Genomic DNA, 71852 nt, shown 5'->3' with positions numbered 1-71852 from the left:
CCTTCAAGGAACGGAGAGGAGCCAGAGATTTTTAATCACCAATAGCCAAAGATTTAATCAATTGTACCCGCATAATGAAACTTCCCAAAATCCCTGAACAATGCGGTTTGCTTCTGGGGTGGTGAACACAGAGGTGCTAGAAGGGTGGCGCACCCAGAGAGGGTCAGGAAGCCCATGCCAGCCCCTCTCATCACTCATCTTGTGCGTCTCTTCTATTTAGTGGTTCCTCCTTGCACCCTTTACAATAAACTGGTAAATGCAAGTAAAGCGTTTTCCTGAGTTCTGTGAGTGAATTATCAAGCCTGAAGGGGAGGGTCATGGGAACGCCCAGATCTATATTCACCGGACAGAAGCATCGGAGTCCAGGCCACTCATTTGCAGCAGTAGTGTGAGGCGGGAGCTGTCTAATGGGGCTGCGCCCTCACCCTGTGGGGTCTCTGCTAACTCCCGGAAGTTAGTTCCAGAAGCAAAGGAAGGGCAGCTACACCCTTGGCGCTGAAGCACGGATTGTGCTATGGAAAAGCCCACACATTTGGTGTCAGAAGTGGAGTCGGAAAAAAGACAACACAGGGCCAAGAAGGAAGAACTGTGGTCCATCATGATTTTCTGTCTCTTCTACACAGGCTGGCAATGACTGTGCGGCTCAGTTAGCATCTTTCCCTCCATGGTATCTGTGCTCCTAAGCGAGTTTACTCTGCTGCTCCTGCAAGTGAGAAGCTGAGCGTCCACCTGCGTGCCGCTTCTCCCTGCTCTACCTGCCACTAAATCTGCTCCTTCCTGGCACAGACAAGGAGCACATTATCTGTGTCATTTACTTAGAAATTAACAAAATAGGCCAGGCGCAGTGGCTCAGCCTGTAATCCCAACACTTTGGGAGGCCAAGGCAGGCAGATCACCTGAGGTCAGGAGTTCGAGGCCAGCCTGGCCAACATGGCAAAACCCCATCTCCACTAAAAATACAAAAATCAGCTGGGTATGGTGGTGTGTGCCTGGAGGCTGAGGCAGGAGAATCGCTTGAACCAGGAAGGTGGAGGTTGCAGTGAGCCGATAGCATGCCACTGTACACCAACCTGGGCAAAGAGAGCTAAATTCTGTCTGGAAGAAAAAAAAAAAAGAAAGAAAAGAAAAAGGAAAGAAAAATAAATAAATTAACAAAATACTGTCATGATATTAGTGACTTCTTTCTGGGTGTGCGTCTTCACACTCTAATAAGGGGGAGTGCTACCAAAACCAGTCAGAAGCTGTTTTGTCTAGCCTGATAATCTTTATATATACTTTATATATATATATATACACGAATTCTCGCTCTGTCACCAGGTTGGAGTGCAGTAGCGCGATCTCGACTCACTGCAACCTCTGCTTCCCTAGTTCAAGTGATTCTTCTGCCTCAGCCTCTTGAGTATTTGGGACTACAGGCTCGCACTACCATGCCTGGCTAATTTTTGTATTTTTAGTAGAGACAGGGGTTCACCATATTGGCCAGGCTGGTATTGAACTCCTGACCTTGTGATCTGCCCGCCTCGGCCTCCCAAAGTGCTGGGATTACAGGCGTGAGCCACTGTGCCTGGCCCAAACCCGATATTAAGAAGCAGTGTTCACCCATTACATTGCAAAGATGAAAAAACATACCAAGAGTGGGCATGTATTTGGGGAAAGAAACATTTTTACACACCACTGATGAGAATATAAATTGCAGCAGTGTTTTTGGGGAGTGCTGAGTTATTGATTGCTATGTAACAAACGAACCCCAAACTCAGTGGCCTAAAACAATATTCACCAACCACTTTATTCCTTCTTATGATTCTGTGGGTCCATTGGGCTTAGCTGGATGGTTCTTCTGCTATGCATGTTGTTGGCTGGGACTGGAGTCATCTGGTGGCTCATCTGGACTCGCACATCCCAGATGGGTCACATACATGGTTATAGCTGGCAGTTGGCACTGGCTGTGGGCTGGGAGCTCAGGTTGGGCTCGAGTGAGACATCTACACATAGCCTCTGCATGTAACTTGCCATTTTTCAGCAAAATGGCTAGTTTTTAAGAGAGTGTGCCTTTTTAAGGCACATTTTCCAAGGGGCAGGAAGTGGAAGCTGACAGGCCAATTAAAAGTTACATCCATGGGCACAGCATCACTTCCACCATATTGCATTGCTCAAAGCAGTCACAAGGTCCACCAAAGCAGGTGGAGAGGAACACATTTTGACAGAGGAGGAACAAGTCCACACTGCATTGCAGAAGCGTGTGTAGGATGAGAGATGTATTGTGACTGTCTTTGGAGAATTTAATATGCTGCAGAAAGTAACTGGGTAATGTTTATTAAAAATTCCTAATATCTCTGTATCTTTTGTTCTGAGCAACTCTGCTCCAAAAATTTATTCTAAATACATAGTGATAGATATTTCTAAAGACTTGACTATCAGGTGGACATTTCAATTTCCTTCTTAATAGGTTAAAATTAGAAAGTATTCTCATGTCCCCAAATAGGAAATTGATTAATGGTTGTATACCCTACTATATTGTCTAAAAGTGACCCTAAAAAATAATACATAGGGTAAATCATGTCAACACTCATTATTTTAGAGAAATAGTGTTCTGGGATATTTTTCTTGGCAGGGTGGAGCTTGACAGGGATCACTTTACCCGTGTTTCTCAGTATGTTGGCTTTGAAGTTTGCTGGGGAGCATGGGGGCAAACTCACATGGGTCAGAGAGCTTTCTCAGAGGAAAGGGACCAAAACTTCAACCCTGTCATGGGTCAAATAAAATGTTTATTCTAAAATTCCGTCAGGTATTCCTCATCTAAGTCATGGAAATTGACTGGAACTTATATAAAGCTTATAGCTTTACCTGACTTAAGGTCTTCTCCCTCAAGGACAAACTGTGGAGAGGTTAGCCCTGATCTGATAATTGGGAAGGTCTCTTTATTTAACTATTTCATTTTATTCTATTAATGGTCTGAGTATTAGAATGGTCTGATTCTGTTTTATTATATTAATTACTCTTCTGTTTGCCCATTTAAAAATAATCAAAAGTATTTAAAATAATCTACCAATACCTCTTGAAGTCCTCAATCTCCTCCTTGAAAATCAAGCTCTTGTTACTTAGGATACTTTTTGTGGTTTTTTAAAAAATCAGTTCAAATTGTATTTATTTATTTATTTATTTTTGAGATGGAGTCTCTGTCTGTTGCCCAGGCTGGAGCGCAGTGGCACGATCTCGGCTTACTGCAACCTCCACCAGGGTTCAAGGGATTCTCCTGCCTCAGTCTCCTGAGTAGCTGGGACTACAGGCACATTCCACCATGCCCAGCTAATTTTTTGGTTTTTGTTTGCTTGTTTTAGTAGAGATGGGGTTTCACCATGTTAGCCAGGATGGTCTTGACCTCTTGACCTTGTGATCATCCTGACTCGGCCTCCCAAAGTGCTGGGATTACAGGCGTGAGCCACTGTGCCCGGCCTCAAAATTTTAATTACAGTTTTATGTTTTAATGGGTAACACATTTGCATGGTTCACAATTCAAAAGGTACAGCTGGATATACTGGGGGAAGTCTCTTTCTCATGCCTGTCTCCTAGCCATCCTATTCCACTCCCCAGAACCAGACAGTGGCTTCCAGAATCTTGTATATCCTTTCAGAGATATTCTAAGCATAATATGAGTGAATATATCTATCATTCTCCCTCTGTCCTTTTTTACAAATAGTGGCACATTATATATATTGCTTTTCCTCACAGACTTTTTTTCCTACTTAAAAACATACCTTGGAGCAGAGCAGCAGTGTGAGGAACTTGGGGAAAGTTCTCTCCCAGAAGGACAGCTATTAAGCTAATCAAAGTGAGCAAAATCGAATCAGCCAAAATCTCTGAAGATGGATCAAAGTGCTTACAACAAAGCAAACCTGCGTAAACACAGTAAGAACAGGGGGAGGCTATCCTTTGAGCTAGGGCTTCCCCTCATCACCATAGCTTTGTGTTGCAGAGGAGCTGCTCCAAAGAATTTGAAAGCTGAGTGGCAGCTTCCATCTCCCCCAGCTCCTTGGGGTAGAAGAGCTATTCCCAGTGGATTCCACAGGCGTTGAATATCGGTAGATGTATTTCCCAGAGCTCCATACTGCAGAAATCCTATACTGAATGGTGGTGGCCGCCAGGTAGTGGAGCCTGTTTTCCCACCCCTACAGAGAAAGGATCTGGGTGGGACTGGTAAAAAATGCAGTCTCCCCTTCCCTCCAGCACTGTGTTGTGGGAGAACTGCTCTGGTGGGCTCGGCAGCTTCCATCTCTTCCAGCTTCTGGAGGTGAAAGAACTATTTCAGGTAGATTTGGTAGCTGGTGAATATTGGTAAGTCCTATCCTTCATTTCCCCTCCCCCAGCTGTGGCTCACAGAAGATCTATACTGAGCTGTCATGGCGCAAGCTCTCACCTCCCAGACACACGCAGTCCCTTCTTGGTAAAGAGGACCCAGGTAGGGCTGCCGGGTCCCTGTCATCCTGCATCTCCAGCTCCTGCTCCATAGCGCAAAGTTTCTGCCAAGGAAAGCGTTGGAGCCAGTTTCAAGACTCACACACACCGTCCTTGCCAAGGGGCTCTACTTTAATTGGATTAGACTGTTGAGCAATTTAAGGCCCCAGGTAACTATTGAAAACAATAGAACAATCAACTAGCAATTAGCGGAGATTAACAACTGGGTGTGATACCCATAGAGGCAGACTAGCCAGAAACTGAATGCAGAGATCAAAGAAAGAGACAACCAAAGGGATCCCAGCTAAACCCACAGCCCTCCCAGGTGGTCAGGAGCTCTGTGTGCTTGCCCAGAGCTGAGTCCTCTGAAGGGTGAATGAAGAGGAACTTCTGAGCTGCTATTCCTTGGCTGAACACGAGGCAAACTCACAAACTCCCTGAACAGTGAAAGCAGTCTCGAAGCCACACACAGATCCAGTGGTGCAAACCTGACAGGTTCGGGGGCTTAAGTACAACCTCTGACAAATCAGAGACTGACTAACCATCTGAGCTGACCCGGGGTGACCCACAGAAAACCACAGGCGTACAGATAAAATTGAGAGGGAAGATGTTTGGGTAGAGACATCAGAGGCTGCACAATGGAGGAGACTAGACTTCACTGAACTAGTCAAGGCAAGACACTGAACAAATACACAATCCCCACAGGGAGAGAAATCAGTATTTAGAGTTGCTACAATATATTAATTAAAATGTTCACTATTTGATGAAAGTTATCAGACACACAAAGAGGCCAGGCACAGTGGTTCATGCCTGTAATCCTAGCACTTTGGGAGGCCGAGATGGGCGGATCACTTGAGGTCAGGAGTTGGAGACCAGCCTGGCCAACATGGCAAAACCCATCTCTACTAAAAATACCAAAAAAAAAAAAAAAAAAAGAATGAGCTGGGCATGGTGGTGCATGCCTGTAATCCTAGCTCCTCAGGGGGCGGAGGCAGGAGAATTGCTTGAACCCAGGAGGCAGAGGTTGCAATGAGCTGAGATCATGCCAATGTACCCCAGCCTGGGTGACAGAGCAAGACTCTGTCTTAAAAAAAAAAAAAAAAAGACACACAAAGAAACAGGAAAGTGTGACCTATACACAGGAAAGCAAGCAAGCAATAGAAATTGCCCATGAAGAATGCAGACATTGGGCATAACAAAGACTTCAAAGCAATTATTATAAACATGTTCAAAGAACTAAGGGAGACCATGGTCAAAGAACTAAAGGAGGGTATCATGGTAATACCTCACCAAATAGAAAATATAAAGAGATTGAAGTTATAAAACTGAATGAAATAAAAATTCTGGAGTTGCAAAGCATGATAATTGAAATGAAAAATTTACTAGAGAGGCTCAAAAATAGATCTGAGCTGGCAGAAGAAAGTATAAGCAAAGCTGAAGATAGATCAATAAAGATTATGAATTGGAGAAACAAAAATGAAAAACAGAACCTCAGAGCAATGTGGGACGCCGTTAAGCACACCAACATATGCATACCGGATGTACCAGAAGGAAAGGAAAGAAAGAAAGGAACGGAAAATGTGTCTGAAGAAATGATGGTTGAAAACACCCCAAATTCCTTAAAAAGAATTAATCTATACATCCAAGGAATACAATTAATTGTAAGTAGGGTTAAAACAGAGCCACACCCAGATATATCATAATCAAAACATTGAAAGCCAGCAATAAAGAGACAATCTTGAAAGCCACAAGAGAAAAATGACACATCACAGGCAAAGGAACTCAAATAAAATTAATTGACTTAATCCTCAATATGCTGATTCCCCATCAAAAGTAAGAAGCCAGAGGCTGTATTCAAAGTGATGAGAAAAACAAAAAATTCAAATCTGTGAATCAAGAATCTTACATCCAGCAAAACTATCTTTTAAAATTGAAGATTAAATAAAGGCATTCTTCGATAAACTTATAAACTAGGAATTTGTTGCTTTGAAAAAGAAGAACAAAGTTGTAGGACACACACTTCTTTATTTCAAAGCTTACTACAAAACACCAGTAATCAAGACAGTGTAGTTGTGGCATAAGGATAGCAACATAGATCAATGGGATAGAAATGAGAGTCTAGAAATAAACCTATGTGAAACAAACCCAAATTATTGATAAGGATGCCAAGACCATCCAATGGGGAAAGAAAAGTCTTTTCAACAAATGGTGCTGGAACAACCAGATATGCAGAAGAATGAGATCAGACAATTACCTCCCACCATATACAAAAAAAAAAAAAAAAACTCAAAATGGATCAAAGACATAAATGTAAAAGGTAAAACTATAAAACTCTTCAAGGAAAATAGGAGTATATTCTTCATGACCTGGAGCTAGGCAATATTTTTTTAGATATGATACCAAAAGCACAAGCAACAAAAGAAGAAAAAATATATATACATAGGATTACATTAAAATTATAAACTTTTGTGCTCATAGAATACCATGAAGAAAAAGACAACACATAGAATGTGAGAATATTTGTAAATCATATATTTGATATGGCACTTGTATCTATAATATATAAAGACATTTTATGAGTCAATAACAAAAGCACAAGTAATCTCATTAAAAAGTGGACAAAGGATATAAATAAAAATTTCTCCAGAGAAGATATACAAATGATCAATAAGCATATTGAAAGATGCTCAACATCAGTAACCATCAGGAAAATGAAAATCAAAACCACAAGATACTGCTTCACACCCACAAGGATGGCTATAATAAAAAAGATGGATAATAATAATTAGTGTTGGTGAATTAGCAGAATTCAGGAAGCAGAGAATTTGAAAGCCTCATACACTACTGGTGAGGAAACTGATAATTTGAAAGCCTCATACAATACTGCTAGAAATGTAAAATAGTACAGCTGCTTTGGAAAACAGACTTGCAATTCCTCAAAAGATTACACATAGAGTTACTATATGACCCAGCAATTCCACTCCTAGGGATATACCCAAGAGAAATGAAATAATATTTATGTACCAAAACTTGAACACAAATCTTCATTAGCAGCATTATTCATAAAAGCCAAAAATTGGAAGCAACCCAAATGTCCTATAACTAGTGAATGATGGATAAACAAAATGTGTTGTATCTGCTAGAATGTTATCTGGCCATAAAAGGGAAGAAAACCCTGATACATGCTACCATATGGGTAAACATGAAAATGTCACATTAAGTGACAGAAACAAGACACAAAAGGCCACATAGTAAATGATTCCATTAATGTGAAATGGTGAGAATAAGCAAATCTATAGAAACAAAATAATTACTGTTTTCCTAGAGCTGGGGAGGAGAGTGAAAATGGGGAGTATCTGGTGATGGGTAGAGGATTTGTTTTTGCAGTGATAAAAATGTTCCAAAATTAGATTGTGGTAATGTCTGCACAACTTTGTGAATATACTAACAACCATTGAACTACGTACTTTGGATGTGTTCTATGGCATGTGAAATATGTCTCAGTTAATACATATATATTAATTATATACAGATGGGTTTGCTCATGAGAGGAGTTGAGTTGCTGGCTGGGGCTGCAATCATCTGAAAGCGTGATGGGGCTGGAGGATCTGATTCCAGGACTGGTGCCCAGTTTTTGTTGGCTGGTAGCACGTGGCCTTTGTTCCTTGTTCCTTATTCCTTGCCAGGTGGCCCTTTCCAGCTGTCTGAGTGTTCTCATGATAGGGAAGCTGGCTTCCTCCAGAATGAGTGATCCAGGAGAGCAAGGTGGTACATGAAAGGTACAGTGCCTTTCATGACCTTGTATCGTATGTTACATGCTGTCATCTCATCCATGTCCTAGTGATTACATAGGGCATGAAACCAACAAAGAATCACTGGGGGACTTTGGGAGGCTGAGGCGGGTGGATCACAAGGTCAGGAGATTGAGACCATCCTGGCAAACATGGTGAAACCCCGTCTCTACTAAAAATACAAAAAAAATTTAGCCGGGTGTTGTGGCGGGTGCCTGTAGTTCCAGCTACTTGGGAGGCTGAGGCAGGAGAATGGCGTGAACCCAGGAGGCAGAGCTTGCAGTGAGCCGAGATCGCGCCACTGCACTCCAGCCTGGGCAACAGAGCGAGACTCCATCTCAAAAAAAAAAAAAAAAAAAAACAAACCACTGGGGGCCCTCATGGAGGCTGGTTCCCACAAGTGGGGTTAATTCCTGCTGCTTTCTTAGTGACTTCAGTCTCTCCAGCTCATCAGTCATAACCGCTTTGTAACACTGCCCTAATTAAATACATTCAGTTCTATGGTGATCCCTGAAGCCTGTGAAGTTTCTCCTGGAGATCCCTAATGATCTCTATGGTGATCCCTGGAGCCGTTCAAGTTTCTCCTGGAGATTGAAATGTGTGTGTGTGTGTATACACATATACATGCACATATTTATATACATATATTCATATGCACATTCATATTCATGTACACATTCATATACATACACACATATATATTCATGTTCATCTACATATACACATGTTTCTCGAAAAGTCTGACTTACTGGTCTGAAGGCAATAAATTGGAGAAAAATAAATTTCCAGCTTGAGTTAGGTATGAGAAAAATCTAATTTTTCTTTTTTCTGTGTAATATTATTTACTATGACATTTACTTGGCAAAAATACATGAGTCCATAGGAAATGCCTTTCCCTGCTGCAATCCTCCAGCTAAGAACATAAAACCCCTGTCCCTCATTCTGAGGAATCAGGAAAAATACAAATAAGATCCTGAGGAATCAGGAAAAATACAAATAAGATCCTGATCCCCAAGCCCCCCAGATCAATATAGTGGCATCTGCTTGTGTCAGGCTAGTTAGGGGTCTGTCAGTCTATCAGTATTTTCTGAAGTAGCTTAATTAATCATGGTTTTTTGAGAACATGGGAGATTTTGTGATGTTCCTGAGAGCTCATCTCTATGTGGGGTTTTTCCGCAATAACAATATAGGAAGATGTTCAGAGTGGGCAGTCTTTAAGCCAACGTTATTTTGCCTTCATTGCATGAGGATTGCCTTGTCCATCCCACAGAAGCAGCTGAAAACAAATCAAAGACTTTCTAGTTGGCAAAGGGAGGGAACACGGCAGTACCCAATCGTGAATGCAGGCGTTAGGAGAGCAGAGCAGGACTCCTTAACAGGTACGGCCTCAGGACTGCAGGTGATGGGCTCCCTTGGTCGCTGATGTCAACATGAGACTTTTATTCTCCTCATACGTTTTACGGGTCATCAGAAATCTCACCAATCATATGAGGAACACCCACTGTTCCTCATATTATACCAGTGCAGTGCCCCTGAGAAGGGGAGGAGGGCAGGAGGGAGCATGGGCATCAAGTTCTCAGGTCCAATGCCCGTATTTGCTAACCAGCTTTGTGACCTTGGGCAAGACACTTCCCTGCCAGGGGCCTCACTTCTGTTCTGTTCTGTTAAAAAGCTGGACTCATTCAGGGGTTTCCAGATGTCGAGATGCCAGTGATAACAGGAACTTCCAGGGGTGATCATTTTTTACTATGGACAAATAAAATTATTAAAGAAAAAATGCTTAGCATCTACAATAACTATAATTTCATTATAAGGAAACTTTAGTACCAAATAAAAAGATATAAAAATGAGAAAACACAACATAAATTTTATTCCCTTAAATGGGAAAAAACCTTTAGTTTCATAAAAACTTATCTCATCATTCTTCTGGTTCTCATTTCTCCAGAGACCTTTGAAAATGCCACAGAGCAGCAATTGGGAACTCTGGGGATGGCTCTCAGGGCCTCTTGTGTGCTCACATCCTGGGACTCTCTGGTTCGTTCAGTTGTCAGCTCACGCCACATGCTAATGGTGCCAGGCACTATTTGTCCAGGTTTTTCCATTTTATTTGGAAACTACTCAAGGTAGAAATAGCTTTTCAAATCTGTACCAAAAGTGCCCTTTTGCCCTGTGATATGCCTCACCAGCACTATCCCCTGCTCAGTGTTGCCTGGTGTTGGGGCCCTGGTGGATAACTGACCTCCTCCTTGCTGAAAATCCTCCTGTGGGCTCCATGACCCAAACCCCTGCAGCCACTGGCAAGTGCTATGAACTGGATTGTGTTTCCACCAACTTCATATGTTAAAGCCCTAACCCACTATGTGACAGTATTCGGAGATGGGGCCTTTGGGAGGTAATTGAGGGTTAGATGAGGTCATGAGGGTGGGGCTCCCTTGATGGGATTAGTGCCCTTTCCTAGCATCACACAAAAAAAGACTGACCAGGAACATGACAAAGTGGATGCTAAGCCAGAAGATGGTACACAGAGTAAAAGTGGGAGTAATAGCCCTACCTCCTAAGCCACATGGAGCAACAGTAGAGGTAATGTGGAAGTCCTCCAAAAAAAAAAAAAAAAAAAAATTAGGGGAATGTATGCCTGGCAGAAAAAATAGCATGTTCATTCTAGAGAGTTCCCTATGGTCACCAGAATGGTTGAATCCCCCAAAATTCAGGGCCGTGTACAAAAATGGAAGCAATGAAGTATCACAGTTTGAATCCCAGCTCTGCATTTACTAGTTGCATAACTTTGAGGAGATTACTTAAGTCTCTTTGTTTCTCATATGTAGAGTGGGAATAAAAGCACCTGTTTCATAGGACATGAATAAGGATGAAATTAATTAAAATAGTTGAAGTGGGTTGGGTACAGTTGCTCACACCAGTAATCCCAGCACTTAGGGAGGTTGAGGTGGGAGGAGCACTTGAGGCCAGACATTCAAAACCAGCTAGGGCAACATGGCAAGACTCTACGTCTCTACAAAGAATAAAAAAAATAAATAGGTGAAATGGCATGCACCTGTAGTGCCAGCTACTTGAGAGTTGAGGTGGGAGAATGGCTTAAGCCTGAGAGGTCAAGGCTGCAGTGAGCCATGATCACACCACTGCCTTCCGGTCTGAGTGACAGAGCGAGACACTGTCTCTAAAAACTAAATAAAATAAAAGGTAAAAAAAATGTATACAGTTGAAGTGCTTAGAATAGTTCCTGCCATATATTGAATGTTCACTCCTACTAGTTTTTTTGCAAGATTCTGCAAACTGAACAATGCGCAGTTGGCCAATAATACACAGACCAATAAGAGTGGCTGTGAACAATAAAATTATTAATTCCAGAAATGACAAAAGATTGTTTATAATATACTATGCAGCATGTATATGATCATAATATTGCAAGCACATGAATATTGATCGAATCAAAATTACTTTTTACTTATACTGGAAGGATGGGTGGTGGAGAGTGTTCACATGTGTGGTAGGGTTGATAGAGAAGTAGAGGGGAGAAAGGATGCTAAATTCTTGTCGTCTATAATAGGAAGTCCAAAGGTAATGCCTGAAACTGAAAACTCAAGCAGCAGCAAGATACACATGTTGTTTAGAGATGCAGAGGTAAATTTCTAGAGGATCTATTCATAAGTAGTTACCTTCGGCGAACTGGAAGTGAGAAGGAGAAAAGGAGACTGCTGCTTTTCCCAGGAGCCTGTAGCACTGTATCTTTAGACAATGTGCATGCTTAATGACAGTGAATAAACATGCAGTTACAAATCACAGATGCTGAAGACAAACAGGTTTGGGTTCAAGTCTCTGAGAAAAGACTGTGCCTACGCTCTCACACAGAACACTTCTGACATCAGATTGTGGTTTTTTTGCTACTCTGATCAATTCTCTGACACCAACTGTGGGTGTCCTACAATTCAGTTCAATTCTGACACTATCTGCCTGTTGTTAACATCAGATCCTGTAACCATAATAGGTCCGCTGCCTGATGTGCGAGGTGGTGTCAATATGCTGACATACCAGGTTGCAGTAGAGAGATTTCATTGTAGGGCTGGCAAACAAATAGAAAAGAGGAAACCTCACATCCTTCTCTCCAAGGAGTTTGGGACTAGGATTTTTAAGCGTTTTGTGGTGGGCCAGAGTGTGGAGATTGTTGATTGGTCAAAGAGTGCAGGTTGAAATTATGGGACAGGGAAATGAAGAAACCGTATTCTCGTGCCGATTCCATTCCTTTGTGGGTCTCCAAACTGGTTGGCATCAGGTGTTTTGCTGGGATTCAGGATGTGAAAGACATCTTAAGAGATACTTAAACAAAAGCTTTAGGTGTTTAGCGTCAAAAATGATACGTATAGGAACAATGGGGATACACATGATCAGTATCTAATGCCTTTCGGTTACAAGGCAGTGGGTCAAATTGCAGTCTGATTAATGCTTATTATAATAGGAATTCTCTCCAGAATTCCAGTTAACTCTCTGAGGATGGCTTCAATCCCACAAATTAAGGGCCCAGTCTCGCAAGACTGCCCCTGCTTCATACACTAATTGTGTCTGAGCCTCCTGTACTTCTGATCAACTGGCTATAAATTGGGAGTTTCCATGACCCTACTTGCTAGAGCAGCTCTCAGAACTCAGGGATAACAACTTACATTTCCTGATTTATTTTAAAGAATATTACAAAGGATATAGACGAAGAGGTACATAGCGCAAGGTCCAGAAGGGTCCTGAGCGTAGAAGCTTTGACGCTTTGTGGAGTTAAGGTACACCACCCTCCCTGCACAGAGATCCATTCACTACCCAGAAGCTCATCATATCTTGTTGTTCAAGAGTTTTTGAAGAGTGTGCTGGGTGCAGTGGCTCACGCCTGTAATCCCAGCACTTTGGGAGGCCGAGGTGGACAGATCACGAGGTCAGGAGATGGAGACCATCCTGGCTCACATGGTGAAACCTGTCTCTCCTAAAAATACAAAAAATTAGCCGGGTGTGGTGGCGGGCACCTGTAGTCCCAGCGACTCAGGAGGCTGAGGCAGGAGAATGGCGTGAACCCGGGAGATAGAGCTTGCAGTGAGCCCAGATCATGCCACTGCACTCCAGCCTGGGCGACAGAGTGAGACTCTGTCTCAAAAAAAAAAAGAGTTTTTGAAGAGTGTCACCTCTAGACTCCCACTCCCTCCCCAATTGTCTTGGAGGTTGGTGGGTGGGGCTGAAAGTTCCAATCCTCTAGTCACTGTTCTACTGGTAAGCATCCCTATTCTGAAGCTAACTAGGGGCCCCACCCTAGGTTACCTCATTAGGGTAAACACAGGTGTCATTGGAAGGAGTTTGTTATGAATATCAAAAGACACTCCTATCACTCAGGAAAATTCCAAGGGGTTAAGGAGCTCTGTACCAGGAACCTGGGACAAAGACCAAATATAGTTCTTTTTATACAACAAATTCCCACTTCTAAAATTGTGTGACCCCGTTTCAGTGACTTCGGCCCACTGAGATCCAATTTCTTCATCAGACAAATGGTGCCAACAATCTCAGGGGGTTGCTCTGATGACTGGTGAAATATGGCATGTCAAGTAATCTGGCATACCTGGGAGTCTGAGGATGCACTTGACCCCTTCCTCCCCTGGGATCCATCTGTGACAGAAGCTGCTGGCTTGTCCCAGGCGTATTTGGTCACCCTGTCTCTTGCTGTGCATGCAAGGCCGGCCAGGTACCCACCATGGCTGCAATGATAGGGAATTCTTAGAAAAATTTCAGAAGGTTGTTGTGTGTTGGCTATTTCTCCTTGCTTTCAGCAGAGACCTGAGTGACATGCATGTGGGCATGAGCTAACCTGTCTGCCAGCAGTGCTGGGAGAGACAGCCTTGCCCAGCCAGGGGTCCTCACCTACAGACTTCAGTCCAAGTGTGGAGCTCTGCATGACATAAAAAGCCAAATGCTTCATTACGCCCAACTGAAGTTACCATAAGTGGCTTCAAAGCTACAGCCTCAGCAGGAGATAAGATTGATGCTGGGTGCCATATAAAGCTGGAGAGGACACTAATGGAGTCATCCTCCCACCCCAGTCTATTGTTTTAAGGTATCCCTCATTAACTTTAGGGAGTGGGGTGCAGCGAGTTCAGAAGCCAGCAAGTAAAAACCAGAGTTTCATACTTACCATCATGTCTAGAAAATAACTTTGGCTGAGATTAATTCATTGCACATGGAACTGACTAGAAATCCATCTAAGTTTTTGAGAGGATTGAATTATCCAAAAAACCCCATTAGCCTAGACTGAAAAACCTATGAAAGCAATCTCTGGTTCCCAAATCTACATCAGCAGGAAGCAGGCAACAAAAGATCTGCAGCTCTGCCAAATGGGGCTTGGAGGTGGTCATGGAGGACCAGGAGGGCAAAGCCAGAGGGTATGAGGGACAATGAACTGGAGAGTTCCTCCCAGACAGTGGACCCAAGGCAACCAATGGATGATACCTCCAAGGCAGACAGAGGGTCTTTGCAATACCTCCCAGCAGAATCTGACAGTTGCCAGAGAACTGGCTCTTGCTGATGCTTTGCATCCCCTTTTCCTAATGTTTGTATTTGTTTCACCATTGCATATCAGGTATGTGAGAGGATGGATTGCTTATTCTTTAGTTTATAAGTAGCTAGATGACAAAGAGCCACATTCAGACTTGAAGGAGAGGCCCGTACGTCTCCCCAGATGTAACTACTGGGCCCTTGTGGTGGTCCTCTTTGCATTAGGACTGAGTGTGCTATGTGTGGGGAAAGGATACACTTGGATTTTTTTGTAGCAAAAGGGATAGACTATATCAGAAACTGTATTTATCCCCCGATTTCTGCTATTTTTTCCCATAGTAATAGAACTTGGCTTCCCAGATAAGGACTATATCTCCCAGCTTCCCATGCAGCTAGGTGTGGCCAGGTGACCAAGTTTCGGCAACCACTATAGTGTTTGTTGGCTTATAGGACTCTTCCTTGAGAGACAGCTGTTTTAAGTCTTTTGAACTTTCTTTCTCCCCTTACCTTCTGTTTTCCAGGATGTAGATGTGATGGTTAAAGCTGGAGCTGCCATCTTGGATTATGAAGTAACCATGGATATGGAAGACACGTATGATGAAACAAGGTAGAAGCAGCCTGGGTCCTTGATGTTATGGCCAACTTTAACCTCTAGACTTCTTTGAAGCAGAGAAATAGGCTTGCTTAAACTACAGGTACTTTGTGTATTTTGTAATGTGCAGTTGAACCTAGGTCTAAGTAACACCAAAACAATTAAGAAATAAGGCAGGATTTAGATTGTAGTCAGCATACCAACTTTTTTTTTTTTTTGAGACGAAGTCTTGCTCTGTAGTGCAGGCTGGAGTACAGTGGCACAATCTTGGCTCACTGCAACCTCTGCCCCCCAGGTTCAAGCAATTCTCCTGCCTCAGCCTCCTGAGTAGCTGGGATTGCAGGTGCCCGCCACCATGCCTGGCTGATTTTTTTATAGTTTTAGTAGAGACAGGGTTTCACCACATTGGTCAGGCTGATCTTGAACTCCTGACCTCAGGTGATCCACTCACCTCAGCCTCCCAAAGTGCTGGGATTTTTACAGGTGTGAGCCACTGTGCCCAGCAGCATACTAACTTTTAAATGAAAACTAGATTGGAGAACATGGCTTAGACCAGTAACCAAAGATGTGAGGTTCTACTATCAGCACCCTCAAGTTTAGGTCTTGATCTGCTGTGTTGGAAGGGCAGACTGAAGAGCAGACATCCAGCCAGCCAGTTTCCAGAAAGCTTCGTGTTCCTGTGGCTCACCTGGGGATCTGCTGGAACACATGTTGGTTCAGTAGGTCTGCGGTGGGGCCTGAGATTCTGCTTTTCTGTCTTGCTTTTCTAGCAAGCTCCCAAGTGCCGATGCTGCTGGTCCAAGGGTCTCACTCCAGGTAGGAAAAATCTGCTTCACACACCAATGACGTGTTCAGAGCCAAGAGCCTGTACTGGGCCCTGACCCTGCTTGCACCTAAACTCAGGGGGAGGAGTTCATAAGAGGTGGAGAGAAGGCAGCCATAGAACATTTGTTCGCCAACCAAATAGCTGGGGAGCTTCAAAACACTGATGTCCACTTCTGACCCCAAGGTCTGGCTCTGGGTGTGACCTTTGAATTGGTAAGTTTAAAAGCTTCCCTGATGATCCAACGGGACAGCCATTGGGACCCATTGCCCTAGAGGGCTAATGTTTCAGTGGAAGTTCTTGCTCATGGGCTGAGGCAAGAACTCTAAGAATAATGTCCCTCTTATACTCAGGGCTGGGACCGGGGTGAGTGAGGCACCCACCTTGGGCATTAAGGTTAAGGGGAAGGAGATGCCCAAATACTCAGTAAACCAAATAATATTTGAATACTATATATGTGTGTGTATATACACACACACGTATGTATATATATATATACACACACACACACATATATATATATTTGAGATGGAGTTTCACTCTTTCACCCAGCCTGGAGTGAAGTGGGACAATCTCGGCTCACTGCAACTTCTGCCTCCCAGGTTCAAGCGATTCTCCTGCCTCAGCCTCCCAAGTAGCTGGGATTACAGGCACAGTTTTTTATTTTTAGTAGAGACGGGGTTTTACCATGTTGGTCAGGCTGGTCCCGAACTCTTGACCTCAGGTGATCCACAAACCTTGGCCTCTCAAAATGCTAGGATTACAGGCGTGAGCCACCACACCCGGCCTGAATACAATATTTTTAAAAATCAAAATTAACATAAATAATCCACAATGAATAAAATATAAACGTTTTCAATCAAGACAGGATCTGCAACTGTGCCCTTTGGAGTCATATTGGAGCAAAAGGAAAATCAATGATACTGACCCTGCAGGCTACTTGCATTAGCTCCCAGTCCTCCTAACTTCTGGGCTAAACAACCCAGCTAAAGGCAACTAGAGGGGGGTTGCTCCCCAACCTTTGCAAGCCCCCTCCTGCTGGCAACTGCTGATCCTGGGACCGGTAATGGGCAGGTCCACCTTTGCCCTCAAATGGTTCTGAAGTGGGTCACTGAAGTCTTTTAAATAAATTAACCAAAACCATAATAATAACAAAAAACATTTATTAAGTGCTAAGTGTTCTACAAATATTAACTCAATCCTCACATCCATCTTTTAAAGTAAGTGCTCTTGTTATTTCCTTTTACAGGTGACCAAACTGAGGCATGGGGGTTTAATAAGCTTACCCAAAACTACACAGCAAGGAGGAAGCTGCGTCGGGAATCAAACTCAGTCAGTGTGGCCCCCAAGACCATGCTCATAACCATGAGGTAAAGAATGTGCCTCCTCTTCTAATTTCTGTCTCACAGTGGGCCCAGTCATGGTTTCAATACAGCTCAGCAGAGCAATGCAGCAAATCCAGGTAGCGACACTAAAATACTCAGAAAAGACCAACCAAACAACGAAAGCATAACATCAGCAATGGGACAACCAATGTGAATCATGAGAACCCTCTGTCTTTATTAAATTTGGGGGAAGAAATCAAGGTCACGAAATCAAGTGACTGGTGGCGGGGCATAGAAAGGAGTGTCTCCCCCGGTTTCCGCTCTGGCGGGCGGGTGTCAGCGGATGGTGTACTTGTCCCACTTCTTCTCGGGGTCGTAGGCCTCCCAGCGGCTGGCGGGGAAGATGTGCTTGTTCTTCTCGTACCAGCTCCGCAGCACCACCTTGCCCGCGTGCGACTCGTCCTTCTCCATGGTGGCGTCGCTGAGCAGGCGCACGTCGTCGTGCACATCGAAGTTGAAGAGCGGCCCGCTCTTGCCCCTCGCCTTGGCGATGATGAAGTCATAGAAGGTGTGGTAGTGCGGCAGGATGAGGTCCTCCTTGATGAACATGAGCTGCTCCACGCCCGCGGAGCGCAGCTCCAGGAAGTCCTTGCGCAGCCCCTGCAGCGCCTTCTTCAGGAACTGCTGCACCGTGTTGCCCTTGCGCACACGCACCGTGCGCCGGTGGCCCGAGCCGTCCCAGTAGCTGAAGGTGACCTCCATCTCCTCGTCCTTCACTTTCTCGCGCTGCGCCTCCCACTCTTGGCGCAGCTCCTCCCGGAGCCGGTTCTCCTCCTCCTCGCGGTCGCGGTCGGGCAGGAAGCTGGTGTCCACGTCGGGGTTCTTGCCCAGGTTTCCGGCGCGCCTGGCCTCGGCCGCGTCCGCCTGGTCATCGAGGTCGTCGAGCGCGAAGGACAGGCAGGAGATCTTACGCTTGCGCTCGCGCCGCTGCTCCTGCTCCCGCAGCCGCTCCTGCTGCAGCCGCTGCTCCTCCAGCTGCTGGCGCTTGGCCAGCTGCCGCTCGCGCTCCCTGATCAGGGCCTCCTGCCGGGCCTTCATGTCGTTCAGGGTCACCAGGCCCACCGTGCTGGACTTCAGCTCGGCCTCCACGGCGTCGTAGTGCGCCGAGAACTTCTTGTCCACCTGCGACTTGAGGATGGTCTCCTCGGCGATGCGCTGCTTCAGCACCTCCATCTGCTCCCGCTGCTTCTCGCGCTTCTTGAGGAGGTGCATGGCGCGGCCCGCCTCGCGCATGGTGCCCTTGTACTGCGCCATGGCCCCCGCCTACCCGCTGGGCTCTGCAGCAAAGAGGAAAAACGGGGCAAGTAGAGAGGGGCCCGTGCAACTGCGGGGAATGCAAAGCTCTCCGCCTCCTCACAGGGCTTTCGGCAGTGATGGAAGCGTTTAGGGGCTGGGCCGACCTCCTAGGGTCACCAACCTGACGGTGTCACCACGCACCAATTTCCAGCCTTTTGACCTCAATAAATGCAAATGCAAATGGCCCCACGTAACTGGTGGCTACCATGCCTGAGCGCTGCGCTGAATTTGGGGAGCTGCATACAGAGAGGGTTGGGCTACTGAGCGAACCCTTACCTGCCCAAGCACCCTGCCGAGCGGAGACACGCGGGAGTTGACCTCCACGAGAACCGCCCACGAGCAAAGGCCCACCCGTCCCGGGCTCTCGCGACAGCCGCGGACACAGGAAGTGGAAGCGGTGCGCCCCCTGGCGGGGAGGTGGGCCCTGAGGAGAGCGCCAGGCTCCTGGTAGGGCGGCTGCGGAAACAGGAAGTGGAGGCGGCTCGCCCCCTGGCGGAGAGGCGGGCCCTCGGGAGAGCGCCGGGCTCCTGGTGGGGGCGGTGCTCCTGTGGGGCGGGCCAGCGCGGGGAGGAGCCTGGAGGAGGCGCCCCTGGCCCTACCCAGCCAATGCTGGCCGGAGCTCCTGTTTTCATGCTGTGGGCAGGGAGGGCCCACACCTGCGGTGCGTGCTTGCTGAGCCTTCTCGTGCCCAGTTGTAAACACGCAGAAGCAATGTGGGCGCAGCGCAAGCTGCTGTGGTCACCCAGAGAGGCTTGCAACCGCCTCGCAAGGCTGCAGCCCGTGCTCTCCAACCCTCCTCCTCCCGCGTCTCCTCCCGCCTGTGATGCTACCCCGCTGTGGCCGTCTCATGAACGTTACCTGCACACCACTGCTTGTAATTCTTTCTTATGGCCCCAACATAACAACCGTTCTTTGATAATGGAACCCTACTCACCCCCCAATTTCATGACAAAACCTGCACTCAGCTTGTTAGACCTCTTCTATACAGCAGTTTCCCCCCGGGTTCTAAGCTCTAATAACCATGGGAAACTGAGTTAAAGTATAGCAGTGTCTTTACTGTGAGCCTTTAACATGCCAGTTTCCACTGTAACTCTCCAAGGGCAGGGCAGACCAGTTCATGTTTTGTGACCGTTTCTCCCCTGCAGGAGATCTGGGAATACTCGCTGAAACCAGTGCTTCCTGGGACCTAGTTTGGAAAAGCTGGTTGTGAAATACACACTGCAGTTCAGCCTACTCCTGTCTAACAGCAACAATGCCTGTGAGCATAACCTTACCAAGAAGCGTGAATCATATGATAGTTACGTATGGCACCCACGTATCCAGAGGAGAATAGCGGGTGTGAGCACTCATCAAATTGTCCAAGCCAGAAACCTAGGCCTTTTCCTGGAATGACGTTCCTTCACATGTAATCGATTACAGAAGAGCCTTTCACACTTTCCTTTTTCTCCCATTCCCCACCACTTGCCTTAATCTAGGAAATTAGCATTTTAAAAAAATCTGAAGCCTTCTCATTGTTGCCCCATCACCAGAATACAAGAATATCTTATTTTATTGAGCTCTGGGATACTGTGTGTTTTGTTTTTGTTTTTACAGATTGAAGATTTGTGGCAATGCAGCATCAAGTGCCTACTGGCTCCATTTTTCCACAGCATGTACTCACTTCGTGTTCCTGTGTCACATTTTGGCAATTCTTGCAATATTTCAGACTTTTTCATTAGGCTGTCTGCTGTGGTGATCTGTGATCATCGTTCTGTGAGGTTATTGTCATTGTTTGGGGGCACTCCGAAGTGTGCACGTAGAAGACAAAGACATTTACTGATTTGACTGATAAATGTTATGTATGTTCTGACTGCTCCACTGACTGGCTGTTCCTTCATCTCTCTTCCTCTCCCCAGGCTTCCCTAGTCCCTGAGACACAACAATATTGAAATTAGGCTAATTCATAACCCTACAATGGCCTCTCAGTGTTCAAGTGAAAAGAAGTGTCACACGTCTCTCACTTTAAATCAAAGGCTAGAAATGATTCAGCTCCGTGAGGAAAGTATGTCAAAAGCCAGGATAGGCCAAAAGTTAGGCCTCTTTTGCCAAACAGTTAGCTAAATTATGAATGCAAAGGAAAAAAATCTTGAAGGAAACTAAAAGCGCTTTCCTGGTAAACATATGAATGATAAGAAAGCAAAACAGCCTTATTGCTCATATGGAGAAAGTTCTAGTGGTCTGGATAGAAAATCAAACCAGTCACAACCTTCCCTTAAACCAAAGCCTAATCCAGGGCAAGGCCCTAAGTCTCTTCAATTCTGTGAAGCTGAGAGAGGTGAGGAAGCTTCAGAAGAAAAGTCTGAAGGTAGCAGAAGTTAGTTCATGAGGTTGGGGAAAGAAGTCATCTCTATAACAAAGTGCAACGTGAAGCAGCAAGTGCTGATAGAGAAGCTGCAGCAAGTTATCCTGAAGATCTAGCTAACAGCATTGATGAAGGAGGCTACCCTAAACAATAGATTTTCAATGTAGACAAAATAGCCTTCTATTGGAAGAAGATGCCATTTAGGACTTTTATAGCTAGAAAGGAGAAGTCAATGCCTGGCTTCATAGCTTCGAAGGACAGGTTGACTCTCTTGCTAGGGCCTAGTGTAGCTGGAGACTTTCAGTTGAAGCCAATGCTCATTTACCGTTCTGAAAATCTTAGGGCCCTTAAGAATTATGCTAAATCTACCGTGCCTGTGCTCTATAAATGGAACAACAAAGCCTGGAGGACAGCACATCTGTTTACAGCATGGTTTACTGAATATATTTAAGTCCAGTGTTGAGATTTACTGCTCTGATGATCCCTTTCAAGAGTACTGCTCGTTAACAATGCACTTGGTCACCTAAGAGCTTGATGGAGATGCACAAGGAGATTAAAGTTGATTTCATGCTTGCTAATGCAACATCCATTCTGCAACCCATAGATCAAGGAGTAATTTTGACTTTTAAGTCTTATTATTTAAGAAATACGTTTCCAAAGGTTGTAGCTGCTATAGATAATGATTTCTCTCATGGATCTGGGCAAAGTAAATTTGAAATTTTTCTGGAAGGCATTTACCCTGTAGGTTCCATTAAGGACATTCACAGTTTTTGGGAGGAGGTAAAATATCAACATTAACAGAAGTTTGGAAGAAGTTGATTCAAACAGCATTACATGCTACAAATAAATTTTTCACGAAAGGAAGAATCAATCAATGTGACAAACTTCAGTGTTGATTTATTTTAAGAAATTGCCACAGGCCCAGCCTTTGACAACCACCACCCTGATCAGTCAGCAACCATCAACACTGAGGCAAGACATTCCACCAGCAAATAGAGCACAGCTCACTGAAGGTTCAAAAGATCATTAGCGTTATTTAGCAATTAAGTATTTTAATGAAATTATGCACATTATTTTCTTAGACAAAATGCTACTGCACACTGACTGCAGTATAGTATAAACATAACTTTTATATGCACTCGAAAATTAAAAAATTTGTGTGACTGTCTTTGTGGTGATCTGGAACTGAACTCACAATATCTCCGAGGCATGCCTATATTCTTGTTTTTGTCTAACTTCTATACAATGTATCTTCATAAAAATATCTTCATAAAAAATGAATCTGATAACATTACTCTCCTACTTGAAAAACTCCAACTTCTCTTGTAAGAGCCACATCAGAATCACTTTGTTTGTCCTCTAAGGTCTCTAATAGGTGGACCCATGCAGCACTCACCCAGCTTTTTCACTGCACCTGAATAGAAGATGCCCTTTCGGGCCAGGCGCAGTGGCTCACGCCTGTAATCCCAGCACTTTGAGAGGCCGAGGCGGGTGGATCACGAGGTCAAGAGATTGAGACCATCCTGGCCAACATGGTGAAACCCTGTGTCTACTAAAAATACAAAAAAATTAGCTGGGCGTGGTGGTGAGTGCCTGTAGTCCCAGCTACTTGCGAGGCTGAGGCAGGAGAATCACTTCAATCCAGGACGCGGGGGTTGCAGTGAGCCAAGATTGTGCCACTGCACTCCTGCCTGGTGACCCAGCAAGACTTCATCTAAAAAAAAAAAAAAAAAAAAAGATGCCCTTTCATAACTGTTACCTTTGGACATACTCTTTCTAGAAAGTCCTGCCTTTTGCTGTGCTATATCTAAAGATCAGCACAAATATCTCCAAGAGGAAGCCTCGAGCACCCACCATCACCATCACCACCCACAGATGGACAAAGTTACCAATAGTCTCCTCTCTCAGGTTTCCCATATAATTACCTTTATTACACTTAACATAAATAAGATAGCCTCGCCACCTCTTTTTTCAGTTAAAGGATCCAACCTGCTAAACTTTAATTCAATCGACAATAGTTTGGCCACAGATATTATATTCACTCTTTCTCTAATCGAATCAGAACTTGAATGTCAGTATCATCCCTAAACCTTATCATCGACCCTCCCATTATCCAGCATCCACCTCCTGAACTCAATCACGGCCTCCAAATACCATAGCCAGCTCCCAGAATTAAAAGGTTGAGCCTCAAATTCTCTGAAAAGTTTAACAAGGAAAACAACTAGAAAGAAGATTTATCCTAAAAGTCTGATATCCTGTTCTTTAGAATTTTCCCCTAAGTTCCAAGATGGTAACTTCCTCTTTGGGCCTTAATTCTCAGTGAAAAGTACCCACCAAACTAAAAGCTACTGCTTTAAGCTCTTTAATTTTATCAACAAAATGAGGTCAAGGACCTGAGCCCACACAAATGGTGAAACTTTAAGAAAGAAGAATAAATATAACAAAGAAGAATGATTGTTCTAGTTATTCTCACCTGATTCAGACGTTGTGGTTTGTTTTTATTCTTATTCTTATTGTATTTCATTTATTTATTTATTTATTTAGAGACAGAGTCTCACTCTGTCACCCAGGATGGAGTGCAGTGGCGCAATCTCGGCTCACTGCAAGCTCCACCTCCCTAGTTCACACCATTCTCCTGCCTCAGCCTCCCGAGTAGCTGGGACTAAAGGCGCCCACCACCACGCCCGGCTATTTTTTTCTTTTTGTATTTTTAGTAGAGACAGGATTTCACCATGTTCTCCAGGATGGTCTTGATCTCCTGACCTCATGATCTGCCCTCCTTGGCCTCTCAAAGTGCTGAGATTACAGGTGTGAGCCACCGCGTGGGTTTGTTTTTTAAATAGGTTTTGTCATAAAGGAGGAAATAGGCATATTACAGACAAGTTTGAAAAGAAATGTAAATAAATAAAAAGCTCACTCAACATGAATATATAAGTAACATAACTATTGTTTGAGAGTTCCCTTCCAATATTTTATGTGCACATAGATCTGTATATATTTAGCAATTTTAATCAAACTTTGCATCCCATTTGATGACTTTTTTCATTTAATTTTTTTTTTTTTTTTTCTTTTGAGATGGCGTCTCGCACTGTCTCCCAGGCTGGAGTAGTGCAATAGCGCGATCTCTGCTCACTGCAACCTCCGCCTCCCAGGTTCAAGTGATTCTTCTGCCTCAGCCTCCCAAGTAGTTTGGATTACAGGCACCCACCACCATGCCCGGCTAATTTTTGTATTTTTAGTAGAGATGGGGTTTCACCATGTTGGTCAGGCTGGTCTTGAACTACTGACCTCAGTCGTTCTGCCCTCCTCAGCTTCCCAAAGTGCTGGGATTACAGGCATAAGCCACCGCACCCGGTATTCTTGTTTTTATGTAATCATCATAGTCATTATTTAAATAAATATGGTACATTCTATTGTAAAAATACTACTAATAATAAAAGTATCAATAGCAACAATACAGCAGAGGGGAGGAAGCAGCATTCTGTTCTAGTGACTCAGAAATGCTGATTAAATATACAAACTAATTTAGAAAAAAATGTGCCCTCCTCCAGGCTTAGTCACAAACTACAATATGCAAACAGCAGCAACGGTTTAAAAATCTCACAAAACTAAAACTTAAACTGTTTTAACAGGAGAAAAAAGAACTTAGTTTTCAATACAAGCAAAAATAACAAACCCCCCCAGAAAACACCTTTTGTCATGATCGGTTTTCATGTTACTTTCCACCAGTCTGAATTCTATTTTAAACAGATCATCCTACGAGTGGCAGATATACTGTCCTCTCCAGAGTCAGCCTTGAAATGATGGTGGGCCTGGCTTGGGTGTAGGGTGTGCCCTGATAGCATCTCCACTCAGTGATCCCTCCAACACCACCACAGTATCCTGAACCAGTTGTCAAAGCAAAGCCACGGCACTTCACATCAATCAGGTGCCAAAAAAGAACTAGTGCATGAATTCAGAATTCCACCACAAGACCGGAAGTCCTTCAAACGATACCTAAATAATATTGTTGCATGCTTTCTAATAAAGGGTTTAAAAATGTCTTCCAAACTTTGCTTGGTGGAAAGCCTGCAATCAGGTAGGGTTAACGGGAAGAACCCTCACATGTTCAGAGATAGGGAAGTTCAAAATACACTAGAAGGGAAAAGCTTGAACAAGCAACCTATAACTTCTGTATGTGTTCCCCAGGGGAAAAAAACCCAGACCACGAGAGAGAGAAATGAAACCTAAGAGATGTCACAATTTCAAAATCAATTCTGCACCATAAATCTCTCTGAGCTGCAAGACCTAAATTTTCTCTTTCATTTGTATCAACGTAATACATGTTTGATAAAACGGTTTAAAAGAATGGAACCTGGTTTTATATTCTTGGTTTAAAAAGAAAAGTAATCCTAGAAGGGTTATTTTCACAAACGAAAAAGCAAGCAGTTTCCTGTCTATTTTTCTCTTCCCTGGAAGCAACCACCTCCAGTCCTTTCAGCTGCTGCTTCTGGTATTTACCTCCTTATTTTCCAATAATTCTTACATCGCTATTTTGTGACTAATCCATTTTAAATTTTATCTACTGACTTTTTGTTTCGGTGGATGAAGATTCAATTTTTCTTATGATAGACTGAAATGTCTGGCCAGGTCATTTGAAGAAGAGGGTATTATAGATGTCGTCAGTTTCTAAGCCAGATAGGAAAAATGCAAGAAATTAAAGTACAGGCCAATCCTAATTATAAACAGAATGGCAAAATGCCCAAACAAAATATTAACAAATGGAATTGAGCAGTTTATGAATACATACATGAAAACGGACCAAATAGACCTTTCTCAAAGGCAGCTTAACAGTAGAATCTCTATGTGTGTAACCTACCACACTAATAACATCTCAATCCCTGCAGACAAAATATTAATTGCGAACTAGACCCAGAAGAGTCCTTCACTTGATGAAAAGTATTTTTTAGAAACGTACGGCAAGTGTTATTTTCATAGTAGGCTTTTATGGCTTTTACAATTTTCTCAAAAATAAAATTAGGGGGTGTTTTCACCAGTATAGGGCTTACTGTAGCTGGGTGAAGGTAGCTAGGGTCCCAGAGGCATCTTCTAGGAGAAGGGCAGAAACAGAGAGAAGCTCTGATGCTTTTTCACAGGGCAATACATCTTTTGTTTTGAAGTGGCAAAGCATCACCTGACGGACAGCTTTTAGAAGTGTCACCAGGGAAATGAGGGGCATGACAGAAGGCAGGGGCTGAGTGGCTAGGAGCTCATACCTACATAGAAAAGAGTCTGAGAAAAAAAAAGTCAGAAGCCTGCCTGGAATAGCATATGTACTAAATGTCTCAGCAATGTCCCCCCTCCCACTGTCCTCTTAAAGGAACATAGAAGAGGAAAGCGTTGTTTTATGTAGAAACATGTAGAAAGCATCACAATATGACACTGGCCAGTTTTTCCAGGACCATTCTTCTTTTTTTGGAAAGTGCTATGGATGTGGCTTCTCACACTACATTTCACAGCTGCAGCCCACAGAGGCAATTTAAAAATGTGTGTTGAAGCCAACTCTGGCTCTCTGGCAGTCCTCTCCTGTTGTTTTCAATACTGTCCTTAGCAAAGATGATTGGTATCTAAACACCTCTGTGCTCTTCTTCCTTCGTCAGACTGAAAGCAGGTGGTTCAGGTCCCGGGAAGGGTGGGATCAATGATTGCCTTGAAACTTTTATTTCCTCCCCAGTTGGAGTGATCCTGGGTGAAGCGCTCCTCTGCTGGGGCAGCAGCTGCTGCTCTGCTGGACCTTTGACTGGGCTCAGGGATGGCCACAGTGCACATGCTCACAGCCAACACTCAGCACCCGGCAGAACATCACACAGGGGCCAGCAGGCCGAGGGACAGCCGGGTTTGCGGCAGGCAAGGCTGCTCCTGGATCTGCTTTCCAGGATGACTGCTGCAGGATTCCTGGATAATGAGACTGGTAGAGGGAGGCCACCCTGAGATAACAGCTTCTTGGCGCTTGAAGCAGATGATGAACGATTGTCTAATTAAGTTCAGGAATTGAAATTCCAAGATAGGAAAGGGCTTTAGAAAATACCTGAACCTAGCATTGACTTTGGGTAAGCAAGCGAAGGTCCAAGCACTCTTGGGGAACCCTGAAGACAAAACAAATCAGAGAGGTGCTGGGTGTTATCTCATTTATGGTGTTAATATGTTCATCAGTTATTTATGTTGTGTCTGACAACATTATAACAATCAACAGAGACAGAATGTGCTGTTTGACTCTATGTAAATTTGTTCCCTTCACTTTCAGCCCTTTTGTAGAGAACGCCCCTCTGAGGTCTCCCCTGTGACTGTGACTGCCTGCCCAGGGAACCACTACCTTGGAGCACCCCGGAGCTTTTGATAAACCCACTCACATCCCCGGCTTCATGGAAAACCAGACTGCTTAGTAATTTTCCCAGAGCTATCGTGATCCTCCAGGGACCCACCAGCCCCAGGGGAGTTGCATTATCATCTGTGGTTGCCAGTCTGTATTTTACTTGGCTCATCACTGTTAGGGTTTATTCTTTAAACAGCTTGTAAACATGGAAGATACTGCCCCAGTGACAGGACACTTGTGCAATGTATAAACAGGACAATTCTTGCTGCGGCTCCTAACAGGTCAGACCTATGGCCCACCCTCTCCATCTTTTAACTATCTGCAGACTTGTGTTTTCTGTGAGAAGCACCATTGATTGCAGTAAGAAATCCACAAAAGAAGCAACAACTTCATGGTATATATTCTTGCCATTCATTGCTTTAATTTGGGGCCAAATAAATAAAAAGACATGAGCCAGTTGCTTAACATTTATCCCTAGTTACACTTTGAGCTAGGCTTTTCCCTAAAGCTTTTTTTTTTTTTTTCATTCATTTTTAAATGTACGTACAGCAGCACCATTTGCTCTTTTTGGTGTATAGTTATGTAAGTGTTGACAAATGCCTGGACACCTGTAATTTTTGGCAAGGTCTAAATCATGCTCATCTTTCACTTTGATTTCAAAGGTGCTGTTCAGGGCACACGTGGCGGAAAATCCGTTATTTATTCCAGCTGACCTGAGCTTCAGAAGCACCCACTGCACCCTGTGAGCTCATTTGCTGATGCTCCAGCGTGGGGCATTCTGCCTGCTGAGGTCCAAAGAACATGTTCCGGTCTTTGAGTGGTGCTGGGCTCTGTTCGTTGGAGGCGGGGCAGGTGCAACACACCAGCTGGTTAGATCCTAGACTCTATGACTGTTACATGCCGTGACTCCACAGCCCTGACTATACGCTGTGGTTTTTTGTTTTTTTGAGGAGATTTGCTCTTGTTGCCCAGGCTGGAGTGCAGTGGCACGATCTCGGCTCACTGCAACCTCTGCCTGTCGGATTCAAGTGATTTTCCCGCTTCAGTCTCCTGGGTAGCTGGGATTACAGGCACCGCCCCGACAATGCCCGGCTAATTTTTTGTATTTTTAATAAAGATGGGGTTTCATCATGTTGGCCAGGCTGGTCTCAAACTCCTGATCCACCTGCCTTGGCCTCCCAAAATGCAGTGATTACAGGCTTGAGCCACCGCTCCTGATCCTATGTTTTGTCGTGTTGCTGTTTATTCAGAAGAAACCCTTGGCCTATGACTTCCTGGCTAGCATGTCCCAGTGTCTTGGTTGATATTAATAGTTTAACCTGGGGTATGGGAGGGAGGGAGGATGCTTTGTCGATGACTGCTGTTGCTCTCCTATGGGAGTATATGTGAGGTATTGCTGAAGTCTTGCCACGAAATACTCTTCACAGAATATTTTAACAAAATCGAGATATAGCAAAATATAGCAATATTTTTGGTATACAGTTCTATGAGTTTTAACACACATAAAATCATGTGATCCCCACTGCAAGTAGGAACAGAATGGTTCTGTCATCCCAGAAAACTCCTTGTATTATCCCTTTGAGTCACACTCTTTCCCCATGGCTGCCCCTGGCAACCACCGATATACCTTCCACACCACTTAGTTTGGATATTTGACTCCCCAAACCTCATGTTGACATTTGATCCCAATGTGGGAGGAGGAACCTAGTGGAGATGTTTGGGCTGTGGGGGTGGATCCCTCATGAATAGATGAGTGTTCTCTCTGGGTGAGGAGGTGAGTGAGCTCTTGTTAGCTTCTGAGAAAGTTGGTTGTTAAAAAGAGGCTGGCAGCTCCCTCTCTCTCCTTTTGCATCCCCTCTCACCATGTGACCTTGGCACATACCAGCTCCCTTTTGCCTTCTGCTTGAGTGGAAGCAGCCTGAGGCTTCCCCAGAAGCAGATGCTCATGCCATGCTTCTTGTACAGCTTGTGGAACTGTGAACCAAATAGACCCTTTTCTTTATAAATCACCCAATCTCAGATATTTATAGCAACACAGACAGACTCTGATGCATACCTATATTTTTTGCCTTTTCCAGAATGTCACATCATGGAATCAGACAATATGTAAATTTCAAGTCAGGGTTATTTCACTCCAATATAATGCATTTGATTGTCATCCATGTTGTTGCATGTATCAGTAGTAGTTCATTCCTTCTTCTTTTTTTTTTTTTTTTTTTGAGATGGAGTCTTGCTCTGTCACCCAGGCTGGAGTGCAGTGGTGTGATCTCAGCTCACTGCAACCTCTGTCTCCCAGGTTCAAGCAATTCTCATGCCTCAGCCTCCGAAGTAGCTGGGATTACAGGTGCCCGCCACCATGCCCGCTAATTTTTTTGTATTTTAGTAGAGATGGGGTTTCACCATTTTGACCAGGATGGTGTCGATCTCCTGACCTCACGATCTGCCTGCCCTGGCCTCCCAAAGTGCTGGGATTATAGGTGTGAGCCACCACGCCCGTACCATTTTTGTATTTTTAGTAGAGACAGGGTTTCACCATGTTGTCCAGGTTGGTCTCAAACTCCTGACCTCAGGTGATCTGCCCACCTTGGCCTCCCAAAGTGCTGGGATTACAGGAGTGAGTCACCATGCCAGCCAGTTCATTCCTTTTTGTTGCTGAGTAGTGTTCCATTGTATGGAAGCACCACAGTTTATTCCTTAACTTCTTGAAGGACATTGGGTTCTTTCTAGCTTTTGTTTTTTTTAGTTTTCTTAAAAAAGATGGGGTCTTGCTCTGTTGCCCAGGCTGGAGTGCAGTGGTGCAATGATAGCTCACTGCAACCTCAAACTCCTGGCCTGAAGTTATCCTCTTGCCTTGGCCTCCCAAGGCATGCACTACCAGTCCTAGTCGCAGCTTCTGTTTTTTCTGTTTTCATTTCTATACCTATGAATAGGATTACTAGGTTATATGATAAGTCTTTGTTTAAGTTAATAAAATCTACTAAACTGTTTTCTACAGGGACTGTATCAGTTGTCATTCTCAGAAATATATGAGTTCCAGTTCCTCTGCATTCTTGTCAGCACTTAGTGCTATGGTTTTAAAGTCCTCTAAAAGTTTATGTGTTGGAAACTTGGTCCCAGTGTGGCAATGTTGAGAGGTGGAACCTTTGAGAAGCGATTGGGTCATGAGGGCTCTGTGTCATGAATGGATTAATCATTTCATGAATTAATTGATTAATGGGCTAATGGATTAATGGGTTACCATGGGAGTTGGTTAGTTATCACAAGGGAGGGTCTGTTATAAAAGCCAGTTCAGCTCTCTCTTGTGGGCCCCTCTCTCTCTGTGATGTCTTCTGCCATCTTGTGATGCAGCAAGAAGGCCCTCACCAGATGCCTCAGTGCCATGCTCTTAGACTTCCCATCCTCCAGAACTGTAAGAAATAAATTTCTGTTCTTTGTAAATTACCCAGTCTCTGGTATTTTATTATAGCAACATAAAATGGGCTAAGATGCTGGATATTATGAGTTGTTTTTTATATATATATGTCATTCTACTTAATAGGTATGTAGTGGCATCTCATTGTGGTTTTAATTTGCATTTACCAAGTGGCAAGTGATGTTGAGCATTTTTTCATGTGCTTACTTCCTATTATACATCTTCTTTAGTAAAATGTCTGTTCAGATCTTTTGTTCATTTTCTAATTGGGTTGTTTTTTTTCTTACTGTTGAGTTTTGAAAGTTTATATTGTATTCTGAGTACAAGTCTTTCATCAGGCATGTGGTTTGCAATAATTTCTACCAATCTAGCTTGTCTTTTTATTCTCTTGTCTTTTGCAGAGTAAAATTTTTAATTTTGATGAACTTCAATTTATCGGTTACTCATTTATGGATCATGCTTTTGATATCTTATGTAGGAATTCTTTGCCTAAACCAAGGCCACTAACATTTTCTCTGATGATTTCTTCCAAAAGTTTTATAGTTTACATTTTCCATTTAGATCTGTGGTCCAGTTTGAGTTAATTTTTATGTAAGATGTGAGGTTTAGTATCCTTTTCTTTCCATCTAAATGTTGGACTTCCTTCAACATTCTTTTTTTAAGACATCAGAATAGTCTGTCACCCAGATTTTCCAAAAGCCAATGAGAAGTCTGTATCTTCTCTTGATAATGCAAATCTATGGTGGAGGCAGAGGATTATTACCCTTCAGAGTGCTGAAGGTGATCTCAGGGACCGTAGCATGCCTCCCTCTGCCCTTGGCTTCAATACATAGTGTCCTTCAGTAGACTCAGGCTCCTCAGCACATACTGGGCCACATGAGCAATATAACTGGCTGTCAATGATGTCAGTGATCATGACACCAACAGCATTGTGCCTTCAGGCTTCCCCAAATGCTTCCTCAAAACATGTACAGATAGCCATTCTGACACAAAAAAAGCCCATTTTCAGACACACTGTTCCTAAGATATAATAGTTTGAGAGTCTACTAACACGCAGCCATGTTTTCTTTGTAACCAAAATTAACTTGCTGGGTCTTGACTAAGCCAGTGGGATTATCTATAATTGTTCAAGGTATTAAGATTGGGTCTTGGTGTCTGCTAGATGGTGCATACTGTTTTCCCTGGAAGAACTTACTGTGAGTGATGCTAAGGATACTGAGATTCCAGTGGCAGACGAAATGTAAAAAGTGAAAGCTTCCTGCATTTTATCCTTGAGAACATCCATGCAACCACCATACACAGCTACCATATTCACAGGGTTTGCCTCCAAGAGTTGATTGCAATTGAATGTTGCTAGAGGGTCTCCAGTAAACTGAGTGCTGTGCAATGATATAGTAATTCTCTATACAAGGATTGCCAAGACCAAAGGCCAGGGATCTAGGGGACAGGACCAGACTGACTGAATAAAGATGTAAGGCTTAAAATTATTGCTGGGTTATATGGCCCCTTTGTTACTGCTGTGTGGTTTTATATAATTTTTTTCTGCTGCAGGGCCTTGCATGATGTACATGCTCAGAAATGTTGATAAATGAATGAACAGATGAATGAACAAATATCACATCGATGATATGACACTGCAATACTACTGACATTGACAACACTAGGCATTACAGTAAAAAGCATTCAATGCTACATTTTCGTTTTCAATTCTCTATTTTGAGTGAAGGTGTCAAAGTTCACTCTTCACAAATCCCTGAAGCTCTGGAATCCTGCAGCTGGAAATGCAGCAGCCAAAGACATGGCATGCAGAGTGGAAATAGCCGCGCCTGAGGTCGGGAGTTCACAGTGTCGGGAGAATTGGGTTCTCATGTTGGCATTACTGCAAATTTGTTATGGGCTTAGAGGAAGTTACATAAGTTTTCTAAGCTTCATTTTTTATCTAAAGAATTACACACTGAGAATTTCTGATCCTTTTGAGTTGTGCAAGCTAGGATTCAGCCAAGAGAACTTTCTCATAACTCATCTAAGTTGATCACAAGACATGAAACAAGGGAGCCCAAAGCTTGTTTGTGTCGTTCCTCCTGTGGCTTCTTATCTAGAGACTCCAAACTCCAGTTTCTTCTGGCGGGGGTGGAAGTGAAGAGATGCCAACTCATCTCAGGTCCTAATCTCATGGATCACATCAGACTTTAGTTGTTCATAATGGGGCTGACTGATGTGTTGTCAAATTAGTCCAAAGTCAAGTCCAAAGGGCAGAGGAGGGATGAGATCAGTTACCAGAAACCCTGGGTTGGGCAATAGTGGGGAAGGAGGCAGTCACTGGGCCTTACAGCCAGAACCTGGCAAAACAGCAATGGCAACTGCACAGGCTTCAAGGAGCCAGCTCTAGGACAGTGAATGCTAGAAATGCAACTCCTTATGCTCCCCTGGAGCTCCCTGTGAAATTTCTAGTTTCCTGGTTGGGGAAAATATTTTCTTCTCTCATGCTCCTCCTCCTCCTTCCTTCCACCCTTCCCTAACACAACAGGACTGTCACCTGCTGGGCACGTCACTGACATGCAGAAACCCAGGACTAGAGGAACGCATTCTACCTTCAAGGGGTCACAGATTACCCAAAATGAATTTCTCTCTGATATCTCCTCACTTATTTATTTTAAAATAAAAATATTTTTGTACTGCTTGAATTTTGTGAAAGCTTTACATAAAACGGCCTCTATGCAACTCTACACCTGAGATATAACCATTGTTAATTGTTGGCATTTACCTTCAGACTTTTAATGCATATGTTAATGTATATTTTAATATAAATAGGATCATTCTGTATGTTGTTTAATATCCTCAAACAATATAGCACACTTCTTTCCATGGTAACACCAAAAGGCCTACCTGATCTTTTTTTTTTTTTTTTTTTTGAGACGGAGTCTCGCTCTGTCGCCCGGGCTGGAGTGCAGTGGCCGGATCTCAGCTCACTGCAAGCTCCGCCTCCCGGGTTCCCGTCATTCTCCGGCCTCAGCCTCCCGAGTAGCTGGGACTACAGACGCCCGCCACCTCGCCCGGCTAGTTTTTTGTATTTCTTAATAGAGACGGGGTTTCACCATGTTAGCCAGGATGGTCTCGATCTCCTGACCTCGTGATCCGCCCGTCTCGGCCTCCCAAAGTGCTGGGATTACAGGCTTGAGCCACCGCGCCCGGCCTACCTGATCTTTTTATTTTGAGACGGAGTCTCGCTCTGTCGCCCGGGCTGGAGTGCAGAGGCCGGATCTCAGCTCACTGCAAGCTCCACCTCCCGGGTTTATGCCATTCTCCTGCCTCAGCGTCCCCAGTAGCCTGGGACTACAGGCGTCCACCACCTCACGCGGCTAGTTTTTTGTATTTTTTTTAGTAGAGACGGGGTTTCACCGTGTTAGCCAGGATGATCTCGATCTCCCAACCTCGTGATCTGCCTGTCTCGGCCTCCCAAAGCGCTGGGATTATAGGCTTGAGCCACCGCGCCCGGCCTACCTGATCTTTTTTAATGGTTCCAACATGTATTTCAATATAAGATTATATCAAAATATATTTTACCAGTTTTTATTGTTAAACATTGGTTTTTATTTTTTAACTCTATAATGATCATTCTTGTATATGCATCTCTGTGAGATAATTCTTATAGTGCCTAGAACTTGATGTATATAATTATTAGTAACCTTTTTAAACCTGATAGCCCTTGACTTTGATCTTAACTTTAGCATCTTTTCATATGTTCTTCAAATTTTATGATAAAATCTTTTACCAATTAAGATTGTTTTCTTATTGATCTATAAGAACTCTTTGTATATTGAGGCTATCAACTGATCTTTCATATAAGCTCCAAAAATTTCCCTCAGTTCATTACTCACATTAAACTCTGTGGGTTTCTTTTTTCTCTTCTCTTCTTTCTTTCTTTCTTTCTTTTTTTTTTTTTTTTTTGCCATATATAAGTTTTTGTATTTTTATGTAGCCAAATCTAACAGTCTTTACTTTTATGACTTGTGAATTTTATACATATTTGAATATAAGAATATATCATATTCTCACTCAGTGTCACACACAACTCACTCAGTTGTATAGGTTTTAAAATGCCTGTTTCTTTTTACATATGTAATTATTCTTGTTGGGATCTAGTTCTGAACATACTGTCAGTTGGTTCCAATTTTCTCCAAAAAAGGGTACTAAATTAAAATAAAAGCTTAGAAATTTTTCTCAACCTGCCCCATGGGTCACAGGTATTCTTGCTAATTCACAGTGGAAAAATAATTTTAAAAATGTTTTATATTCATTTGCAAGTTACAAAGCTTGCTTATATACTCTATCAGTTGAGAGTCTTTCTGTCCCTGATAAGAGAAAGCCTGACTTACACTGGTTTAAATAAAATATTTAATAACTCATTTATCTGAAAAGATCAGAGGTCACATGGGCTTTGGATGTGACTTGACTCAAAAGTTCAGTAATCTCACCATCCCTCTTTCTGCTTCATTTTTAGGCTGGCACTCCTTAGGGCCACATGATGATTTCTAGCAATCTCCAGGGGCTACATGCTGTCTTACTTGATTGCTCCCTCAGAAGGGTGATCAGATCTGCCAGTAAATTTCTTCTTGCTTTTTAAAATCAATATAGCCAGGGAAATGATGAATAGTCCCTTTAGATTAAAAATATTTTATTTAGGGCCTACCCTAAAGCTGGGGGTAGAGAGGAGAATGGTGGTAAAATGTAGGATGCCCTGGGGAAAGGTGATAGCCATCCAAACAAAAACTGGAATCACATAACCAAGAGGAAGGGAAAATGGAAGCTGAGCGCTGAAATTAGCAAATGCTCACCACACACGCATGGTCCTGCTTGATACAAGAACATTGTGAAGATCGGTAACTACTAACACACCTATCTTACAGACGAGGATACTGAAGACTGCAAGAGGTATATGTCTTGCCCTTGGTCACTCATCTAGTTGGTAGTGAGGCTCAAATCTAGATCTTATGATTCTAAATTCTCTGCTCTTGCCAGTATCCTAAATTACCACCCTACAGGCTTAAAACTACTACAGAGTATATGGGACCGAGTCAGTTCTACAAATCTGTTTTTAAAAATTAAAAAGGTTGCCAGGTGCAGTGGCTCATGCCTGTAATCCCAGCACTTTGGGAGGCCAAGGTGGGTGAATCACCTGAGGCCAGGAGTTCAAGACCAGCCTGGCCAACATGGTGAAACCTCGTCTCAAGTAAAAATACAAAATTAGCTGGGTGTGATGGCACATGCCTGTAGTCCCAGCTACTCAGGGGCTGAGACATGAACCTGGGAGGTGGAGGCTGCAGTGAGCCGAGATCATGCACCACTGTACTCCAGCCTGGGTGAGACCGAGCGAGACTCTGTCTCAGACTAAAAAAAAGAAAGATTAAAAAGGTCAAAGGAGATACTAGCTATTCAACATAAGGGTGAGTCATGAAGATTTGAAGCTCCTACTGTGGGCAGAACAGCATGTGAGGTTCCATTATGGTGGCACCAAAGAATGAGGAGGATCCTGTTCTCTCTTAGCCTGGGTTCCCCCAAGGAAGTGTGTCTCTGGAGTGTGTCTCAGAACTGTGCGGTGGGGAGAACGGGAGAAGCATTGACTCAAGAGCTCCCATCCCCAGTGAAGACGATTCTTTCACAGGATGTTGTTACCCCACATTTTTGGGGTGTATGAGTGAGTGCCCCATGGGTTGCCTGAGACACCCCAGCCAGCCACTGCATCTGAGAAGCCAGGGATGGGCAGTGAGAAGAGGCATTCTCAGTGTGCTGCTGCGCGGAGCTGGTTGGATAAACTGTTCACTGTAGCAGTGGCTGGGAGGAGCGGGGACGAGAACATTTTAAGTGGGGCACGAGAGGTCTTCCATACATGATCCATTACAAGCTAATAATACAAAACTCGAGTTAAGGAAGTGATACACACACAAACCCAAATTCCTCTGCACTTAGTTCATGTCTGATCATTCTTACTTGAAATATTACAATCACCTTCTGAAAAGGTCTTCCTAGTTTCTCCTCATTCAACTACTGCAGTAGTCTTTCTAAAACAAAATTTTAAAAGTTGTTATTATTTTACTGAAAGGTTCATGACTCCCCACTGCTTCCAGGAATATGTATGAATTCCTTTGCTTGACATTCAGCATGCTTCACAATAGGCTTTACTCTAATTAAACAGCTGTACTTCCCACAGCTGCTCCCAGATGGACTCAAGCCAGTCTAATTTCCTTACCGTTTGATAAACAGGCCACGATTATTCCTTCTCGGTGCCTTTGCTAATATTCTTCACTCTAACAGGCAGGGATGATATGCAAAACATTTACCAACTGCTATGGCAGGCACTAACCAATGAGGGTGGAGACCGAGCCAATCAGAACTGATATCAGGTGTAACTGCCAACATTGGTTGACCAGTTGACTCAGTCCTGCCCCCAGCCTCCATTCGCTCTGCTGAAATTCCATTTCTTTCAGCTTCCATGAAGTTTTCCTGGACTGCTCTTACCCATGTTGGTTTTTTTGTTTTTTGGGTTTTTTTTTGAGACTAATTACTACTTTAAATTCTTGTATCCAGAATCTTATTAAAGATGTTCATGTGATTATACAAGAGCCTGAAACACCACTTTTTGGGTAGCACACTCCTCATCACCTCTCCACATGGTAACACCTTTGTGATATTTTCTATAGAAAGTAGAAAGATAGAAGTCAGTCTTTCCTATAGCACGTTTGATGAAAAACAATTTTTATTGTTAATGTTTCAGAAAAGTTTCAGCTTTGAAAATTCATGACTAAAACAATTCATGACTGGTAGTGACATAAATTTTAGAATTTTTGTCAAATACGAGGAAAACCTTTACTAAGTTTCTTTCAAGTGTAACTATAAAATTTCAGAGAATTTCAAATATCCTTGAAATGCTCTTTGAATTGCCATTAGATATATTCCTGGAAGATATATAGAGCTATATATCCAACACCACGATGGCTGGCAATATTTTAACCTGTGTGGTGGTTAACACATGGCCCCCCCAAAATGCTTTGATACTCCCCACATTGAGAGGTGGGTCTACTTCTCCTTCTCTTGAATCCGGGTGCGACTGTGACTTGGTTGTAACCAGCAGAATGCAAGGTCACAAACGTGATGTGGCTATGGCTTTGGTCCCTGGAATACTTCTTTGGTGTTCTGACTCTCATAGAAGAAGTCTAACTTCTCTGCAGCCCCCAAGCTTTGAGGAAGCCTGGGCTATGTTTAGGGGATGCAGCTGACAGCCCTAGCTACAATCCCCACTGGCAGCCAGCATCAACCACCAGACATGAGTGTGGATGCCTCCGTTTGATTCTAGCCCCTGTCAGTAGGGTCACCCCCACCGTGGAGTCTTCCCAGCTTCCCAGAAGTTGCTGAGCAGGGACAAGCTGTGCCCTGTCCAAATTTCTGTCCCACAAAATCCATGAGCATAATAAAATGATTGTTTCATGCCACTAAGTTTTGGAGCATTACTTACACAGCAGTAGTGACAAAAACAACTATGGGCAAAATCACTATGACCCAGGTGCACTTCTAATATTTCTGATGCCCTGGGCTTGAGTACAAATGGCCTATACACACCAAATGTCTAAATGTGTAAAGGCTTTAAATAGCATAAAGAACGCTAATGAATGGTTAAGTAAATGTGTTCTCTCCTCCTATGAAAACTATGCCCTTATAATGAGCTTAAAGGCCAGGTTTGGATTTAGAATTCCCATGGAAGCCTGGCCTCTCACCTCCTTTACCCACCCCAGGCTCCATCCTGCACTTTGCGCCTTGCCAGGCCTCATATGTATGCAGACCCGAGTTATATCCACACTCCCTGTAGACAGTCGCCTCTTGGCCACCTCTTGGAGTACCAGTAAACTCACAGCAGTGAAGTTTGTTGTCCTTAGAAAGGTAGATAGAGATGAGGGCCCCAAGCGGGCTCTGATGCAGGCTCCAGGTGTGGGGCAGGAAATTCCAGGATTCCAGATATGCGTGGAATCTGGGGCTTGGGCTCTGGGTGCATCCAATCATTTGGCCCCCGAAACTTCTCACCGTATGCCAGACAATGGCCAGAGGGGAGCAGCCTTGCTGCAGCTGAAGGCACTACTTGTGCTAACCACAAAAATATACCCCTCTCAACTCAAACCGAATGTTTCCTCAACTCAACTTTCCCTTTGTAGTTTTGCCGCACTAGACAAGGGGAAGCCAGAGTGGAAAGGCACAGCAATCCTAATCAAGGAAAACATTACAAAACACAAGGCCCCAGGGAAAGAAGGAGCCAAGAAGCCATGGCTTCATTAGCTTCCTGGAGATGCACCTCTACCTCCATTTCTTCTTTCATTCTTTCCCTCTTGATAGACACCGTGGGGAAAACAAGATGCTTCTCAGGTATGTCCTGAGGGTTCCCGGAGAGAGTTTCAATGAGTGCAGAGGTCAAAGCTCATGGCTCTCCAGCTGCAGGGATCTGCAAATATGCTTTTATTTGGCCTGTGCCATGTTTAATTTTTTTTTTTCTGAATAAGTGGCTAAAATTTAAAACTGGAAGATTTTACATTTGAAGCTGGATATCTTGTTTTTCCTGGAAATTAGGAAGATCTGGAAAATTGGACTTGCATTCCCACAGGGCAATAAGTAGTCAGGAGGGATGAGTGGTTGCCCCTTAGATAAGCTCCGAGCTCTGTAGGTCTCCAGGGCCTCACCAGCCCACAGAAGCCCTCACACTCATCTTGCTTACCATGCGATTCTTGGGGTTGCTCAAGCATGCACTGTGTGGGTTGGAGCAGTAAGACACGAACCCAGGTATCTACAGAACAAGACGGTGAAGAATAAGTGTTATGTTGCACAGTCCCTGAGCAGACGGCAGAAGCTTCATGCCTGTCAAGGGAACAAATGGCTGCACATATGAAAGACTATAGTGCAGTTTTGGTGAATACACCAGGGAGATGGAGAGTCGAGCAATAAACTTAACTCTTTCAGAATCTTCTCCAAACAGCACATCTCATACAGCTTTCTTCCTTTCCTATTTAGTCTTTAATATCATACCCATTATCTGCTAAAAATACTAGACCTTACTTTGGATCCTTAAAGAGAAGAAAACTTGTAAAAAAAACTTCTCAAGTAAGTGGATAAATGAGAAAGAAAAGGCAAAACTGCAGTCCCATTGGTGAATTACTTCAAATTCGTCATGAAACCTAGGTTTATTTTTATCTTTCTTTTAGACTTAACCATAATTTTGTCCATTCTATGTAGCCCTTAAAAAAAATAAACACCATAGTATGGTGTTCCTCAAAAAATTAGAAATAGAATTATAATTTCAGCAATTCCACTTCTGGGTATATACCCAAAATAATTGAAAGCAAGGACTCAACCAGATATTTGCCCACCCGTGTTCATGGCAGCATATTCACAACAGCCGAAATGTGGAAACAACACAAGTGTCCATCCACAGAAGAATAGATAAGCAAAATGCGGTTCAGCTGCACAATGGAATATTATTCAGTCTTAAAAAGAAGGACACTTTGACATGTGCGACAACATGGATGAACCTTGAGGACATTATGCTCAGTGAAATAAGCAAATCACAAAAGGACAAATGTTGTATGATTCTACTTATATGAGGTGCCTAGAGTAACCAAATTGGCAGAGACAGAGAGTAAAAGGGTAGTTAGCAGGGGTTAGAGGAGTGGGGGATGGGAGTTATTATTTAATTGGGACAGAGTTTCAGTTTGGGAAGACGAGAAAGTTCTGGAGATGGATGGGGGTGACGGTTGCACAACAATGTAAACGAACTTAATACCACTGAACTGTACACTTAAAAATAGTTGATGATAAATTTCATTATGGGTATTTTGCCATAATACAAAATAGGTACAAAACATACGCTTGTGAATTTCAGTTTCTCATTTAAAGTCAAAATTAAACACAGATTACTTCCCTGAGAGGATACAGAACAGCTGTCAGAGAAGCAGGTGGAATGGGACGATGAAACTCAGAGTTCACTAGGCTAATTGCTCAATTGAGGGGGGACCCATAGTACTTTAATTAAGACAAGCTACTGTCTGACCTCTGCAACCCTCCAGGCCAATAAACATCTCCTCCCCTTAGTTAGACAAATGCTGGGAGAATCAGAATTCAATTTTCACAAACTTTTTCAAACTATTTTTAAAGAAGATGCAGAAAAGCCAGTTAAATGTGGGTAAGACTGGCCTAACCAACGTTTTTAGAAAACGTTTAGCATTACTTGGTCAAAGTAACATTGTAGCCCAAGAAGACCAGCCTATGAAGTGATAACATCTACAGTTGCAGAGGTCTGTTCTGGGACCAGCCAGGGATGCAGATCCCAACCTGGGACACAGAGGATCCAGGAGCGTTAAATAGTAATATTTGCATGCATTCACAGTTAGAGAATGTATATATTGAGTTGTACATTTTCTTTTTTCTTTTTTTTTTTTGAGATGGAGTCTCACTCTGTTGCCCAGGCTGGAGTGCAGTGGCTGATCTCGGCTGACCGTAACCTCTGCTGCCTGGGCTCAAGCGATTCTCCTGCCTCAGCCTCCCGAGTAAGTGGGATTACAGGCACCTGCTACCATGCCCGGCTAATTTTTTATTTTTATTTTTATTTTTTGAGACAGAGTCTCGCTCTGTCGGCCAGGCTGGAGTGCAGTGGTGTGATCTTGGCTCACTGCAACCTCCGCCTCCCGGATTCAAGCAATTCTCCCACCTCAGCCTCCCGAGTAGCTGGCATTACAGGCATGTGCCACCACGCCCGGCTACTTTTTGTATTTTCAGTAGAGATGGGGTTTCACTATGTTGGCCAGGCTGGTCTCGAACTTCTGACCTGAGGTAATCTGCCTGCCTTGGCCTCCCAAGGTGCTGGGATTACAGGCGGAAGCCACCGTGCCTGGCCAATTTTTGTAGTTTTAGTAGAGACAGGGTGTCACCATCTTGGCCAGACTGGTCTTGAAATCCTGACCTCATGATCCACCCACCTTGGACTCCCAAAGTGCTGGGATTACAGGCGTGAGCCACCACGCCTGGCCAGTTGTATATTTTCATTAGTGTGGCTCTCATAAACGTAAATGTCTAATCTCATCATGCCAAATATGATTATACTAAAATACACAGGGAGTTTCTGAAACACACACATGCATTTTTAATAATGGATCTGCTTATTATCATGTTATTCTCTTAGATTGCACAGCACACATACACTCACAGTTGTTCAGAATCCTTGCCATCAGTCTGGGGTTCTGACCTTAGCTAGCTGTGGGACCTTAGGCAAGATACCTCCTGGGACCTGAGTGTCCTCGTCTGTAAAACTGAAACAATTCTATCTACCTTGCAGCATTGTTGTGAAGATGAAATGAGTTAGTGCAGGTAAAATCCTTTTTAAAGCTGGGCCTATCAGGCAGTAAGTGTTCAATAAATTTAGCAATATGTGTTTGTGAGCAGGTAAGAGCAATATCTGGATAGCTCCTGCCTGTGGCCCATCCAGTCCCTTCCTTGTATTTACAAGTCATTGATATTTTAGTTTCAAATTCATGTGTCCAAATTATTTGTTAGACATTTCCTTTCCTATTAGCCCTTTCACCCCAGAGCAAGGATGGTGAGACGCCCAGGGAAAGGTTGCGATGTGATCACAGATTGCTGTCTACATTCACACTCGGCTAGGGTTACATGTAGGAGAACCCTGCCCCTAAGCACAGAGTCCCCGTGTGCCAGGGGTGGATGCACACAAGGGCCTTGCTGCCACCACGGCTGGGACCTTACCTGCCTTGGGCACAGGCAGGGCCCAGCTTTTCAGATGAGATCACCAGTATCTGACCCAGGAGCCAAGTGCTCAGGCCAGAAGACTCCAAATTAAGCCAGCTGATGTGCTTTTTTTTGAGATGGGAGAACATGTATTCCATTCTTAAGGGGAGAAAGCAACTCAGGACTTCATGTTTTGATTACACTTGGCTCTCACTGTCTCTAACTCCAGGCATTTGTGGAACAGGGAAATGAGCTCCGAGTCAAATGATAAAGCTGATATGATTCATGTGTCTTTCAGGAGGAAAGAAACAGGAAACGGAGGCCTGGCTGCCCAGGCTGTGACGTCGCCCCTCTGGCATGCTGTCCGGGCCTGGAAAAATGCAGCTGGCACTGCCTTGAGGATTTGGAGGCAGGAGACAGGAGCTATGTGGTTGCTTGGCCAGCTCCCGAGTACAATAAACTTAATCTTGGAAGTCTTACTCTCAAGGGTGAGGAAAGGGTGAAATGTCGGTATGTAGACTCTGTCGCCAAGAAGCACCAGGAGACTTGAAAGAAGAAACAAAACCCTTCAGTGAAAATACCTGTGGAAAAACACTTCTTAAAAACAAACACCGAGAAGCACAACGTGCTTTTTATGTGCTTGAGATTTTTTTTTAAACGAGTTCTGGAAAATGGTCTCTTGATGTTTACATAGTTCCCCCTGAATAAAGGGCAACGGGGAATTTGGCCTGGCCTGGCTCTCAAGTAGGGGTCCGCAAATGCAGCCTGAGGGCCTGTGGGTCGCTGCTGGCTTCCGTCTATGAACGCGGTCCTACTGAACACAGCCGCCCCTCGCGAGCTGTGCCTGCGGCTGCCCTCATGCTACCACGACAGAGCGGTGGGGGGCGTTGCAGCACACACCTCACAGCACACACACATCAAAACAGTTACTATCTGATCCTTTACAGAACAAGTTGACTGATCCTTGGTCTAAAACAGGAGAGGCAAGTACTCGCTCACCTCAGTGCCCATTTCATGCAGAGCTGCAAGAGCTGTCTGCCCTGCCACAGTGTGGCCACCTAATTGTCTCTTCTTGGCAGAACACATGCTTGGCTGGCGGCTGTGGGGAGGGCACTCTGGCTAAATAATGCATCAGCAGGGCTGCCTCTGTTCTTAGTTTTCCTGCAGCCTTTGCTGGGTCATGCAGTTGGGTTAGATTTCAGAGGGTCCTGCAGGACCACACCGACTTCTAGTTCCCTGTCTCCTTGTCTGCAGGTTCTGTGAGTGCAGGGCAAGGCCAGCTCATTTTTGCATCTAATTTGTACCATAGAATTGGTGCTGAATAAATGTAATTTTTTTTTTTTTGAGACGGAGTTTCGCTCTTGTTGCCCAGGCTGGAGTGAAGTGGCGCCATCTCGATTCACTGAAACCTCCACCTCCCAGGTTCAAGCGATTCTCCTGCCTCTGCTTCCCGAGTAGACGGGATTACAGGCATGCACCACCATGCCTGGCTAATTTTTGTATTTTTAGTAGAGATGGGGTTTTACCATGTTGGCCAGGCTGGTCTCAAACTCCTGACCTCAGGTGATCCACCTGTCTTGGCCTCCTAAAGTGCTAGGATTACAGGTATGAGCCACTGCGCCTGGCCAATAAATGTGATTTTAAATAATAAACAAGTGCACACACACTAGATTACATTTTCAGAATTACCAAGTGAATGGGCGTCTCAACCCCATCTGTTGAGACCTTATCCCACACAGACTGTCCAGAACCTCAACCCAGCCATGAGCGTTGCGGGGCAGCTACAAAGGTAGCCCTTCTTCAAGCCAATATACATATTTTTACATTATTCCACATTTTAGTGGGAAGAAATGAATTTTCTTTTAGTAAAACTTGGTTTTACTAAAACTCTCATCCTCTGGGGATGGGTCGCAGGAATCCTGCCTTATTTACAAGCTTCCCAGGTGGTTCTTCTGCGTACTACACTTGGGGAATATATATATATATGTATATATATATTTCTTTCCATCAAGGGCTTTATCAGCACATTGAATATAACAGAACATCTAAACGTGCTGAATTTGGAATTGGCTTTCCATTCACAGTTTTTCTATCACTTGTGACTAGCTTATAATTTAGTCATTCACGCAAGGAATTGAAATAACAATCTAATTCAAAATTGATTTAATAACTATTAATTATTTTTCCTGGCTTTCATTACCCTAAAAACATGTGTGGTTTTTTTTGTTTGTTTTTTGTTTTTTCTGGAGGCCTTATTCTCTTGGGTTTTCTTTTGTAATTTTCTGAACACAATTTCTTGGCTACATGTTAAATACTTCGAAATTTATGCAATAAAACAAAACAAACCATGCAGTTCCAGGAAACATCCGTCTACAATACATTACTTGGTTTCAGAATCTCATTGACCATGTGGTCAGCAACCTTCAGCAGGCTGGTTTCAAGTTTGGTGATGGGAACCCAGGGGCCGCCCCTTCAATATTTCCCCGACTAAGAAAGACGAGCACAGGCAAGGGGATCTGTCTTGCTTCCTCTTTAAGGATTGACTACTATGGTTGGTATAGGACAGGCTTATATTTAGCCATTTATCTAAAGAGCTGTATGTGGAAACCTGAATTCGTCAACATCCCGACTGTGATGGATTCCAATAAGGTTGGAGCACATCCATATTCTCTGTGCAAGACAAGTCTCCTGAGTGTCCCGCCTCCTAATCCCGCTTAGCTGCCTCACTTCCTTCACAAAGATCGGGTCAATTTACAGTCTTAGAGCAACAGATGACCAAGGAACAATAATGATAGTAATGATGGCTCCCATCAGACCATGAGCTCCATCAACAGGGATATTTGCCTCTGTTTGCTCACCGCCACACCACACTCCAGGGCCCAGTCCAGCACTGCTACGGCCAAGGGAAGTAGAGTCTGGCTAGCAATGCATCAGGGTGCAATAGACAGGTACCCAATAAATACTTGCCAAATGAGTGAATTAGCTGAAAGCTTACTGTGGGTAAAGTTCTTTCTGTGTCATTTCATTTAACCCTCATGACCATTACTGTAAGCAAAGCATTGCTATATCCGTTTAACAGGTGAAAATTTGAGGTTCTGTGTGCAGTTAATTGACTTGACCACATCATTCAGTTGGTGAAAGGGGCACCCAGTTGAACTCAGGCCTACTTGGCGTCACGACCTTTACTCTTTCCACAATAGAACTCAGTCCCTGGGGCCATGCAGTTGGCTCTGTTAGGGAATGAATCCTGGTATTCAGACCGGTCAGGCACGGAACATGCCTGTGCAGGTATTGGCTCACCACAAAATATTATTTACCACAAGGGAATAGGTTAAAGGCTATTTGTAGGGTAGCAGGAAGCCTAATCTATTGCCGGCTGCAGATAAAGACCAGACAGAACTCTAGCCTATCACTGGCAATGAGGGGTGGCTTTGTTTGACTCTGTGTGGGCAGGTTTTTCCAGACAGCATGAATAGATGGGTTGGTATTGCAGAAAGCAGTGTATGAGGATTCTCTAATCCTACTCTTAATTTGTCTAGTCAAATGCAGGTTTTATAACAGATGGGCTCTGGCTTATGGTCCATGGCCAGACAGGGAGAACTATGTATCACATGTAATGTAGTCCCGTGTGTGTGCGCTCCAGGTCACACAGCACCAGGTCACATGTGCTCCAGGTCAGCATGGCTAAATATGAAAGGACACACACCCGGCTGGGCATGGTGGCTCACGCCTGTAATCCCAGCACTTTGGGAGGCTGAGGTGGGCGGATCACCTGAGGTTGGGAGTTCGAGACCAGCCTGGCCAACATGCTGAAACCCCATCTCTACTAAAAATACAAAAATTAGCCAGGCATGATAGTGGGTGCCTATAATCCCAGCTACTTGGGAGGCTGAAGCAGGAGAATCGCTTGAACCTGGGAGGCAGAGGTTGCAGTGAGTGAGATCGCGCCATTGCACTCCAGCCTGGGCAACAAGAGCAAAACTCTGTCTCAAAAAAAAGAAAGAAAGAAAGGATACACACCCTACCCCTAGCAGCCAGCACCAGCCAGCTCCGGGCAACACACCTTAAAGTGGAATTCAAAGGTGACTAACATCAGAATCACTGCTGGGGGCTAAGGGCTGTTAACAATGAAGACCCTAATCCAGATCTGGTAAATCAGACCCTCTGGGCATGGGTCACAGGAATCCTGGCTCGTTTACAAGCTCCCCAAGTGGTTCTTCTGCGTACTAAACCATAAGAACCACTGTACACGGACTTGGGTAGAAAGAGGAGGTTCATTTTTCACTTTTAGATGTATGCAATATTTGGTACTTTTGTAATTTGAAGAGTATAGGTCTTAGGGGAGAAAGGAAGGAAGAGAGCAGAAAAGAAAGAAGACGGTATTGTGAGAAGGCTCTGTGTGGGGTGCTGGGGTACAGGAGCCACATCCCCTGGACTCTGGATGGTCCCGTTGGAATCGTCTGCCTCTTTGTCTCCCTTCACCTGTTTTCCTGCCACATTCTCTCTCTGTGCCATCTCATAGGGCCACCACCACCCAGCAAACACCACAACACCCTCCTCTGCCCTCCCCATCCTCCTGGATGCTGGAACTGTCTTGCTTAAGAGACAGACATTCCATATTTCATGAGCAGCAGAGGAAAGTCAAACCTCCCAAGAATTGTATACAAAGTTGCCTTTTTAATATGAACAAATAAATCCCCGGTCTTTAACTAGTTTCCGGTCGACGTGGCATGGGGTTTATTCAGTATACTCCATTATATAATAAAGCATACTCCATTTTTTTTTGTTTGCTTATTTATTTATTTATTTTCTGAGACAGAGTCTTGCTGAGCCCCAGGCTGGAGTGCAGTGGTGTGATCTCGGCTCACTGCAACTTCCACCTCCCAGGTTCAAGTGATTCTCCTGTCTCAGCCTCTCGAGTAGCTGGGATTACAGGCACGCGCCACCAGGCTCAGCTAATTTTTGTATTTTTAGTAGAGATGGGGTTTCACCATATTGGCCAGTCTGGTCTCGAACTCTTTACCTCATGATCCGTCCGCCTCAGCCTCCCAAAGTGCTGGGATTACAGGCATAAGCCATCATGCTCGGCCTGCTTTTATTTTTTTAAAGTGACATTCTCTCACCTCAAAACACAGAAACTTTCTGAGGAAGACATTACGTTCTAAAATACTTTGGTTTTCACTGTCCGAGTCTTTAAAATGAAGCCATTCGGCCGGGCGCGGTGGCTCAAGCCTGTAATCCCAGCACTTTGGGAGGCTGAGACGGGCGGATCACGAGGTCAGGAGATCGAGACCATCCTGGCTAACACGGTGAAACCCCGTCTCTACTAAGAAATACAAAAAACTAGCCGGGCGAGGTGGCGGGCGCCTGTAGTCCCAGCTACACGGGAGGCTGAGGCCGGAGAATGGCGTGAACCCGGGAGGCGGAGCTTGCAGTGAGCTGAGATCCGGCCACTGCACTCCAGCCTGGGCAGCAGAGCGAGACTCCGTCTCAAAAAAAAATAAAAATAAAAATAAATAAATAAATAAATAAATAAAATGAAGCCATTCTGGCCCTGACTTCACGGCAGGGCAGCAGTAGGTAATGATAACAGTGAACCCTCACAGAAAACGGCAGGGTCTCGCATTGACCAGAAGGGATCGCTTCCCATGCAGGTTTTTCACACTGGCGAACGTGAATCCCAGACATCAGCTGCTCTCAACTTCTCCACAACTGGCTGCTCAGGTCTACGGATGCCCTGTTTATGGATAATAGCTCCCATTTATGGGGTCTGTAGCCTGAGTCAGGTACTTGGTGGACAATCCCACAAAGGTGGCCTGAAGACTCTATTCACAGGTGAGGAAGGCGAGGCTGAGGGAGGCTCAGCCCTGTGACCAACCACACAGCTGTGGTCACCCCTTCCGTGCCTCCTCCCTGTGTCCTGCTTTGCTGGGAGCACAGGCTGTGGCTGTCACCACTCACTGCTCTCCAGCAGTCCTCTGGCTCCACGTGCGCTGAAGGGGTTAAAAGAGCTCACTTACTGGGGGTCTAGCACAGTCTTCGCAGATGTGGTGAGAGCTGGCTGCCTGGGTGGGGACCTTTCCAAAGAGCCAGGACTCATCGTTCAGAGCAGGGGCCCTCAGCCTCGGCTGCAAGTAGGAATCACCAAGGGAACACTTAGAAATCCTGTCCCTGGCCACACCCAGACCAATTAAGTCAGAATTTCTGGGAATGTGGGCAAGATATCAACATCTTATGACACTCCAGAGGCCGTTTCAACACAACCGAGGCTGAGCCCCGCTGTTCTGTGTTTCAGTCATTCCCCCTCCACCCTTGCTACACCCAGCAGGGCATCACCTGGGTACCTGTGAGAAAGGCAGACTCTCAGGCCAGCCCACAACATGCAGTCAGAATCCACACCCACAAGGCCCCTGGGTGATTCGCCTGAACAGTCAGATTTCAGAAGCACAGCTTTAGAGGGCTGCTTCTAATAGGCTGCAAAGTTTGAGAATCAGGGTAGATCCTTAAGCTTCCAGATCTGTATGGGGGTGAAGGGAAAGGTGGTGTCTTAAGCCCACATCAGAAACACCTTGGGAAACTGAAGTAGCAGAGTGAAGATGATGACTCCCTCCCGTGCTCTCCTGAGTCTGAGTCTGTAGCATCCACAGATAGGAAGAGGAGCAGGGGCAAGTGAAGTGAAATTATTCACAGGCTAGCAGCAATATCCTGTTTTTTTGCATTAAAAAATATATTACCTGTGATAACTGGTTATTTTCCTACATCTTAATGATCTATTTCCATGTAACAAAGCAATCGGTAACTTAGTAGCTTAAAATAACCATGTATTTGCTCACAATCTTGTGATTCAGCAATTTGGGCTGAAATTAATTGGGCTGGGGTCACTCTCGTGGCTGTAGTTACCTGGTGGGTCAGTTAGGCCTGGATGGTCTGCAGTGGCCTCATTCACATGTCTAGGGGTCAGCTGTGGTGTTGGTCAGCTGGGGGGGTGGGTCCTCTAGGGAGCCCTGACTCTCCTCTGCGTGGCCAGGTGAGCCTAAGTTTCATAAACAGTGGCGGCAGCAGCAGCATCTGCATTCTACGAGAGCAAGAGTGGAAGCTGCAGCTCTCTTACAGCTTTGCTCCAAAGCTGCACAATGTCACTTCCAGCACATTCTATTCCTTAAAGAAAGTCAAAAGCCCAGGCCAGATTCAAGGGGTGGAGAAATAAACTTTATCTCTTGAAGGGAGGAGCTGCTAAGAATTTGTGGCTATTTTTAACCTGTCCTATTTCACCCTATGGCCATCATTATTTACGTCATTTCCCCTGGCAAAATGCACTCGCCCATCCCAAGACCACGGACGAGGGCGTGGTCATCCCATCGCAGAACTGGGCTCAGAATCTGTCATCTCATGCCCTGGAGCAGGTGCAGATATAGGAGAGTATCGTGGAAGGGTACAATTTCTCTTGATAAAATCCTAACCAACCCCCCAACTGACTGATGGACCCTCCTCTCAACCAAGTGCATTCCAAAGTTAACCTGAAAAACCAATTCAGGCCATGATGGAAAGTAAGGGTCAGATAAGTTTCACAAACACTAACACAGAGACCTGAAGACTGACAGAACAGACTCTTTTAAGTCTGATAAGAAACACTTACCATCTATTTTCTCTGACGTCTGCTACTTGGAGCCTTCATCTGCATGATAAAACTTTTGTCTCTACAACTCCTAATTATTTTAACCCAAACCTTCCTTTGTATTGATTTCAGGTCTTTAGATAATAACTTTTTCAACAAATTGCCAATCAGAAGATCTTTAAATCTACCCATGACCTGGAAGCCCATGCTTTGAGTTGTCCTGTCTTTCTAGATTGAACCAGTGTACATCTTACACGTATTGATTGATGTCTCATGTCTCCCTAAAGTGTATAAAACCAAGCTGTACCCTGACCACTCTGGCACGCGTCATTAGTGTCTCCTGAAGCTGTGTCACGGGTACGTCCTTATCCTTGGCAAAATAACCTTCTCAATTGATTGAGACTCATCTCAGATACTTTTTCATTTACAATCTGGAGGCTTGTGAACTAAAAGGACAAATTCCCTGCCCCTGCACACACACATAGTGGGGAAACAGGGCCAGGGTAATTGCAGTAAGCACTCACAATTGAAGAGGGGAAAGACAAGCGGCTCTTGGCAATCGCGAGTATGCAGAAATTGTGAAACCCACCATGGTGGTCAGGGCCGATCCTTAGCTGGGGCCTAGTTCTGCTCTCTGGAAGTGGCTCTCTAGTCCACTGCTCTCAGTGGCTCATGGCTCAGCCCTCTGAGGTCTTAACTACTTTCCAAGAGGTCCTTCTCTATAATAACAAGTCTAGGGTTGAAACTTAGTGCCTTTCTCAAGTCTGCTGCCTGCTCAAGAAATTTGGGATGCCGGCCGGGCGCGGTGGCTCAAGCCTGTAATCCCAGCACTTTGGGAGGCCAAGGTGGGAGGATTGCTTGAGGCCAGGAATTTGAGACAAGCCTGGGCAACAGAGTGAGACCCTATCTCTACCAAATTAAAAAAAAAGTTAGCCAGGCACAGTGGCATGTGTCTTTAGTTCCAGCTACTTGGAAGGCTAAGGTAAGAGGATCTCTTGAGCCCGGGAGTCTGAGGCTGCAGTTATCTATGACTGAACCACCGTACTCCAGCTTAGATGACAGAACAAGACTCTGTCATGAAAAAAAAAAAAAAAAGAAAGAAATGTGGGAGTCTGGAGTTCTCTTTTATATGTGATCTGTCTTGTTTTCTTTTAGTCTGGGCTGGTGGTGCCTTCACCAGGACAACTCTTTTAAGACTGTGTAGGTTTCCCATGAATCACATAGGATACATTCCATGCCCCAAAAGCCACACTGTACATTGGTTTTGAGACAGATTTCTTTCTATTTGTTCATGTCAGGCCACTCTGAGACAATGCCCTAAAGTTTAGCTGAATTCTACTTTCTAACCCACTAAGTCCTGAGCCCTCTATAGTTCTTCTAAATTCTGTTTGCAAACTCAACAGTTCCTTCTTAGCTCATTTCTCTTTTGCAGTGTCTTATATTCTGCTAAAAACATTCACAAGGCTCTCAACGTTCTGTGTTAGAGATATACTTAACCAGAGCTACAAATTTCATAAATACGTTTTTTGTTTTCTAAGTTACCACAGGTGACATTTTCCCAGTTGTTCTGCCATGATATAACGTGTGTTGCCTTTTTTCCAACCTGAAATAAGAATCTCCTCACTGGTTTTTCACCCTCCATGAACAGTCTGTCTGTCATTTCTCCAACTGTTGCTAAGAGCCTCCTCACTTTTCCAAACTCAGCCTAACTATTCCCAAAGATGATGTCACGTACATGCAGTTGTTTTTTTTTCTTTTTAATGCCAGTATCTCACTTCCAGAAACAATTTCTGTGATGTATCATTGCGGCCTGGTACGCCACACCATACCAACGTTTAGTCACATAAAGCAAATATCATTTATTTGCTAAAGATTCTGCTCTGTGATCTGGGTTCAACTGGGTGGTTCTTCTACCAGTTTTATCTGGGGTCACTCACGTGGCTAAAGTCATCTGGAGGGCCTACCGGGCCTGGTCTAAGACACCTTCACTCCCATGGTCGAGAGTCAGCTGGGGCTATTAACTGGCTTTCCAGCAGGCTAATCCAGGCTTCTTATGTGCAATAGCAACATTCTAAGAGAGCACCAGTGGAAGCCGCAAGGCCTTTTGGGTCCTGTCTGGAAGTCACACAGCATCACCTCCACCATATTCTACTATGAAATCAAGTCATGGATTCAGAGAACGGAGAAAGAATTTGTGACCATTTTTATCCTACTAGACCTTGGAAAAGGAATTATTTCTTAATAAATATATTTTGGCAGACAAAACCTCAAATCATGGGGTACAAGAGAGTCAGTAATTTTAAGCAGGTGGTTGGTAATAAATATTGAGAGCCACAGAGACTCAGGGAGTGGGGACAAGAGACCCCTCCTAAGAGGGAAGGGTCAGGTGGGAGAGAGGGAAGGGCACCTACGTGAGAAGTGGATTCATCTGTATAATAACAAAAGCAGCAGCAACAATACAATAATAACCTCTGCTAATATTTACTTAACATTGAAGATGTGTCAGAAACTATGCTAAGTGCCTTTACATGCATAGTTTCACTTAATTCTCATAACAAACCTTAAGTACTTTTTTTTTTTTTTGAGACTCAGTCTTGCTCTATCACCCAGGCTGGAGTGCAGTGGCGCAATCTCAGTGCAGTGGTGCTCACTGCAACCTCCACCTTCCAGGTTCAAGCGATTCTCCTGCCTCCTGTCCGAGCAGCTGGGATTACAGGCGCCCACTATCACAGCTGGCTAATTTTTCTATTTTTAGTAGAGACAAGGTTCCGCCATGTTGGCCAGGCTGGTCTTGAACTCCTAACCTCAGGTGATCCACCCACTTCGGCCTCCTAAAGTGCTGGGATTACAGGTGTGAGCCACCGCGCCCAGCCCAAACCTTAAGCACTTTTGTCAGCCCCACTTTACAGATGAGAGAAATGAAGCCTAAAAGGTAAGAGGTGTACCCATGAAGCCTCCAGAACCAGTAAGTGGATCTGACGTGTTCTTCCCCATGTGTACTGTGGCAAAAGCTTCTGATGGTTGGTTTATCGTGTATTTGGGCAATTCCACAAGGATGGCTATATTAGCAAAGATTGCTCTCAACGATTTGATATTTGATACAAATGAAAAATAAGTACAATCTTCCTGGGAATGTGATGTGCTTTTCCCTGGTTCTAATTCTGTCTTCCTAACAATTGAAGACACCAAATTATGATCAAAAAATCCCTCTGGAGACCAGATCTTATCACAAGCCAGCAGTTAGACCTGGGAAAGTTACGCACTCTCTTTGGATCTGTCCTGTAAAATGAAACGGCCGTGATTAGGAGATGTCCAAGACCTATCCAAGTCCTGATATGCTGTGATAGACACAAGCATATATTCGTGTAATATACATATGATATACACATATATGTGTGTGTATGTATATATCACAGCATATTACACGTGTGTGTGTGTATCTCAGCATATCAAGACTTTTTTTTTTCCGGTGGGGTCTTGCTGTCACCCAAGCTGGAGTCCTGTGACAAGATCTAAGCTCACTGTAGCACTGAAATTCTGGCTTAAGCAATCCTCCTGCCTCAGCCCCCCTAGGAGCTGGGACCACAGGTACATGTCACCACACCTGGCTATTTTTTTTTCTTTTTTGTAGAGATAGGGTCTCACTATGTCACCTGGGCTGGTCTCAAACTCTTGGACTCAAGCTATCCTCCTGCCTTGACCTCCCAAAATGCTGGGATTACAGCCATGAGCCACGCTCTGCCCTGTCATATGTTTTTTAGCATTCAAATGACTGCTTCTGTTTCTAGCCAGCAAATCCTGACTTAGCTTTGATTATAGACATTGTGGCCAGCAGCAGTTGCTTCCTTACAGGACATAGGAAGAGATCCTGATAAACAAGACTGTCAAGACCCAGAAAGCAGGAAGCTCTTGGGCATTTCAGAGCAAGGCCAGAAGTGTTAGGGTTGGATCTCACGTGTGCATGTGTGTAAGCGCAGGCACAGGTGCAATGAATGTACTGCCCTGATATATTTAAAACTGGAAGATATGCCAAAACAATGTTATCAAAACTGTGATATATTATAAATGTTTGCATTTGACATTCAGCAGATGAATACACTCACACCATGAAGTTTCGTTTATGTCATTTAGTTTTAAGTCCGATGACAGGTAAGGCCTAAGCCCATTGGTTCTCCAGCTACTTCCTGTCCACCCACACCCTCTCCATCCCACACATGGCCCCTTTGGCAGAAAGTGGGGGCTGCCATCCCTAATGCCTATTAAGGACAATCTCTCTATGCTCCTTTAGCTTGAGGGCAGGAGAACTTGATAGATTTTAATATACTAAAACCAAATCTATTGGAACCTTGTAGAATCATAAATCGAATTTGTTTAGAGTTTTAGAATACAGGGGTGTGTGAATTATTGGTTTATTCAAGCACTCATTCACTTGACAAGTATTTATTAAGCGCACAATAAAACATTAGTTCACAGCCGGGCACGGTGGCTCATGCCTGTAATCCTAGCACTTTGGGAGGCCAAGGCGGGTGGATCATGAGGTCAGGAGTTCGAGACCAGCCTGGCCAACATGGTGAAACCCTGTCTCTACTAAAAATACAAAAAATTAGCTGGGGGTCGTGGCGGGCGCCTGTAATCCCAGCTTCTTGGGAGGCTGAGGCAGGAGAATTGCTTGAACTAGGGAGGCAGAGGTTGCAGTGAGCCGAGATTGCACCACTGTACTTCAGTCTAGGCAAAAAGAGCGAAACTCCATCTCAAACAAACAAAAAAACAAATAACAAGCAAGCAAAACATTAGTACTAGACTCAAGTACTAGTAGGGTTCATCCACTTACAAGATATTTGATAATTCAGGGCCTCATCCTGAAGCGACCTGGACTGGTGTGTGACTGAAACAGTGAGCTATGCAGCAGCAGCACGATCTGCACTCTGTGACCTAGGAGAAATCACACCACCTCGCTGTGACCTCCCCTCCCTCCGGCTCTGAGAGTCTATGAGTTTTGAGGGTTGGCTTCAGTTTCTGGTTTCCAGCTTTAGGAATCTATCAGTGGGCATTCTAGTTTCCTCTGTGGGGCTGTGAGGAGCACGGCCTAGTCCAGGATTTGGAAGTCACTGATGGACTCGCAGAGGAACTGCCTGGTCCAGTGAGCACTTGGGATGTCTGGTTGGTCCTCACTTGCTTTTGTGGCTGGCACAGTTCGGCTGCAAGGCAGGGCTGAGCTGGGGCATGCGGCAGTGGTCAGCTTCTGCTGCCTTCAGATGCTGAGTGCTGTGGAGGTTTCTGGAGGGGAAGATCTGGGGTGAATCAAGGCCATACAATTGCCGTGTTGAGTCTCCTGCTTTTCTTTTAAAAAATTTTAAAATTATTTTTGACAAACTGTAGTTTTATGTATTTATGGGACACAAAGTGATGAGATGATTTTGAATACAATGTGAAATGATTAAATCTAGCTAATTACCATCCATCACCTCAAATATCTGGCACTTTTTGTGATGAGAACGTTTGAGATGAACTCTTTTAGTGATACTGAAATGTACGGTGCTCAGTTATTAAGTATATTCACCACACTATGCAATCAATCTAAAAAAGTGGAACTTATTCCTCCTAGCTGCCTGAGACTGTGGCCACCATTCTACTCTTGCCTCCACGAGTTTTCGGTTCCACGAGTCCTCATGCCTGCTCTCCCGTTTCAACTCCAACAGGAGAGACGCTTTTCTCTGCTTGGCAGCTTGTATCTGTCATCTGTCTACGCATTTATCTACCAAGTTCTTTCTTTTTTGCTTTTCTTGAGACGGGAGCTCACTCTGTCATCCAGGTTGCAGTGCAGTGGTGTAATCATAGCTCACTCACTTCAGCCTCTAAGTCATGGCTTTACGTGATTTTTGTTCCTCAGCCTCCCTAGCAGCTGAGACTACAGTCCTGTGCCACTATCCCTGGTCAATTTAAAAATTTTTATTTTTGTAGAGACAACAGTCTCCCTATGTTGCTCAGGTGGGTCTCGAACTCCTGGCTGCAAGTGATCCTCCTGCCTTGGCCTCCAAAGTGCTGGTAATGGCAGTGGTGGGTGGGCCGTCTAGAGCTGCTACTGCCATCATGGCTGAAGCGGGGGCAGGGGCAGGGCAGGGGACCGTGGCAGCAAAAGTGGCTGCAGGAGCAGCAGTGGCGGCGGTGGGACCCCTGTTCCCCATGTCCCCAGTGCCCTGCATCCCCAAGGCAGCCGATTGCCCCACTCCCACCCTCGCATGGCCAGGCAGGACCTGTTCCCAGGCAGGACCTCACTCCCTGCTGCATCGTGGGAGCTCGCGAACACCCAGCCAAAGGTGTAGAAAAAGACTTGAGTAGATTAAAAGTCTGTAATCTATAAAGACTGAGAATAAGACATAATCTTGGGGGCCAGCGACCACGGTTTTCGTTTTTCCTTTAAAAAGGGTCCAAATTCAAGGCATGGTGACTCGGCAGGAAAAGTATCCGCTTCACAGAAAGGTAGGAGATGGGACATGAGCACGTTGGTGAAGCCTCTGTATCTCTTGGGACTTCCTTTCCTTCTTCCATAAATTGTGAAAGACCATCAGGAGGGCCTCACCTGGGAGCGTGTTAGAAATGCAGGATCTCAGGCCACACCCTGGACCTACCGACTCAGATTCTGCTTTGTAACAAGACCCCACGCGATTCTGTACACTTTGGGTGTGAGGAGCACTGGCCTAGAGATTTCTCAGGCACTTTCCAATGCAAATTTCCTGTCATCCTAAAACCCCACGGGTTGGAGCGCCCCACTGGCCGGAAGGTGAAAACACATTTTGGGAGCGCTATCTCTGGGAGTGACAAGAGTGCTTCCCCCAGACCACCAGGGCTTCCCCGAGCTTCTCTACCCAAGGGCTGCTATTTCAGGAGCTCTCCTGCTGAGTCACCAGAGGAAAGCAGCCGGGGAGGAAGCAGCCGTATCCTGTGCGCTCGGTTGGACCAGTGAGGGCAGGTGACTCTGGGGGCCTCTCCCTCGACGGTGACGCCATGCAAAGGTGGAGAGCCATTCATGAAACCCTGTGATTGTGTCTGTTAGGCAGGAGAGAACTTATATTTTTCCTATTCCTATATCCCTGGTTTCTGGAAGTTTCCCGATAGTGAGAAATTAGAGGGGATTAATTTATCTTTTCTCTACTCCATCTGAGTGAGCCCTGGAGTGAATACAGAGCCTTAACCATGGAAAGGTGAGACGGGGAGAGGCCCCCGCCGCAGGAGTCAGTAGATGAGGATTCTCATCCTGCCACCCACGGTGTGATTTTAGGTAAGTCCTGGGACCCTCTGGGTTCAGTTTCCACACCGGTAAAATGCTTCAACCATCTCCAGGCCCTGCCCCTACACACAGTGGATGTTGGAATGCAGCAAACCTTTTACTTATTCATCTGTTGTAATTTAATGTTTTATATAGAAATATATCACGATTCAAAACGCAGATGTTCTAAAAGCTGTAACTTGAGAATTGCTCTTACCCGTTTCTTTCTCACTGCTGTTCTCTTACAGGTAATGACTTTTATCGGTCTCTCCCATTTCCCCTCATTGAAGCACAAGCAAATACAAACACGTGTTCTTGTTTCCCACACTTTTGTACACAAAAGTGGCTTCCTATGTGCGGCATTCTGTATCTTTTCTTGCTAGCTTGAAGCTGTATACTGAAGATGGCTCCATGTTGGTACCATTGGAATTCATTACTCCATTCCCTTTTTTTTTGAGACGGAGTCTCGCTCTGTCGCCCAGGCTGGAGGGCAGTGGCTGGATCTCGGCTCACTGCAAGCTCCGCCTCCCAGGTTCACGCCATTCTCCTGCCTCAGCCTCCCGAGTAGCTGGGACTACAGGTGCCCACCACCTCGCCTGGCTAGTTTTTTTTTGTATTTTTTTAGTAGAGATGGGGTTTCACCATGTTAGCCAGGATGGTCTCGATCTCCTGACCTCATGATCCACTGGTTTCGGCCTCCCAAAGTGCTGGGATTACAGGCTTGAGCCACTGCCCCCGGCCCGTTACTCCTTTTTCTGTCACATTGAGCTTATTTAGCTAGTTTAACATGCTTGTTTATCTAGTCCCCTATTGATGGTTACTTGAGTCCAGTGGAGCTAAATTCTATGTGCTATATTCACTTACCAATGGCTGGAGGAGGGCAATGCCCACTATAAGAGAGGCACTATCTCTCGCTCTTTCTCTTTCTTTCTTTTTTTTTTTTTTGAGACAGGGTCCCGCTCTATCACCAGGCTGGAGTGCAGTGGTGCAATCTTAGCTCACTGCAACCTCCACCTCCCAGGTTCAAGTGATTCTCCTGCCTCAGCCTCCCGAGGAGTTTGGATTACAGTCATGTGCCACCACACTCGGCTAATTCTTTTATATTTTTGGTAGAGACAGGGTTTCACCATATTGGCCAGGTTGGTCTTGAACTCCTGACCTCAAGTGATCCTCCTGCCTCAGCCTCCCAAAGTACTTGGATTACAGGCGTTAGGCACTGCGCCAGGCTGAGGCACTATCTCTTCAATTCTCACAACAACCCTGCAAGGTAGATATTTGTTATGAACTGCATGTATCCCCCTAAAATTCACACATTGAAGCCCAAACCCCCAGTGCGATGGTATTTGGACATGGGGCCTTTCAGAGACAATCAGGGTTAGATGAGGCATACAGGTAGAGTTCTCATGATGAGATTTAGTGGTCTTATAAGAATGGATACTGGAGAGTTTGCTCTCTCTCTTCCTGCTTCCCAGTCCCCCAATATTTGGGGGGCACAGCAAGAATATGACCACCTACAAGCCACAAAGAGGGCCCTCGCCAAAACCCAACTATGCTGGCAGCCCTGATCTCAGATTTCTGACCATCAGAACCCTGAGAACCTGCCAGCACCTTGACCTTGCACTTCCCAGCCTCCAGCACAGTGAGCAATCACTTTCTGTTGTTTATAAGCCACCCAGTCCACGGTAATTTGTTATAGCAGCCCAATGTGCTGAAACACTGGCTGAGTGCCCACAGTTGCAGTAAGGAGGGTGAGGCAGCATGGTGGGTAGAAGGGAGGGCCAGAGTGTAGTACCCACCAAGTGTTCTGCAGCTCCCGCATCATAGGCAGGACGTGCTGAAGTGCCCGCCTGACCGATGGAGGAACCCAGAAAGTAGCCAGTTGGAGGGCTGGCACACACAGTGATGGCAGGGTGACCCTGCATCCCAAGGTATCACAGGGCTGCATCATGGACAGCCTGGGCTAGGAGCCACATGGAGGGTATGGTAGCATGACGAATGCCAGTGTCTTAGTCTTTTGTGCTCTAAAACAGACTACCTGAGACTGGGTAATTTATAAAAAACAGAACATTACTTCTTCATTCTTCTGGAGGCTAGAAAGTCCCAAATCAAGGCGGTGACATCTGGTGAGAGCCTTCTTGCGTGTCCTCATATGGGAGAAGGTGAAAGGGGAAGGGAGAGTGAAACCACTCCCATAAGCCCTTTTTAGAGCCACATTAATCCATCCATGAGGGCGAAGCCATCGTGACACAAACACCTCCCAAAAGGCTGTAGCTTCTCACATTGTTGCATTGGGGATTAAATTTCCCACACAGGAACTTAAAGGGACACGTTCAGACCATAGCAACTGGTGACAAGTCTGGCATTGCCCCGGAGCGTGGCAAAAGAGGGCAGTGGAAGAGTTGAGCTGGAGCAGGACGCAGGAGAACACCCGGGGACCATGAGCGGGACGCAGGAGAACACCCGGGGACCATGAGCGGGCAGTGTTCACACCACGGAGGGCAGGCCACAGCGAAAGCTATGACTTGGGGTGGAGGCAGAGGTGCCAGGGGCAGCAAGTGATACAGGAAAGCCCAGCAGTGGCAAAGGAGACCCCACCCAGATCCCGGGAAGACTGAGGGGTAATGAGACAAGCCATTGGGGAACAAGGTGTCCATTCTGGGAGCCCTGATAAGAGCAAACTTCCTGGGAGCTCAGTTAATAGGGCTGAGAACTTAGGTGTAAGAAACAAGGCAAGATTCAGCTACTAAACTCAGGGCCTGATTTTGTTGTTGTTGTTGTTGTTTGTTTGTCTCCCAGGCTGCAGTGCAGCAGCGCAATCTCAGCCCACTGCTACCTCTACCTCCCTGGTTCAAACGATTCTCCTGCCTCAGCCACCCGGGTAGCTGGGATTACAGGCATGTGCCACCACACCTGGCTATTTTTTGTAGTTTAGTAGACATGGGGTTTTGCCATGTTGGCCAGGCTCGTCTTGAACTGCTGACCTCAGGTGATCTGTCTGCCTTGGCCTCCCAAAGTGCTGGGATTACAGGTGTGAGCCACTGTGCCCAAGGGCCTGGGTTTTGAATGAAGTCCCCCAGGCTGAGATCAAGACTATAAACACAGAGACTGCAAGTGGGGGTCATGGATAGCTGTGGCTGCAGGGGGCTGAGGAACATGTGGGTGGGCAGTGAGGCCAAGAAGGCCTGCTTTGTCCTCCCCTGTCCCATGGCTGTGGGTAGTTGGGGACTCCTGGCCACAGGGAGTCAAGCTGTAGCCTTGACTAAGTGGCCTGGTGGAGGGCTCCAGTATCGGTTTTGGGAAGGGGCACGTAGCAATGCACTGAAGTGGGCTGGACAGTCCAGGTGATGACCACACAGGTCGAGTCCATCCTCTAAATCTGCAGGTTCCACATCCTCAGATTGAACTGACTGCACATAAAAAATATTTGGGGAAAAAAAAATAACAATACAATAAAATTAATACAAACAAAAAATATGGTATAACAATTATTTGCATAGCATTTATGTTGTGAAGTATTAGAAGTACTCTAGAGATGATTTAAAGTATACAGGAGAGCACTTTGGGAGGCCAAGGTAGGAGGATCACTTGAGGCCAGGAGTTCAAGACAAGCCTGGGCAACATAGCAAGATCCCGTCTCCACAAAAAGTACAAAAATTAGGCCAGCCTGGTGCTGCGGGCCTGTCGTCCCAGCTACTCAGAAGGCAGAGGTGGAAGGATTGCCTGAGCTCAGGAGATTGGGGCTCCAGAGATCTATGATCACACCACTGTACTCCAGCCTGGGGGATAGAGTGAAATCCTTCTCTAAAAAATAAAAACAATAAATAAGTAAATAAATAAATTAAATAAGTAAATAAAGTATACGGGAGATGTGCATAGGATATATGTAAAGACTATGTGGTTTCATAAGCATCTTGAACATCCATAGTTTGGTATCTGCATGGAGTCCTGGAACCAATCCGCCTGTATGTTCCCTGCAGCCGTGCTGTACAGCGTGGGCAGCCTCCATAATCTCCCCTGCGATGCTACAGAGCATCCCCTCAGCTCCCCAGGGTCGGAGAGGCTCTTCTCTACACCTCAGGGTCTCCCTGTGGCTGGCTGAGGAACCAGCCACTTCTTAGCAGACTGACAAGGGCTTGTCCTGCAGGCAAAGAAGCCTATTACTTCTCTCTGCAGCTGCCCAGAGAGGCACACCCAGCTGGACACATGCTTCTCTGCTTAGTCACCAGTGGCCATACCCTAGCCTGGCACAGCTGGAGCCTCCAGGAGCCCAAACAGGGAAAACTCATCTGCAGACCGCACCAGCTTCACAGGCAGTAACTCGGGAGCTAAGGACTTGGCAAAAACAGGCACCGTAGTGAGTAACTGCAGCAAGCATGTGTGCACACACACTCATGTACTCACATGCACATGTGCACACCCAGGCCCACTCATGAAGCCATTCTGGTCAGCCCTAGATAGTATCGTGCTGAACAGACGCTGCCCCCTGCCCTGTCTGCTGAGCTCTTCCTCCTGCCAGAGCCCACTAGGCTGGCCTCCTCCATGCGTTGCCAATCCTACAGCAGGTTCACTTGCTTTTTCATGACTCTACTAAATTGTTTGTCATTTGGAGTTGTATTTTGACTTTGAAGCCGTAATATGCAAGCAATACATTCTCTAAACACTATGAAAATGTGTTTGTATGTGTCTTGGTTCTCGTGTCTCTGCTCGTAGACAAACTCTTCTGACTCACAGACTCGAAGCTGAAAGGGCTCCAAGAGTGATGTCCAACCCTTCTTTACCATAAAGAAGACTGGGTCCCCGCTGTGTGGAAGGATGGCCTCTTCTATCCACTCCTTTGAAAATAATGAATCATACTTTCGAACACAGGAGACGTTACTATAATCCGACCCAGCGACTGGGTTCTGACCCTTCACTCATTTCTGTACAACTCCCTCAACCTTTTGGGAATTCCTGGCTCAGGCTGCCCCCTCCCACTTGCTACTGGACATGTTTGTAATCAACTTTCATCCACCTTCGCCCTCCCCACCCACCTGGGATCCTGCCATCGGCTTCCATCTCGAAGCTTTCATTCATTCTACTCATGACTCCTAAGGAGATGCTGCGGCTTCCAGACTTTCTTATTATCGTAAAAAAAGGGACTAATTCTTACCTCATCATTTTGGCAAACTTTAGGGATAATTTTGTGGTACTTTCTTCCATTAAGATCTGCTCTTGCAAAGATGTATCTGTGTGAGCGATGGCTCATGCCTGTAATCCCAGCACTTTGGGAGGCCGAGGTGGGTGGATCACCTGAGGTCAGGAGTTTGAGACCAGCCTGGCCAACATGGTGAAATCCCATTGCTACTAAAAAAATACAAAAATTAGCTGGGCGTGGTGGCATGCACCTATAGTCCCAGCTACTCAGGAGGCTAAGGCAGGAGAATTGCTTGAACCCAGTGAGCCAAGATCATGCCACTGCATTCCAGCCTGGGCGTCAAAGCAAGTCTCCGTCTAAAAAAAAAAAAAAGTTCAAGTACTTTCTAATGGAAGTGTGTCCAGGCTGTGGGGTGGGGGAGACACAGGGGAGGCGGTGTGAGAGGAGGTGGCGGCTGTGGTAGGAGCTGGAGGGCAGAAGGAAGGCTCTTCTTGCCAAGGTACTTCAAAACCCAAAACACCACTATTAAAATATGGATATGAAGGCCTAGGCTTGACTTTGCTTCAAAGTTTTTTAGGAAGTAATTGTTCGAAATTCAAAAGCATTTTCTGTAGAAACAGTATCACAAATGGAAGATTAACTTTTCAAATGAATCCACAAAAATGTATTTAATCTTTTTACTATTTAATTGCTAGTTGCGTCAAGTAGCACTTTAATTTACATCTGCCTCAGTTTCCTCATCTGAAAAGTGGGGACACTGATATAGCCTGTCTCAGGGTTATTGGGAGGATGACATGGATTTATGTGTGTAAAGTTCTTTTCTTTTCTTTCTTTTTTTTTTTTTGAGACAGAGTCTTGCTCTGTTGCCCAGGCTGGAGTGCAGGGCGAGATCTTGGCTCACTGCAATTTCTGTGGCCTGGGTTTAAGCAATTCTGCCTCAGCCTCCTGAGTAGCTGGGATTATAGGCACCTGCCACCATGCCCAGCTATTTTTTGCATTTTTAGTAGAGACGGGGTTTCAGCATGTTGGCCAGGCTGGTCTCGAACTCCTGACCTCAGGTGATCTGCCCACCTCGGCCTCCCAAAGTGCTGGGATTACAGGCGTGAGCCACCGCGCCCGGCCGTGTGTAAAGTTCTTAGAACAGTGGTAGGCCCATAATTAGGGTTACATTTATTGTTATTATTACTTGTAGCAAAACTCTAATACGCTTCAGCCCCTGTTTTTAGAGCCCTGCTGAGTCTAAGGGGGACTCAGAAGCCCCAGTGGGGTGGGACTCCCTTGGGAGGGTGAGATTCCAAGGAAGCCACTGAGGCAGAGACTGCAGCCCAGAGGACACGAGATTGAACCGACCGCTCCTGCCTGGGCCGTGGTCAGCTGCGTCCCCAGAGCGGAGTCTTCCTGACTCTGGGGGAGGTTAGTGTTTGGGTCAGACACTTTAGACATGACAGAATGGAAGGGGGCGGGTGTCCTGAGACCTGGCATCGGCTGGCGTGAGCAACGGGGGCCCAAGGAGCAAGTGGGGGCTGCTGGACAGGCTGTGAGAGGCAGGGCTGTCCCCTGCGTGCCTTCCTAGGGATTGTCCCAGCCCTGCTTTGAAACACCCAGCGCGTAAAGGCCTCGCCTGACACGGTGGGAAAGTTCTTTATCTCTGCTGTGTTGGACTTTGCTGCCGACAGATTTACCCAAGGCCGACTAAGAATTACTGAGAACAAAGTCAAAGGCTTCCGAGTTCCCCAGGTCTCTCTTAGGGCCCTTGTCTTGTCTTTTCACCGCCTTTTGAGTTAAAGAACATAAAGGTGCTGGGCAGGAAGAAAGGAGACCACCACCTTGGCTGCGGCGGTGGCTGTGGAGCCTCCTGAGCCCCTGTCTGCACCCTGGTCCTGGCTTCACAAACAGCCCTTCTTACTGCTACAGATCGTCTTCCTTCAGGCACTGTCTGGTCCTTCTGCTCAGACTTCCCATTTTCAGCCTGTGTCCTCTTCACTATTCTCTTAGGAGGTTGACAGAGGTGGACGCTGTCTAATTATGTGTATGTTTATGTGTGATCTGAGTAATACTTTGTCCTCTTCATACACACGCATGCTTCTGCTCTGTCATCTGCACATGTAGCAATTCATGCTTGTAAGCACCACTTCCGTGACGTCCTGGAAAGGGAGCTGCAGTCATTTCCGTTCTGAGTAGTAAAGGGCGAAGCCTCTGAGGTAAGGATTTTCCTCAAAATTCCTCCCCCAATACACAAAATGGATTTATTGAGCTCCTACTGTGTGTCAGTCCCCACTCTAAGAGCTGGTGATACTGCCGTGAACAAACAGAAGCAGCCCCCAGTTTCACGGAACACGGCATTTTTTCTAATAAAGTGGCATTTCCTAATTATACAACACGATGTTGGACATTTTCTACACATCTGCTCCTAGCACTGTTAGTGTCTCTGTTTGCTGCAGGGGTTCACAGAAATCAGTGATTAAGATTCAATATTTAGGCCGGTGCGGTGGCTCAGGCCTGTAATCCCAGTACTTTGGGAGGCCAAGGCGGGTAGATCACTTGAGGTTAGGAGTTCAAGACCAGCGTGGCCAACATGGTGAGACCCTGTCTCTACCAAAAAATATAAAAAATTAGCTGGCTGTGGTGGCGCGCTCCTATAATCTCAGCTACTCGGGAGGTTGAGGCAGGAGAATTGCTTGAACCTGGGAGGCGGAGGCTACAGTGAGCTGAGATCACGCCATTGCACTCCAGCCTTGGGCGACAGAGTGAGACTCCATCTCCAAAAAAAAAAAAAAAAAAAAAAGATTTTAACACAGATTCAATATTTAAAATAGAGGCTTCTCATTTCCTGTTACATCTAGCTTTCATGCATGCCCCAAGTAAAACTGCCTTGCATTTGAGCAACCATTTATCATCACTGTAATGATTCAGATGTCTAACTTGGGGTAAGGCCAGAATAAAATTAAATGGGAGATCTGTTATAGATTGAACTACGTCCCCCTACAAGATATGTTGAAGTGCTAACCAACGTGGGATGTTTGAGTTAACATCAGTTTCTCAATTGCAGTGCCACCAGCGCTTTAGACTACATGCTTCCACGTTGTGAGTGCTGTCCTGGACATAACAGGATGGTGAGCATGTCCTTGGCCTCTACCCACTAGAGCTAGTAGCACCACGACCACTCCCAATCAATCCTGGCAACCAAAAATGTCTTCAGATATTGCTAAATACCCCTAAGGGGAAAATTGCCCCCAGCTGAGAATGAATGATTTTTACAGTTCATCAAGAGGCTAGCTGGGTGCGGTGGCTCACGCCTGTAATCTCAGCATTTTGGGAGGCCGAGCCAGGTAGATCACAAGGTCAAGAGATCGAGACCATCCTGGCTAACATGGTGAAACCTCGTCTCTACTAAAAATACAAAAATTAGCTGGGTGTGGTGGCGTGTACCTGTAATCCCTGTTACTTGGGAGGCTGAGGCAGGAGAATCACTTGAACCTGGGAGGCAGAGGTTGAAGTGAGCTGAGATCGTGCCACTGCACTCCAGCCTGGTGACAGAGCAAGACTCTGTCTAAAAAAAAAAAAAAAAAAAAAAAGAAAGAAAAAAAAAAGAAAAACATAGAGGCTGACATTTAATGTGTGTTTTATGATAATATTTCTTGGCTATGAACAGTAATCGTGAGAAGCTGGCTTAGCTGAGAAAAAGTAAAGTCATTATTGTGGGCTGGATGGTGTCCCCCTAAAAAGGTTGGTTGAAGTCCTAGCCCCTAGCCCCTGTGAATACAGCCTTCTTTAGAAATGAAGCTTTTGACCATGTTATCAAGTTGAGGTCACACTAGAGTCGTGCGGGCCCTTAATCTGATGTGACCGATGGATGTCCTTACACAAAGGGAAGAGACAGAGGTAGACACGTCCAGAGGGAAGGCAGCCTGTGAAGACGGAGGCAGAGACTGCAGCAAGGAAGCTGCAAGCTGAGTGCCTGGGACTGGCAGCAGTCCTGGGCGCTGGGAGACACCCGTGGTGCAGACCCTTCCCCAGAGCCTGCAGAGGACATTCAGCCCTGCCAGCACCCTGAGTTTAGACTTCTCACAGCCAGAAATACCAGATGAGAAATTTCTGTTGTTTTAAGGCACCCAAGTTGGTGGTAACGTGTTACAGCAGCCACGGGAAATGAATCTAAGTATCCGGGAAGAAGCAGCCCTGCCCTGAAACAGCTCACCTGGGGGCTGACACGCAGGAGTTTAAAACTCCCAGGGGCTGGGCGCGGTGGTTCACCCCTGTAATCCCAGCACTTTAGGAGGCGAGGCAGGTGAATCACGAGGTCAGGAATTCAAGACCAGCCTGGCCAAAGTGGCGAAACCCTGTCTCTACTAAAAATACAAAAATTAGCCAGGCATGGTGGCCCGCACCTGTAGTCCCCAGGAGGCTGAGGCAGGAGAATTGCTTGAACCCGGGAGGCAGAGGTTGCAGTGAGCTGAGAAAGTTCCATTGCGCTCCAGTCTGAGTGACAAGAGCAAGACTCCGTCACACACACACACACAAAAACTCCCAGGTTACTCATCCCAGGTGGTGGTGGCACAAGCCCGGTGAGGCCCAGTGATTCGCAGGTAAGATGAGCAGTTCCTGCACAGATGGGTTCTGTACCCTGTGCTGAGTCATAATGAGGGTGTGCCAGTGAATACAGAAGATTCTGCACCCCTTTCCCGTCACGTGAGGACAAGTGCTATGGTCGTTATGTAAATTAGTAATTCATACACAGTACACATTCCTATATAAAATACACATGGACTCCTATACAATAGACATGGACACACCTATCCAAGATGAAAGCGCAGCAATCTAATACTGACATATTAGCAAAGGGGCTACAGACCACCATCAAAAATTGACTGTAGGAGACCAGACTAGGCTGCCCTAAAATATGTCTTTTTGGCGTAAGAATTATTTTGAGAAACAGCTGACACAGGAGAAGCTCTGAAAACAGAGAAGTTACCCTTTTGTAGGGGAAATGTACACCTGTAATGGAAATCCCTATCTGTAAGGGTGCTCCCCTCTCAGCACCAGGAGGAGAAATGGCTGTAAATTATCAAGAGACTCTCATCAGTGGAGAAGGCACGGGTTTAAATTTGTATGGCAAACCTTACCCTGTTTCCTGTGCTTTTCCCGGTCCATCCTCACAACTTCCTCTTACACCCTGCCTTCTTTGTTTCAGGTGAAGATGGTATTTCAGCCTGAACTCTAAGCCACCTCTTTGAGAGTTACTCACATCTCTGGGTATCTCCCTGTGCTTATGAGACAAACATGTTAGTAAGCGTCTGCTTGTTTTTCTCTTGTTAATCTGTCTTTTGTTACAGGAGTCCATCCCAGCTAAGACTCAGGAGGGCAGAGAAAATTATTTTTTTCCTCCCTTACAGAGCAAACGTATGGGATTTCTCTGTCTACATGAGAACTGTTTTTCAAAGAGGTCGTCGTCTTGTGAGGCTGTGGACCTAGTTTGCTGATTTTTCAGAGCAACCCTGAAGATGCCTCCTTCTGAAATTGCCTTTAGAAGCAGTTTGTGAAACCTTCAAGAAACTTGGACATATTCCTCACATAACATTCCACAGCTCGCCCAGCTCCTGCATTCCTGAGACGCGACTTCACGAGTTGCAATGACTTAAAAATAGAATCTCCCAAGAGGGATGATATGACACTCACATGTGCCAAGACATGTGTGTCTTAGTCACTAAAAGGGCCAGGCACAGTGGCTCAGGCCTATAATCCTAGCATTTCGGGAGGCTGAGGCGGGCAGATCACTTGAGGCCAGGAGTTCGAGACCAATGTGGGCAACGTGGCAAAACCCCCATTACTACTAAAAATACAAAAATCAGCCAAGCACAGTGCTGCACACCTGTAATCCCAGCTACAAGGGAGGCTGAGGTATGAGAATCGCTTGAGCCTGGGAAGCGGAGGTTGAAGTGAGCCAAGATCATGTCACTGCACTCCAGCCTGGGTGACACAGCAAGACTCTGTCTCAAAAAAGAAAGTGTCCTAAAAGTGTCACACCTTTTCACCAAATACACCAACTAGGGAACATTATGGGTCTATGCACGATACCCTAATCTTATGGATACTGATGCAGCAGAGGATTATTTGTATCAGGAAAAAATGGAAATGATGAATTCCCTTAAAATGGGGACTGGTTAAGTAACTTTTGGTATATTCACATGGTGGGGTACTCCTAAGACACTAAAACTTAAGTTTTTAAAAAAGATTATAAAACATGGACAGCATAATCCCAATTAGATTATAGCAAATACTGAAAGGATAGACCGCAACATTGTGGGGTAGGGGGGAATTCTAATGTTCCTCTTTTGGGCTTTTTGTATTTTTATTTCATTTTCTTTTTTTTTTTCAATGGATACATATTCTTTTGTAAATAAAAAATAGGTTTATTGAGATACATAAAAATTTACCCTATTTTAAAGGTGCAGTTCTATAGATTTGGCAAATGTATTGTGATGTCACCACCATCACAACCAACATATAGAATGTTCTGTTGACCTAAAGAAAGAAATTGAGGCAAAATTAATACAGAATTTATCTGGGCCAAGGTTGAGGACTACAGCCCCAGACACATTAAGAAGGGCTCCAGAGAACACAGGAGAGGCTTGAGTTTCGTTATTGCTTTTGTTTTTTAAAAAAGGACAGGCTGGGCGTGGTGGCTCATGCCTGTAATGCCAGCACTTTGGGAGGCCAAGGCGGGCGGATCACGAGGTCAGGAGATTGAGACCATCCTGGTTAACACGGTGAAATCCCATCTCTACAAAAAATACAAAAAATTAGCTGGGCGTGGTGGTGGGCGCCTGTAGTCCCAGTTACTCAGGAGGCTGAGGCAGGAGAATCGCTTGAACCCAGGAGGTGGAGGTTGCAGTCGGCCAAGATCACGCCACTGCACTCCAGCCTGGGTGACAGAGAGAGACTCCGGTCTCAAAAGAAAAAGGACGAATCAGGAGAGGGGCCAATTACCAAAGCTGTTTGTTAGGAATTCTCATTGGTTTACAGAAATAACACTGATTAGTGATTGGCTATGCATTGTTGCACTATAGGGCATGTCCAGCATACGGGGGTGCTGTCACATTTCAATGTCTTTCTGGACCCGACCATTTAAAGGGGCTCACGTTCCTCAGAGGAATGGTTTCTTTCTCAGTTTCTATCACCCCGCCAGAAGTCCCCTGTGCCCCTTTATAGTTATTCCACTACTACGCCTTGCCAGGCCCTGGCAACCACTGCTCTGTATTTTCTGTTACTAGCACTTTGCCTTTTCTAGAACGGCATATAAATGGAGTTGCACAGCACATAATCTTTTGAGTGGGCTTTTGATCTCTTAGCCTGTTTTTAAGATCTGTCCATTGACTTCCAGACTTCCTATGATATGGTCAAACAGCAGTAATGCTTAACTGGGTGAACCCTGTCAGTTGGGGTTTCCATTCCTTGCAGTCGGTAGTAGTCTGAGCTGATACAATACAGACATTGCCTTTGAAATTCTACTCATTCCTCAAGACCCTCCTTAACACCACTTCCTCCAAGGAGCCTCTTAGAATAGTTCTGCCCCAAGCAATTATGACTCCTTCTCTTTGGATCCTTGTGGCATAGTAGGGCATTCATATTCTCCTTTGTAATATAGTTCATTGTGTACTGGCTTAATCTGTCCCAATATTTCCAACCAATTACATGTCAATTAGGCTGCTTAAGGCCAGCAGCTGTCGTATTCCTGCCGGTGCCTCACTGCATAGTACACAATTAGCGCTGGACTGATTCCTATCTCCACCACTTTCCCAGCGTGTTGCCCTCTCTGCCCTGGTCATTCTGGCCTCCTCACTGTCCTGCACATGGGCTGGGCTCACTCTCACCCCTCTGACCTCCAGGATACTACAGGCCAGTGTTTGCAGGCCTCACCAACAGCATCGTTTATAACGGGAAGGAATGCTAGGTGTCTGAGCCTGTGGAGGTTCCATGCCTGGCACACTGCAGGGCTGGCAGGCTCCAAACATACTTCTCAGGAGAGGCAGCCAAGAACCCTTGCGTGAATTCTAATCTCTGCCCACGGCCTCTCCAGGCTTTGATTTTGGCCTCTCAAAAACTGACCTCTTTGAGAAAACCAACAATTCAATTCTGCAGCGTGTAGCTAAACATATCAAAGGGGGTACTAAGTTGTTACTCCCAGTAAAGAATCTTGTTATTTTGCTGCAGGACCTCTCAGAACTTTTAGAATGGTCCTGTGGTTTGTGGGTCTCTAGCAGTTGATACAGTGTCTAGCAGTTCCCATATGTATTTAACTGCAGACTCTGCCCCATTAAAAAAAACTTTTATCTTGAAATTAATTACAGACTCAGGGGAAGATGCAAAAATAGTGCAGAGAGGTCCTAGGTGTGCTCCTGGCTTCTGTATTTTGTTGTAGCCACGTGTAGGAGGCTCAGACTTTCAGAAGCTGCCTTCAAAATGTATGCGCTACTTTTTTCTTTTCTTTTCTTTTCTTTTTTGAGACGGAGGCTCGCTCTGTCACCCAGGCTGGAGTGCAGGGGTGCGATCTCGGCTCCCTGCAACCTCTGTCTCCCAGGTTCAAGCGATTCTCCTGCCTCAGCCTCCCGAGTAGCTGGGACTACAGGCATGTGCCACCACGCCTGGCTAATTTTTTGTATTTTTAGTAGAGATGGGGTTTCGCCGTGTTAGCCAGGATGGTCTCGATCTCCTGACCTCGTGATCCGCCCGCCTCGGCCTCCCAAAGTGTTGGGATTACAGGCGTGAGCCACCGCCCCCGGCCCTATGCAATACTTTTTACTAAGCTCTCCCGCTTTAACAAAGACAAAGAGAGTCCATTTCTTCCACAGATCTGAGAGGTCTTCACGTTTAGGGATGGAGTGCATTCATTTGGGAGCAGCACACACAAAATGTGGCTTTCACGTGTAGCTTCTATATTTCAAGGGCCAGACCCAGAATATACATTTTAAAACTTGTCAGCAGCAGCCACAGGCAAATTAAAGCCCAACAAAAATACTCTATTTCAGAGTAGAGTGCATGTTAAACAGCTTGTTCCTCCCAGATATCTTGTGATTGACACCGGCAAT

The 71852-nt window shown here is 45.2% G+C and overlaps 1 protein-coding gene and 2 long non-coding RNA genes across 5 annotated transcripts; 2 read left to right on the top strand and 1 right to left on the bottom strand.

Annotated features, from left to right (window-relative positions):
* Positions 1-17335: 17335 nt before the first annotated feature.
* On the bottom strand, positions 17336-37314 carry FAM50B (family with sequence similarity 50 member B). Of its 3 annotated transcripts, none has more exons than XM_009204372.2 (2): positions 37226-37314; positions 17336-18854 (listed from the first exon to the last, which is right to left on the bottom strand). In XM_009204372.2, the coding sequence occupies exon 2, from the start codon at positions 18829-18831 to the stop codon at positions 17854-17856; it is 978 nt and encodes a 325-aa protein (XP_009202636.1). In that variant the 5' UTR covers positions 18832-18854; positions 37226-37314; the 3' UTR covers positions 17336-17853. The 3 variants fall into 3 exon arrangements, 2 of the variants coding, with proteins under 2 accessions (XP_009202636.1, XP_003897030.1); XM_003896981.3 differs by lacking the exon at positions 37226-37314 and adding an exon at positions 19150-19265; XR_645640.2 differs by lacking the exon at positions 17336-18854 and adding an exon at positions 26977-27339 and having other exon boundaries at positions 37226-37312.
* LOC103883417 lies at positions 36305-43472 on the top strand. Its single transcript, XR_645641.2, has 2 exons — positions 36305-37649; positions 43049-43472. It is a non-coding gene; the product is annotated as an uncharacterized LOC103883417 (long non-coding RNA).
* A 13149-nt stretch (positions 43473-56621) lies between these two features.
* Positions 56622-62937, top strand: LOC116275233. The gene is made up of 3 exons (XR_004184167.1): positions 56622-57335; positions 57529-57644; positions 61806-62937. It is a non-coding gene; the product is annotated as an uncharacterized LOC116275233 (long non-coding RNA).
* The last annotated feature ends 8915 nt before the right edge of the window (positions 62938-71852 follow it).

This window comes from Papio anubis, chromosome 6 (genome assembly GCF_008728515.1).
Source record: "Papio anubis isolate 15944 chromosome 6, Panubis1.0, whole genome shotgun sequence".
Classification (NCBI taxonomy): Eukaryota; Metazoa; Chordata; class Mammalia; order Primates; family Cercopithecidae; genus Papio; species Papio anubis.
Note: the sequence above shows the minus strand (reverse complement) of the source record. Positions and strands in the feature narration are given on the sequence as shown.

Coding starts and splice junctions, on each gene's coding strand:
- FAM50B (XM_009204372.2), bottom strand. CDS start 18,831: ATGGCGCAGTACAAGGGCACCATGCGCGAGGCGGGCCGCGCCATGCAC.